The following is a 71,552-nucleotide window of genomic DNA, read 5'->3' on the forward strand; positions in this document are numbered from 1 at the left end:
CAACCAGCTTTGTTTGTCTCTTTTAACAAACTTCCGTCACAAATAATTAACGAATGATGAAGGTGTGGAAGCTCAAGATAACGCTCCATAGGTGTACCATATATATTTTTTGATAATGATAGGTGTACCATATCCAGATAGTGCATTAGAGCTATTGTGAGGTAATGGAGATTGAGGGGTGAGGAGTCAACATAGCAGCAAAAAGATTTTGTTTGATACGAATACTTAATCCTCCTCATATGTTCGTTGACAACTTAAGTGTTTGACCATGGTTTACCAAAAAAATGTTGACCATATTTCAAAGGAGATTTCCTTGTTCGTTTGAAACGGCATTCAGGCAGAGTAGAGAACCCTCCTCTCCCTTTATTGGAAAAATATTTTTACAACGTCAGCTCAAAAATGAAATTACACAACCCTTCACATATCACTGTTTATGTCAAGGGTGATATGCTATAAATGCCCTTCCCCCTATTGTTATATTTCAAAGGCTCAATCCAAAAGAACCAAAACTGCACTTGAACATAACAAGATTTGCACAACGCCAGTTAACTACAAAATCTGTTCATGTGAGGAGGTGATATATCATAAATTTCCTTTCCTCTATAGGGGATTTTCTCATTCGCTCAAAACTGCACTTGGATCTCTCCCATGTTTTATATATGATGATAGTGTATGAAAATCTGTCACTTTCATTTTAATAATTGTTCGGATGAAGGGAAAAATGAGAATAATGTTTAGTCATTTAGAAGGTAAAACTTGAAGGGATGGACAACCCTCCTCCATATATGACTGGATATACCCGGAATGCCTTCTAGAAGCAAATACCCCACGTGGCCATCTTTACCCATGAGAAAAAAATCTTCGGAAATCCATGTTCTCAGGTTGCCAAAATTGGTCCCGTGCGTGACAATGGAGAGAGCCCAAACCCTTGAGAGTTCTTAGTATTAGGTGTACTTATGGTCTCCCTCCCATGGAGGAAAAAGAGAGCAGCATGGTTTCTAGAAGGTCTCTCACTTGCGAATGTCACAACTATCATAAGGGTAAGGGGTGTCAATCCATCGGTTCAGTCCGGTTTTAATTGGTTAAATTGGTTTCAATCTAGTATTAGACCAAACGAAAACCAAAACGTTAATATAAAGTTGGACTTGGTTTCATTTCATGCTGATTTTTTTGGTTCGATTATTTATCGGTTTGACTTAACAGGCTCTTAACAGTCCATCATTGGGTTATTATCGGTTCAGTTTCATGATAACTAGGGGTGCAAGTTTGGTCCTGTCAACCCAAACCCGCCCTGAGCCTGAACAGAGTTTGGACTGAGATATTTGGCCCTGAGGGTGGGTCAGGGCTAGAAATTTCTGACCCTGAGTCAATATTGGATCAGCCTGGCCTGACCCGGCCTGGCCCAACCCTGTTTTAAGTTATACTATATAATATATATTGATATAATATATATATTATAAACTTTAAATGTCACCCACATTTTGTTATATAATATATCATATATGAAGATAATAAGTGATATAATACATTTATTATATTGTTATTTTACATAAAATTGATAATTTTCTCTTTAGCCTATTCCAGTCCATGCATTTCCTTCCCCCTCCCCACGATCAGGGCCAATCAGGATCAACTCGGCCCAACCCTGAGGGCGGGTCAGGGCTGGATTTTTTAGGCCCTAAGTCAGGGTCGGGTCGGGCCTGGGTAAGGGGACTCAGGGTTGAGTTAGGGTTCTATAAAACCCGGCCCAACCCGACCCTATTGCAGACCTAATGATAGCCACATCGAAACCAAATCGATAAGAATTCAATGTGAAATGTTTTTTCCGGTTGATTTTTTATTAGGCCGACTGATTTGGGCCGGAAATTGACACCTCTAGACTACACATGGGAATAAAAAAGGATAAATAAGAGAAGACAAGAGAAGAATCCCATTCCGGTTAGCTATGCTCGCGGCTGAAGTCACCCCAACTTACCTGAGAAGGTTGGATGGCTCATGTCACATTTGCACGTTCCTGGGGTCCTGGTTACGTAGACTCATACTACTCTCGTGGTTGATTAGTTAGTTTCTAGAAGCTTTGGCAGTGCCACCATCCACCCACCTAGGCACCACCTACCTTTCATTCCTCATGAAACTATGGCTGTCAAACCTCTTTGTTGGTAGTACTGAAATTCTACTGTGATTAGATTGGACCACTTAAACCAATTCTTTTCTTAGGTTAAAAAACACAAAGAAAATCATGGGTAGTGCATGGAAGAGCTTCTAGAATCTTTATCCATATTTGCAAAATGAAAGTACTGTTGTTTGACCACATAATTTTGGCCTCAAATGGTATTTAGATCCTTAAACCCTAGCACGGGAGTGTCAATGTCCAAACCGAATCAGTGACAATTGTCCGATAAGAGCTCCATTGGGGTAGGTAGTTATTTTTTTTACAGGTTTTCATTCTACTTCAATTATTTTCTTAAGTAATCTTTTTCGTGATTCAAACATGAGAATCTCATGTTTCTGATACCAATCAAGTTTTTTAACTCATCACATATTAGATTAATCTAATCTAACGCCTATATACTAGATTCGAGACCCATTCTGCACATAATATTTTTTTTTGGTATATAGAAAAAAAAAAAAATGATATTCTGATTTGGAATCAGGCCAATACAAAGCCACGTCAGCAATAGCTTTACTGACTGTACGTCTCAGTTGGCAAAAATGAAAACTCAGAGACGCGGTTTTGCTTTGCCCAACCAGTGTGCTGAACGAGTAGGCGGGCGCCCATAGGCTACAGCACTCTGCCCACGCTTTTTCTGGGGCGCCCACTGGTCTGTCTCTCTGTCTCTCTCTAATCTCCGTACTCCATTTCTTCGTAGGAAGAATTAAAAAATATAAAGATTCCCTGAGAAGAGGAGGGCCGTACCTACCCTTATAAAATCAAATCAAAGACCCCTCTTTTCTCTCCATCCATCCAGTTCACAATTCTCTTCTCAGTTCTCTACAAAATAGAAAAAAAGAATTCCCCAATCGCTACTTCTCAATTGAATTCAAATCAAATCGAATCGATTCCAGGGATAGTTCAATGTTCGCAAGCTCCGCAATCGGAACTGCTACCGCAACTCCATTCCTGTCTGGAAAACGTTTGTCATCTACAGGAACCACCGGATCTTCTTCGATTGGTAGGATGTCTTTCACCGGCGCTAGCAATCCCAGCCCGTCTTGGATTACCATAGAAGCCTTCGCCGAATCCAACACCAGCACCAGATCAAACAGATCAAGAAGAAGAATAGAGGAGATGAAACCACCATCGGCGGCGAACCTTTATGAGGTCCTGCGTGTCAAGGAAACAGCTTCCCAGGTTGAGATCAAAACCGCTTACCGTAGCCTCGCTAAGCTTTATCATCCAGACGCGGCGTCGTCGGACTCTGATGCTCGTGATTTCATAGAGATCCACAACGCCTATTCTACTTTGTCTGATCCTACGGCCAGGGCTCGTTACGATCTATCTATCGCCGTCAGAAGGCGGCGTTTCAGCTCCTCTTCCTCCGCCTCTCCTGGTTTCGTCGTCGATCGGACTAGAAGGTGGGAAACCGATCAGTGCTGGTAATGGTTGGTGATCCATGACCTGAAACCGACCAGGGGAATCTACGGCTGACGATGCCTTCCTGCCACTTGTACAAATATCGGATGACGTGGCACACGATCATCTCTACGGACTCTACCCTTCCATTTTTCATTCTCTAGCCCTGGGCCTGGGGATGTAATATTGAATTTGTTTTTCTATATTCACCTGTCGCTTCATCTGGTTTTTCAGTTTTCATTTTCTTTGTGGAGCTTTTAACACTTTCATTTATCCCAAAAATTGAAACACCGTTCTCTCTATCGCTGTCTCTTTTCCCTTCCCTGTAGATCCACTGTTTCAAAATTTGGAATTGGATAGATTGAAAGACCGTGATTGATCCTATTTCCAGCCATTCCAGAGCAGTAGGATTAGGGGTGTCTATGGGTCGGTTCGGTCGGTTCGGTCTGGTTTTGGTTCGGGTTTTTCGATTTTGATGTGGTTTTTAGAGAAACCGAGACCAATCCAATAAGAACTTTTTGGTTTCGGCTCGGTTTCGGTTTCGGTGCGATTTGGTTTCATGTCGGTTTCGATTTATGATAACGGGTTGATATCGATTTGGATTCGGTTCGATCCCGGGTTTTTTTAAATAAGTTGGATTCGATTTGTGCCTATTATCTTCTCTTTCTCTTTTCAACTATATAAAATATTTCATTAGTCCCACACTTAAGAAGGAGGTCAATGGAACAAGCATTGTTACAAATCAATTTCCCTATTTTCATAACCTCATACTCATTAATTTGTAATAATTTATCTTACAACCATAAATTTGCTCACTAATATTGAAATCAATTCAATGATTCATAACCTTATACTAATTATATTCTTATTGATTTAATTTGGTTCGGTTTTCGGTTTGTTGTCGGTCGGTCGGGTGCAGTCTGGTTTTCAATCGGCCCCATCATACCCCAGTCCAAAACCAATCGAATAAGGATCGGTTCAGTTCGGTTCGATCTCGGGTATTTTCGATCGATTTTGGTCGGTCTTAACAGTTCAGGCTAGATTTTGACACCCTTAAGTAGGACTGAATCCAGGTTTAAAATCCTTGGGTAGGCTAATTATCACCTACAATCGCGGGCACCTCCAATTCCTCTAATAGGGGGGAGTGGATTCCACCTTGGGCAATGTTTTCGGGCAGGGGGTAGGGTGGTCATTTTTGCCCCCCCCCCCCCACCATGTGACGAATTAGAGAAATTGGAGGGGGCAACGAATTGGAGGGGATAACGATTCCCTCAAGGTCTCTTATCATTTGTCTAAGTTTAAGTCCCAATTTTGATCGAAAGAAAAAATTTTAATCGCAATGTACTTGTGTAAAGTGGCAAAACGAAATAGGATTGAGTTTCCCTCCACACAAGAGAAACAGGAAAGGATATTAGAAGGGTATTTTGGAACATAAAAAAACCTTAGGAGGGGCAAAAACCCTAGGAGGGGTTTGTGAAACCTCCGATGGTGGGTGAACTATCTTTTAGTCTAACAAATATTGAAAAACCTATATCCAACCAAAAGGAGCGCACACCCGTGTCTAAGTGTAGGGACATGCCACAATGTGGAACCGGGTGGTGTTCCTTTTACCAGGTTAAGTGAAGATGGAATAGGGTTTGTGATTACTTATAAATGTCTCAAGTTAAGAATTGGGAATTTAGGAAAAGAGAGGTTTGCATTCCAAATTAATGTCGTGAAGTTGGGTTGTTGTTTATAACTTTTAAGAAGGGGTTACATTCTTGAAATTGAGACTCACGAAAGAGCCTGCACTCTTCTGCCAAGGCATCAACCAACTAAAAAAACAGTTGCCTGGACAAGCGAAAGACTTTGTTTACTCTCTTCAGCACAGCCAATGTGGCTCTGTACACAGTTTTACCCCTGGCTTTTGTAGAGAGGTTGTTTTCAGACTTGAACCCAAGACCTCTTGATCACAATAGAACAACCTTAACCATTGCACAAGGCCTGTACTCATTGTTATGAATATGGGAAAAGCATTGAAATAGTGAAAACCTCCAAATCTGATAATTGTTAAAAAAAAATTAAAAAAATAGTGAAAGTTCATATCCTTGATACATAAATGATCCAGACAAATTTTGAGCAATTGGCTTCGCACTCCTTTTTGCTTTTCTTTGAAAGAGAAAGGGGTGGGTGTGGGGAGTAGGACAAAAGGATTTGTGACTACTTGTTAGACCAACTCTCATCCCCTCTTCAAAATTAATAAAGAAGTAACAAATTAAAATTAAATAATAAAAGATATGGTTGCATTGCCCATCGATGAGCCTGATACTCAAGAATTTTTTATAAAAAAAAATTAATTTTAAGAAGAATATGAATAAAAATAATGAGATGTGGGCATGTCGCATACCATTGGCAATGAGCTATTAAGGTAGTCCAACAGAAATTAACAGCAATACAAAAGGCCCACATTTTTTTTTTCAAAAAACGAAAAGGAAAAAGTTTTCTGAGCCATTGGGGGAGGATACGTTAGTACTCTCTCTCTCTCTCTCTAATGAAATAATCTTGTTGTTCTATTTTCGAAACCATGTCGTCCTACCTTACTGGTGTGCTCCTCTATGCCATTTGCCTAGAGAACCGCAAGGTCATATGTTGTTCCTTTTAGTATACTTCTAGAGAGTCTAATGTACTAACTAACTCTTTAGCCCTGAAGATCCTATATATACAGTGTACGATAGTCTGGTCGAATTCCACTCCGTGATTAGTGGATCTTTGTAATCCATTAGTTGTGCGTCAGTAGCTTTTAAATCAATAGATTCTCATTTACCGGGAAAAAAAAAAATCTTGATCCTTCTTTCGATCCGTTCCATTTTTCGCAAATCCAAAGATCTCATGTATCTTGGAATTACGACTTACCTGATTGATGATAAATTGGATGAGGTTGAAATTTTGTAAACAAACAAATCCTAAGATCCTTTGCTCACACGGGAATTTTTAGCTCAAGCAGAATCAATCAAATGGGCAATAGATAACGTTTTAGATATCTAGTGAGAAAATGAAATTTATTAAAAAAATATAAATATGCGAAGATACTATAAGGAAGTAGGTATTCATGAAAACAGATAAGATTATATTTCAATATTAAATTTGCAATGTGATCTATCCAAATCATTATATCCAAACAATATCGAAAGGTGGGAATTGTTAGCAATTAGGTGGATTGTACATAGATTCCAGAATAGACATGTTTTCCTTCTTATCATAAGTGTTAAGGAATAGTTTTTTTTTTCCTTACCAAAAAAAAAACCATTTTTGGGTAATTACTTAGATCTACGAAATAGTAAAAAAATTTACAAAATTAGTAGGTAAAAATTATGTTTTATATTCACAAACTATACTTAAAAAATTTACCAAATCCCATATGACTAAAAAAAAGATAAAAAACTTAGAATACCCCTAACATCCTTGGATCCGGCTCCTCTCCAGGGAGCTCAGCGCCCAGGGAGTGTCCAAGGGGCATCCAAGGGTTGGGCTATGTTGCACACATCTCGACGCACGCCTAGGGATGTGTTCGGCATAGCTCAACACTGGATGCAACCTAGGCGTGCTGGATTCCCTGGAGAAGAGCTCAATCCAACATCCTTCTATCTCTTTTTTTTTTCCCCTCCCTCTGACGGGCAACCACTGAATTTTTATCCTATGCAGTTACTGCACGGTGCAGTACTGCATCGTGCGGCGGCTGCAGAGGCCATGTGCACCATGTGAGGCCCGCTGTGCCACATGACTTCTGCTGCGTTGCACGATGCAGTACTACACCGTGCAGTTACAAGAGAGGATAACGATTCGCAACCACTTCCTCCTCCCTGCAAACTCACCCCGCACCACCACCTCCACCCCATTGCCACACATCTAAGTATCAGCCGTGGGGAGAGCCACAGCCAGACCTAAAGCTTCATTTACACACCAAAATAAAAAATAAAAAAAAGTAGATTGGTGCTTCCCCAAGGCTGCCTCAGCCCTTTTCTTATGCAAATAAGTGGTGTTATTGGTGTTGACAGACGGCCTTCCTGTGTGGTTTAGACAGCCGTGCGTGAATGATTCACAAACATTTCTCCGTGTTTGGAATGAATGAGATCCATGAAGCTCGATGTCATCTGTGATATTGTGTTTTAAAACAATGGTCAGCGATCCTTGCAACTGTTCTGAAGACACCAAAGGGCGGGGCAGGTTTGTAGGGAAGGAATGGGGTGGAGCGGATTTGAAGGGGAGGGAGGGGGTAGGGATCGAGGAGAGAGCGGGAGAGGGAGGAAGGGGGTGGGTGTGGTGGAAGTGGAGGTAGAGGTGCGGAGCAGGTTTGTGGGGTTGCAGGGGAGAGGGAAGGGAGAAGGGAGGAGGGAGTGGTTGCCGTCGGAGGAAGCAAAGTAGAAAGGAGAGAGAAGGATGTTGGGACTTTGGGGTATTTTAGGTTTTTTCCTTATATTTTTTCACTCATATTGGGATTTGGTAAATCTTTTCAATATTATAACTTGTGAATGCAAAACGTAATTTTAACGTTTCAATTGTGTAAATCTTTTTGTTATCTGATAGATCTAAGAAATTCTCCCTACGGAGCAAGCAAGTGTCTAGGTGATGGGTTGGATTGGGCTGAAATTTTGGAAAATGATACAATCCGAGAACCCTGCTTTCATGTCAAGTTTCTTGGAAATTTGCACAAGCCAAGTTGCAAAATAAAGCAATATGAAGTATCCAAGACCGTAGAAGGGTATATAAGAGAAGAAGCCAATACATGTGAGGAAAAATAGAAAAACTCTCTTTTTTAAATTCTAGTTTCTATATGTAGTTTTGAAATGTAAGAACAGAAACATTCATATCAGCAATCATACATTCATACCCACCGAAACTAGAAACATTTTCGAGGAGTGCAACCAAACGGAACTAGGATAGCAACATCATACCATCTGAAACATAGAAAGACAGAATTCAGAACATCCAACACACCAGAACGACAGAGCTATCCGAACCCCAGATTTGCTTTCAAACTTACCTTTTCCAACAAGCATCACAACTCGCAATTGAATTCAAATGTATGTAACCTTTACTTATAGGATCTGGTGAACCCGCACCCTGATGGTTGCACATACACAACTTAATCATTGTGCCAAGGCTACAGCAGACAAAAATTTCGGCTTTGCCCTATTGATCTATTCAGGTAGAAGCTTTAGTGTTGCCAACAACAGTGGAGTTTAGATTAATTCACATGAGCTTAGAGAGGAAGGTGAGGATTGAACCTGCCAAAACTTGCATGTGGAAGATGGCAAACCTGGTATTGGGGTAGAATTGCAAACCATAAACGATTTTAACAACTAACAACAGTTTTTTGATGCATTTTGATTAGGGGGGCAAAATTAGATATTAAACTTTTTTTTTCCATACCAAAAGGCCTTTTAAGTGCAAACTTACATGTCCGGATGCCTGTTTGTGCAAAAGTATTGTAGGCCCGAAAGTTCTCCCCTCCCCCCTTAAAAAAAAACCCCTAAACTTTACATAATAACGATATTTCAGACTATGCAGTAAAGCACCTATTGAAGAAGAAAAATTCCTACCTATTCTATACAAACCTGCTACACACAACCCAAACAAAGAAGTCCTACAGTAATCCATCCTGCACACTTATTAGAAGAAGGGAATCATTTACAGGACACCAACATGGAGTTGATGATGTGCATAAGGATCCGCATGCTTGTAACATCACTGGAAGTCACAGTTGGTAAGGTGATGTGATGGGCCAGTACTTTATAGACCTGCTCAAAAATCGGCCTCACATGCATTGCAATCATCGAGTCTGTAGGATTTATGGCAATAACGACGTCTGTCATCCATGTCAGTTTTCGCGATGTTTCCTTGCTGATATCGCAGGATAACTGCTGGAGAAGGGACAGTAGAACTCCTTGATGCAGAGGCTGAGGCACCATCGACAAGATACCTCTAAAATCAACCTGATGAAGGGGAAGGGAAGAACCAATAATATCAAATTAGAAGCCAGAAAAAATAATTAACACGGTAGTCCTACTATTAGTAATAGCAGTAATTAAGGGACAGAAAGCAAACAGTAACCAAAACATGGTACAATGATCCAGTAGTACCAGCAGGTGCCTAACAGATGGAGTGGTGAATCAGTACCAGGATTAAGAAAACAAGAAATTAGCAGTGTCATTGTAAAATGTATTATTAGTATGATACGTCAAGGAAATGAAAACAGCCTGGCGAAAGAAAATGAGTATGAAGACAGAAATCTACTGTCAGAAGAATCCAACATACAATGTCTCTCAAAACAACATTGACTGCAAATCAGAGGCATATATAAAAGTTTGAGCTCACGCAGCGAGTAAGTGCCTCAGCTGGTTGTAGTGAGGACTTGGGATCAAAACCTGCCTTCGCCTAGAGGGTGTTTAAAGATAGTGAATTTTTCCTATTCTGGAAAAAACACACACACACAGAGTGACAAGGCAAGGCTCTACATTTTGTAAAATTAAAATCCACTTATATATAATTTAAACCTACAATTATGGGTTTCAAAATCTTGCAAGTTAAGTGATCACTTCACACACTGATTCACTCAGGCGAAATTAACATGATATTGCGTGCCTTTCCTGGAGAGCTCACTGCAATTATTGAGGATGCTGCTGGGGTCATACACATCCTAGGTCTAAATTCATTTTTTGTTTCCTTATAACACACAGACAAAGTGTGCAAAGAAAGTGATCGCCTCACACACTGATTAACTTGACCAATTTCACACAGAAAAAGTATCTAACGCATATTGCGATATATACTCAGATCACAAATATTTATGTAAAATCCCCAAGATATTTCTTTCCACCATGTGATATGATCATGTTAAATAGCTAGCTCCATTGCGGGTGAACTAACAACTCCCTATCTATAATATATGATTGTGGATGCAAAGCACACCTGAGAACAAAGCCATGATACAATAGAAACATCACTTCTATGCAAAGCTGCAATAAATGCTTCCTCATATTTGTGTTCAGATATCAATCTCGATAGCTCTTTAGTAGGATCCAAAGGTGCCTCAACCTGTTGAATAGACATGGCCTGATGAGAATCAGAGAAAGCCTGAAAGCATCTCTAGAGCTAATAATACTCAAAATCTGATACATCTCCAATAAGAACTCACTTTGCATGGAAAACATATAAGAGACAAGAACATACCATCTCATGGAGACCACCTAAAGGACCGTTGCTAAGTTGTGTAACCAAAGGATTTACTGCCTTTGAGTTCGCTCCTGCAGCTGCAAGGGCTAAAATCTTACGCTGGCCATCAGCAATCTCTCCAGTCAAGGTTTGAGTAATTGATGATGCTGAGCTAATTGAATCCTGCAATATCATGTTAAGATTATTATTAAAAGAAAAGAAAGAATGTGATTCATAGCTCTCCCTTGCACATGTTTGAGTGGGATCCTCACTCATTCCTGACAACCATCGGGTCATTCGGAGAACAGAGCAGAAAAGAATGTGAGAATATGTGAAATGTAAAGACAGACAAGGTAGTCCACCAGTCTACGAGTTACTTAAATTACAAACGAATTGTGGACCGAGGCATAATGAGGTGCATCTGCCAAAGAAGCAGTCCTCACATGGCCAGCATAACAGATAAATGACATAACGCGCATGATAGATAAACCAAGGCACCAGACTTCTGGAGCATCATTTATAGCACATGACACATCCACAGTACGCATCATCATTATTAAACCACTGATGCTTGATTTTCTTGGGCATTCTCACAATATTTACCCAAAGCTTCCATTTGAGTAAGCCTCATTTGAGAAAGCAAGCATATGTTTTGTTATAATGGATCTTTGTCATCTTGTCTTCCCTTGAATCTGTGTACACCCCATGAAGCTCTAGGGTAACAACAAACCAATCAGCTATGGCAGGGGCACTCAAAGATGTGAGGATATTCCTCCTCATCTGGCATTACAGTTCCTGTCAAATCCCTCGCATTATCAAGTATTAACACAGCCACTAGGGTAACAACAGATCAATCAACTATGGTGGGGGCACTCAAAGATGCGAGGATATTCCTCCTCATGTGGCATTATAGTTCCTGCTTTGTTTTCTTGTCAAGGGCCTTTGCACTCACCGATTGTGAAAGAGGATAGGGTTTTACTACGATATTATGTTTATTCCTTTCATTTCCTGTGGTCTAATCTGTTATTCTAAAAACAGATGCTCAAATGAAAGACTTGATACACCAAAATTCAACATAAAGCCATATGATATTTTCATCACTTTTGGAGCCTTGACATAATCTAGAAATATTTTAGCTATTTAGACAAATATAGGAAATAGAAGAACGGGAACATCAAGCTGGTTTTTCTCGTGATTGATCACTAGATTGAGAGCCATCAGGTAGTAGGCACCAAACCTCTTGTCATGAGGTACATGTGAATAAGGACCCTAGATCGAGAAAGTATCTCTATAATATATGAGATACAGATACCATAACCAGAAATAAATAATCTCATTTCAAGGCGTATGACATGAAACCCCTTATTTTGACAACTCTCCAGCAAAATGAGATGCAAAGTACGAAAATATAAGATAACCCAATAACACTTCTAAGCATAGCAGTGTACATACCCTCAAAGCAATAGCCAAAGGAGAATGTGCAGACTCAAACTGCTGCTGAGCTGCAGCTGCATGTTCAACCATCCCTTTCTGAAATGCAGCATCAATTTGCTCAAACATGGCTTTGCATGACATTTCAAATGCCGGAATTACTGAAGCTTCAAAGGTAGATCTTAATGCATCCTGCATGTTTCAACGATTAAGAGGATTAGATCACATTAAGTTCATTAGATTTTAAACGATTATTTCTTCAAGTGATAACCCAATCGTTCAAATAAAATCATCAAAAGAAATTTCACATTTGCATCAAGTGCCAATACTCGTGCAGAAACTGAACAAAAACAGAGGATGCAGACCACTTTTTAGAAATGAACTATAAAGAATTAATAAACAAACTGGAACCGTATCAGTTCAATTAAAAGCATCATCCACTGAAAGGTAGACCAACTATGAAATTCAAAGGAACCAACATGTCCCCTAAACCTCAAGTCTGATGCATTTGTAAGGTAATATGAGTACTCAACTAAAAGTGGTGGACACACTTACCCTTTCAAATCCGTTAGGAAAGACAATCCAGGTTAATATAAAAAAGCGATCCCATTTTGAATAATACTAAAAATTCAAGGAAGAGTCCCAGCCAAATCAAAAAAATATACAACAAAGATAAATTATATGCTAATGAAGGATAATCCATCAACCTTGTGGAAGAGTCTACCTGAAGAGCTTGCTTTCCAGAAGTTTGGAATTGAGCCTGGATTTGCCTAGCTACTGTTGCTTCCAGTTTTGAATTAACTGATTTTTCCAACTGACTCACAGCCTTGTCTCCAACCCCTCTCTGCACAACAAGCTTTAATGAGATTCCAACAAGACAGCGAAAATGTTTAAAGGGGGGATTTTATTTTATTTTATTTTATTTTTATTTTTTTTGGGGGGGGGGGAGAGGGGGAAGGAAGAGGAAGAAAAGGAAAAAGCCACAAAAACAAACGCATTCATATCATTGAAATTGAGAAAGAAGCTTCCCAATGCAAAACAAGGTACCACCTAACCTAGATAAAATTAGGTTCGGGCAGCCATTTTCAAAGTGATTCTATCAGGTGCGTACCTAGTCTGATGTTATATAGAGAGGTAAAATAGATGACTACCCTGCAAGATAGTGGTGTATGATGTATATAGGTTATAATCACCAAAAAGATACACTCAAGTAATACCCCGTAGCTGTATCTTAAGAGATTTCCCTGTATAATTATCGTTAGCTCCTTGGGCTGTGTTCTCTTGGAAGACTGTTTTTTGTAGTTGTTGTTAGTGTTGTATATATGGCTTTGCCTCCTAGTAGGCTTGTTGAATTCTTTCTATTATCAATAAAGTGTTACTTATTAAGGAAAATGTAATTATACCTCATAGCAGGTCAACACCCAACAACCCACACAGTCCCAATTTGAAACCCCTTTTAAACCAGTGGCAACACAATCCAAGTAGCATCTCCACAAAATCATCATCACTGCCAACCAATGACAATTCCTTTTCATTCTTTTATACCTCTTTCGGATTTTTGGCACAGCTATCCATGCTCCAAGAAACAGTATAGTAGATTAAGCATCTTCGTCTCTCTTAACTTCCTCACCAATTGCCTAAGTAGAAAAATAGCTTCCACTGTTAATCTACCTGATATAAAGCCTAAATGATTTCCTCTTGTTTCAAGTAGTAGTTCACTAGTTTGTGCTCAATCACTCTCTCCCAAAGTTACATATGATGTATCAACCTGTTTGGTGCAACTCTAAGCATCACATTATTTTGGTAAATTGGAACAAATATTTTTTCTTTCAGCATTTCCTTGATTCATATGATTGTGTTGAACAATGTAGTCATCGAGATAAATATTTTTTTTTTTGGTTGGGGTGGGGTGGAAAGACAAGTAGTTGATTTTTTTTGGATAGAAAATCAAGGTAAGTGGTTGATCCCCATGTACACATACAATATAACATGCATTATATACGCCATCACATGTTGATGGTATTACTTATTATCGAATTAAAGTATTGAATTTGGATTTGCAAAGATAAATAGTATTACATAAATAAATAGGTAAAGTTTCTTGTGGTCAATCCACCCATGAAAGCTTCCATGCACTGACCACCTAAAATGCCACATAGAAGGATGATTTGACGAATCCAACCATTAAATAGGAAGGGCATGGTCTAGATCGGCCACATGTCAATTTTCACAGAAAAATCCAATCATCTACCACCCCACATATATTGGCATCTTTCCCTTGTATTTTTAGCCATCCACTAGATTTTCAAAATGTAATAAATCTTCAAAGCTTTATACTGCTACGTGGCCAACTCTGATTGAGTTCCAATTTCATAGGCAATTAGGTTACCATGGGGCCTACTAGTACACAAAATTTAGGCCTTAATTGATCTGCCATGTGGCAGATATTAGGTCCGACCACCTGACATCCTATGGAAGAACAGATCACTGGATCAGCTTCCGAATAAATAACATGAAACACTTCATTAAGTACCTGGAAGCCCCAAGTTAGCCACATCACTTGGTGAATACCAAATAAAACCAATAAGAGAGCTAGTTTATTAAAAGACTGAACCTGGAATGCCTCTGCAACAACTGAAGAAAGTGTTTTCTCCACAACCGGAGTAATAGCACGAGCTACAGCTGGTCCTACAGAAGACATTTCCTTCTTCACTGTTTTCTCTAGCATGGCCGGCAAGTCTTTATTCATATAGTTGGTGATGACACTAGTCATCTGCTGTGAACGGTCACGTTCCATCTTCTCATGCTTTGCATTCTCTTCTTGAAGCCGAGCCCAAAGAGCATCATTGTTGGCCTTAACAACTTTCTCCATGCTCCTGCCCAGAGCTGCCTCAATTCTTTTGCCTTCTTTGGTGACTGGGACAGCCACCATCACTGACAACTGCTTCTGCATTTCTCTTTGCATGGTAATTAGCTGCAAATATGACAAACAGCCAAAGTTAGGGGAAAAGGATGTTCGAACACAGAATTCTACATAATACATAAATAGAACATGGACTAGAACTTCTACGAGAATTTTGAATATGAAACAGAAAGGCAAGCTTATTTTCACATTTTGTGATCAACATAAAGGTAAAAAAGACTAGACAGAATCAATGGCATGGTATTTTTCCTGTTGCCGTACCAACTACCACCAGTAGAAAGGGGGCATGTGTCATGCTGCCCTCTACCTGGGCCTGCCTTCTTCCCTTCCTCCCCAGGGTTTTCAACACAACAGCAGATGCCCCAGTTGATTGACAGTATGGGGGCATATAAGGTTTTCACCTGGAGTACTGCAATCAGTGATGGCAAGAAGCTGCCCTGTACCAAAACAACAAATTGACCTCCCCACGACAGACAAGGTTACACTGTCATTACCTGTTTTGATAAGCTTTTCTGCTTCCACAAAATCCTGCAAGTGCATTTACTCCTCAAAAGCTTAGAAACTTTTGGTCTTTCTTCTTTGTCAACTTATTCAAATGACTATATCTTAACAAAAATTTTAAACATTGACCATAAAACGAGCCAATTAAGAAAAATAATAAAAAAATATCTTGACTACCACTAAAATAACGCAGCAGTTAAATTATGATAAACTCAAAATCTCCACTTCATTTTAGCACTTCAGCATGCGAATTGTATATGAAGTCAATAATATCTTCAATATGAAAATAAACTTCCATTATAATCAGGTTGAGCATTAAACTTCACATACAAAATATTGCATGCTTATTTTCAATTTAAAAAAAGTGAACAAATTGGAATATTATGAGCATGAGAATATGAGAACCACTGACGAGACACTCTTCAAACAAAAATTAGAACATAATGGAGTGTCCAGAATTTTTCAAGAGTGTACTCACCCTTAATTAGCATATAAAACAACCTTGAAACCAGTTAGTTCAAGCACAAGAATCTACACAATGATCATTTATTTCAAAGAGAACGCCCGTATATGACTCAAAACAATCACCTGGTTCAATGTCTCTTGCATGGCCATTATTTGTGCAACAGCAGCCTCTGTAGAAGGACCAACAGAACTGCTACCCGGTTCATTGGAAGAATCTGTGGAATTGAAAGGGCTTGGAGAAGCAGATGAAGGTCCTGATATTTGAGAGTTTTTACCCTTCTGTTTCTTCCCTTTTGTAGCTGGTGCTGGAGTCTGTGGAACTGTTGTAGCTGCATTCGACTCAGAAACCTTTCCATGTGCTTCTTTCGAAGAATCTTGCAATTCTTCTTCACCAGCATTTGGAGGCCGGTCTACCACTTCAGTAACACAAGAATCATTGACCTGCCGAGTCTCCACACCAAAAGTTTCACAGCAGTCTCTCATCATCTCCATGCTAAGATCCGAAGCCTGGGAGCAGAAGGATTTCTCCAATTTCTCTGCAAGAAGAATGTGTGGTTCTTTATGGGAATCAAACTCATCATTCTGACTAGACCCAGTCTCACCAATGACTTTAACCTCTACCTCGACGCTCCCTGTATCATTGTTGACAACCACATCTTGTACCTTTGCCTCACCCCTCTTCATTCCTTGACTGACCCGACTATTCTCAGCAGGTGGAACAGCCATTGAAAATATCTCTGATGGAGTTACCAAATGGGTAGGATGTTTGAACATCACAGGAGGATTAGGCATCACAGTATTGTCATTCTGTGCAACTTTGCTTTCATCCTTTCTAGAGATTTCATCCAAGGAAGGAATATCTGGTAAATTTGTAATAACATTGTCCACTCTCCTATCTACTGAATAATCATGAACTGTCAAGTCACTGCCACGATCTAGTTGGGAACCAGGCTCAAAGCAATTTGATTGAGTTCTAAAACCAGAGAGTTTCCCTGATAACCTCGGACTCAAAGGAAGAGGCTGTGCCACAACATGGATATTATCGGCATCAGAGGTTGCAGGCACTAAAGCACTTGGTTTAGATTCAATACTTGATGACACCAATTCGCGTAAGCTAGGAACCTCGGCAGAATCCGAGATTACAGGATAACTGGCAGCAGGTACACTTTCAGAACTGCTAACTAAGACAGTTGGTTTGGGTGCATCATTTCCTACAGGCATCTCAGTAGATGTACCCAGATTAGATGGCTCTGATGTAGCCAATCCATCTGAAATAGTTGTATCCAGAGAACGAGAAGCACTAGACTCTGTCTTTTCTAATCCCACATTATCCAGTGGCGGTGGGAAGCACTGAGACAGATCCAGAGCGTACTGTTGAATAGCCTGCGTCTGGACACAGTAAACCTGAACCACATGCTCCCTTTCAGATATGTAGTCGCTCGTACCAGTAAGACTCAAAATAGGCATTGTGACAGTAAACTCTGCAATATAATCCAGGCGAGTTGAGAACGGGTTTGGGCCATATTCTATGTGTATGGCATATATAGCATTCTTCTTGGCATTTGCAAGAAGAATGAGGCCCGCACGTGGCAAGGCTACAACTTGATTAAAGAATGCCTCCTCGATTCGGGGTTCCACGGAACTCCTTAACTCCAATGTCTGAGTACACCGCCATGTTTCAGCATCACTAGGTAACAGCCAACCTTCTTCACTTGCTGAGGCCCATATCTTCACTTCCCGATTCAGAGGCCCCTGTAAAGAAATAATGTTTTAAAAAATTTATCCAGTTCTTACAACTACAGTTATCAACACAGTGCAACCTTTAGTCTTTACAGTATGATATGGATAAGGTTTCTTTAGGTGAGGAAAATCTCTTCATGAAACAGTTTAGTTTTGACATCTAGATGGCTGATTTGGCAAATCTGACCTGTAAACAGATAAATCACCCCTCGATTTTCATGGCCTATCCCAACTGTATAGCCCACAATAAAGTGAATTTTTCTCCCCATGCATTTTCAACTGAACAAATCCGTGGATAGGTGATATGGCAATATTTGCCTTTGGATAGACAAGGGAACCATGTGAACTGGCCCTCAGTAAAATTTTGAAGCCAAACTCATCATAAGCATTATCATTTATTGGGCTTGTTATCCAGGCATCCAAATCGTGAACAATTGGCATGTACATGGTACAAAATCATCCAGTGATTTCAGCTGAAACTTCGTACATGAATTAAGGGTGACATGGACCACTTGTATGCAAAAATAGTGCATAATAAACCAATTGGCAGATAAAATAAACCAAGGGTGCCCACCTAGAGATTCTTCTCTAGGAGGGCTCATCAAGAAAAACAACTTTGATATTAAATTTTGACCAAATGACATCTTGGACTACATGCCCCATCAAGTAAAATACTTTCCCAAAAACCCACAAGGACACAAAAACCAAGTTGATCAGAAACTGTCCGTTATAAACAAGGAGTAAGGGAGCATGTACCGCTGTGATGAGATTAATGTGATCAGGGCGGTTAGGTGCAGTTAAGAATGTGACCGAGTTAACTGGCTGACCGTCATATGGCCTCAATACCACAGGGGGCAGTGCCTTACGGTCTTCCCATATCTTTACCTGTTGCAGCATGAATATCACAAAGGCAATTAAGAACATATTTGATGGTTCTGAACTGAACAGAAATGATAATCAATGACAAGTAGAAAGAAGTTGGGAGAATATGAAAAGGAAAAAACAAAAAGTTCTTCAAACATTAATTCATCTTTATGTTTCAAGAGAAAATTCCAAAAAAAAAAAAAAAAACCTCAAACAGCAAAATGCCCATCTCCAAATGAAGAAAAATTTCAGTACCTATCCAAATAAAGTTAAATTGTGCTTTGCTAACCGATAAAAATAAATTTTTACTATGTCACAGACTCTGCAAGAGACATCCAACCTAAGAACATGTGGGGTAGAAAGAACACGACAGAAATGCATGCCAAGGCTGTCAAACCAGCAAGTTGAATCCTAGGCTTGGCCCTCTCAAGACGAGGAATTGACTAGCTGATGCCAAAGTGATTACTAGCTGAAAACAAGTGATCTTTAAATTATGGGGTAGGACATAATTGGCAGTTATAAATACTACAACCAAAAAAGTAAATGCTTCCACAGAAGAGGTATGCAATATGAAATACAGGACCAGTTTGGTTCAATTTGGGTTGGTTTGGTCTAGTTTGCAACAAGTTTTCTGGTACAAACCTGGTTCATTCGATTAGATCACCTCCGGTAACAAGATTCAATGAATCTGGGACAGTTCAAATCTCAGTTTCATGATCTTATCAGGACACCTGAGTCTAAATCGCAGGATTGTATAGTGACTTATTGTGCTTTATTTTATTATCACTAAGTTGAAATAGTGGTTGGCTGGATAAGGGACTTTATGAGTCCAGCCATATTTTAGGCTGTCTTAATTCAGTTTCATGATCAGATCAAGACACCCACATAGGCAGGTCGATTGGATGTAGTTCCCTTTCAGTTTAGGACTTTTATTCCTTTTCTTACAAGTGTTTGAGTCAATCAAGGAGTCTCTTTTTTTAAGCTTGCGCAAGAAAGGAGGTTACCTTATCTGCATATAGTGTTATTAGGTAGTTGAGTAAAGATAGAACACCTCCCAAAGCAGCTGGTCGATGGGAAGGAATTAAGGGCAAGTTTTTTAGTCAATAAAGGACTGCCAACTCGGCCCTCGATTAATAGGTTTAGAGTCCAGTTTTCTTTCTGTTTTTTTTTATATTTTCATCTTCTATTTTTAGCATTATAACATGATTGTAAAGCCTAACAACCCCCCACAATTTGATTGAATGGAATTAGATTAGTTAGTAAATGAGTTGAGATTGTTCTCTTCTCACTCCACTCTCTTCACTCCCCTCCCATGATTTGGGGCTTCCCTTCTCTCTTTCTCAAACCTGCGATCTGAAATCTCACCCCCCCAGCAGATCCCATTTCTCCGATCTGCAGCAAATATTAGTGGCAATCAAGTGGTCTGGATATGCTCCACAGAGCACTACATTGGTTTTTGGAGATTGAGATCCCTGCATTCCAGAAAATTACTTTATTTCCATCATTTTTCTTATAGCTTATTTTTGGATAGTAAAACATTATCTGTTTTGCATGATATAGCTGCCATTAAGGTTATCGAGTAACCTATCCAATGAGTCCAAGTTTGCAATTCTCAATTGTTTCAAGGAAATTATGAACACGCTGGAGATGCTAATTTGTAATTAGATTCACATTATAAGTCTTTATTATTGAAGAAAGTTTCCTAGTTGTTTTAAAAATTCTAGTAAAAGGGCAATAGTCAAATTTGTGTATGTACATAGGGGTTCGATAATCACTTAATAATTATCATTGTAACCAGCATACTTTAGTTGAATTTGGTAATGGATTGAGTAAATATGTGATGCAGAACCCACTTTACGATACCCGATTTGGGTTCGTTTATGGGCCCACCTGATTAACAAAGAGCTCAAATTTAAAAGCTAGTTGCAACTTGCAATCCCGTAATAAACCAGAATTTTCACGGGTTCACTAGGTAAGTAAAGAGGAGAGGACATAACTGGGATTAGTATGTATTGTTCATGGTCAAACTTGGAAGCAAAAGTTAAATTGAAGGCAGGGGGTAATAAAGGAGAGAAGGAGGGGTATTTTGAAAACTACCATTAAAGGAGTTAAAAGTTAAAAACCAACAAATCGTGGGTCGTCTTCAACCTTTTGACAAGAAATTCTAACAGAGGTGAGTTCTCTACTTCTCTAGTGGGAGGGAGAACTCTCTCACCTAGGGACCAATTGAACCAGGATTTTAGGAATAAATTTCCAACCCTCAGGCTATTGAATCCTCCCAAAAATAGGTTCAATAAACAAGCAAGCTGGGAAGAATCTTTGCAATCTGAACCTGGCGATAGAAAGAAAACCAGGTCAAAACTTGAGCTGTAACTCACAACAGATGAACCGATAGGTTAATAATCCGAGGCTTTCTCCCGAGTCCGGTAGTACCGCCCAGATAGAGAAACACAGTAACCAATATTATAATAGTAAAACAGGAAAGCAGGGGATGAGTCTGAGATTGGGGAAGAGGAACTGAAGAGAGAAAAATAGAGAAGATAGCAAAGAAGCAGAATAGAAGAGGGAGGAAAGAAAGGTCACACAACCTGATTTCTATCGTACCACTTTGGTAACTATAAACAAACCCAGATTTCATTCATTCAAGTCTAAATCTCCTGGTTACAACTGTATTTAAAGAAACTAATAAAAGACTCTTAATTAGATTCTAAAACTCAAATGAAATTATAAATCAAACTCTACCACTACTTAGCCTATTAAAACTAAAATAGAGGATTACAAGATAAATACAAATAAGAAAATTAATTAAAATATCCTACTAGACCCAAAAACCAATTGCACTCAGTTCATCTCCATCTGGGCTCCCTAATGGGTTTGGGCCGGTCCATGGAAGTGCTCCTGCATCAATGTGCATTGATGATGTCTTGGTGACTTTTACTTGCAATATTCCAAGGGTTGGCCAGGTTGCATTGCTTCTTATTTGCTGGTTTGGTTTTCTTGCTTCCAATTTATTTTTTATGCTGTTCTTGATGCAAATGTGAAGACTTATACTCGAATGAAGAAGAAGAAGAAGTCAAAGCTGTCCAAGTAGTGTTAGTTTTAGTAGTTATTATTTTTACTTGGTTTTTATTTGATGTAATAGTCAAGTGACTCCTTAAGTGGTCACATGACCCCTTTTTTTAATTAGTTTAATAAGTCATGTGACTTGCAACTTAATTGTCACCTCATAGAATCGGCTAGGTAGTTTAGTAGTCATGTGACTACTTAAAGTGGTCACATGACCCTTTTATTTTGTTGGCAATGTAATAAGAGTCGGCTAGGGGACTCTGTCTCCTAGACTGAATAGGAAAAGGCGTTATGGCCCTTATAAATAAAAGCTAATTTTCGTGTGGCTTTATTCACCTCACAATTTGAAAATTTCTCTCCAAGGCTGCTGCTGCAACTTGTTTTCTTCAAGAAGAATGTGTCTTGTGTTTGATCCAATTGTCACCTTGCAGTGGGAAGCCCGGGTGGTTTGAATTGGTTACTTGTTTTCTCCATTGCAGTTACATTCAAGTTTGACTTCAAGAAGTATTCTACATCAACAAAAAAATTCTGTTCAAGTTTGTTCTTCAAAAATCAAGTACGAGTGAACCTGATTCAAAACCCTAACCATTCTCTTCTACTCCTCTAAACCACCCACGACCAGCATAGCATTATCCTACCATCCAAATCACACCAAACCTAATTCAAGTGGTCCTCTACCTCCATAGAGAACTCGATCCAAACCAGCACCAATTCTGCCCAGCCATTAACCTAAACCTGCAATTTTCCATCTTCCAAAACCTAACCCTAACTCACCCAACCTTGCTGCCGATTCTGTTCAGCAGCCTTAGACTGGTTATTTGTTAACGAGACCTTCACTGGAAGACTTCCTGTTGAATTATTTTATCCACCCGTGTCCCCCTTTGGATAGTCCGCCGTGTTAGAGCTCCTGTATGATATACATATTGTTTCCTCCCTTTCCTATAAGGTCGGCCTTTTAGAGGAAGCGGTTTCTACACTTCCCTACATCAACTTACCTCAACCCTAACCTCAAACCCTAAACCCCACTAAACCCTAACCCTAAATTTAACATTTCCAATTACTTTAACCCTAACCAAGTCATCCTTTGAAGAACAGATTCTGGTTTGTATTCTAGTTTGATTATCTTCAACCTAGAACCACATTAGTTCTCTTTCATTAACGCTGTTCTGCTCTTCTTTTCTACATTAGGTACATCTTGCGTTGGATCTAAATTGGGATTTTCTCCTACAAATTCCTCTAAGCCCATTGTCTGCAGGCATAATAGGGGTTTTTCAATCCCATGCCTACCTCAGAAAAGCAAGCAATGAAAGCCATGTTTTGGTAGCTGAATGCCCAACATAGAAAAAGATTTAAAAGTCTAAACAAAATAACGCCCATAATCCCCAAATGGTGAACCCTTAAAATTCATAGACTAGTCACACCAATAGTCAGGAAATTCATATAACAAAAAAAAAAAATGGGGACAATTTTGGTTCGCAAATAATTCAAGTCATTTTCTAATCAGTCTAGAAACTATGGAAATATTAAAGAATCTGTAAGGTCCTATTACAAGATGTTTTGTCAACAGGGAGCAGGAAAATTGCGTGAAAGGTACACCACAGTAAGAAATCTGCATGGATTCTATCAAGTGATAAATTGCAATGTCAGAACAACTCGAGCAAAAGTTTGGGTTGGAAAACCATTGCTATGTGTTAATACTGTTATTAAGGGGAAGAACCAGCCGATCACCTATTCTTATGCCTTGAAGAAGTGGAGATCTGTGGTGTTTCTTTTTTGGACCATGAGCTACAATTCAGTTAAAAATCAGGAGCATCAGTAGTAGAACTTTTTACCATAGAGAGTCGCATGGGGAGTTCAGAAGAAAGAAACATAAGGTTATTTTGAAGACAAGCAGATTGATCACAACACTCTCAGCCCAAATAGGCTCCTTTACCATTTATTGGGCATGTTCATGTTCAGAATTTGGATATAATGAGAAAGTTGATTCTGGATACTCACTCTGAATGGCCAGTCTCTCACTCTCTTGCCTAAATCTGTGTTGTTTATTTCTTTAAGGTTTCATCATTGTTCTTTAAATATACAATTTTGTATACAGATGTTTTTTTTTCTCCTTTGTTTTCTTCAAGCCTACTTGATTGTACAAGCTCCTGTAAACATCCTGTTTACATAAATAAAACTTCACACTACTTCCTTTGCCTACTCATAATAAATAAATAAATATAAACACACACACACATATATATATATAAATATTAGATTAACTTATAATGAAGTCCGTATAACCACTCTGACAATTAATTTGAACAATAAAATCAACTGGAAAGAACCATGAAGAATAGAACAATCAGGAAAAATACAAACCGTGCCATCCGTTGATGCAGATGCTAAGCGACTGGTCATCCATTGGCACATTGACAACTCAGTCACTTCCCCGTCATGTTCACCAACAAGTTGGACACCCGGGATCAGCTTATCAATAGAACACTTGAGAGGCTCTTCAGCTGAAAACACTTCACCTTTTCCAACCTTTGTTGTATCAATTTTCAGCACAAATTTTCCAATACCTACTACCAAAATCTCCTGTAAACAAGTGTTTGTAGATATATCATTAATATATTTCCGAAACTAACATATAATTTCACATTTTCCTTACCAAGAAAAAAAAAAGGGTTGTTAAAAATATGATTCCCATACATTTCAAATCCTGCAAGCAGGTTCCAAAACTAAACTACAACTCTGTTTATTTTTCATCGATATACTAATACTGTCTGAAATGACCTGAAGTCAGGTTTCAGAAACCAGCAGTAGTGTAGGATCACAAGTCAAGGGAAGAACTCAGATATCAGGAGAGATCTCAAAACTCAAGATCAGAGGGCCTGGTCTGGCTAAAACTCAGGTAAAATGGTCTGATTAAGCAGTAGAATATACCCTCAAATTTTGAAGAAGAACTGACAGTTGATTTCAATTTGCTGAAGGATCCTACAGTGGTAGGAAATGGAAAACCAGAAAACTAGTAGAATCGATGGGTAGTAGAAGGGGAATTCAGAAACAACAGCAAATAGTGATCGGAATTAATGAACAATGAGAACAAAACAGAACTAAGCTGTGATTTTAACAGAAGAATTGATGGACAGTTTCAGAAGGTGATTAAACAAGGAATAACCCAGAAACTATACCAGAATTAAGCATAAATGATAAAATAAACATTTGCAGGATATAAGACACACAAGAAGATAAGAGAAAGGGGTATAAGAACAGATCATATGGACAGAGAAAGGATATGTTTCAAATTTTGGGAGAGAGATAGCATGAGAGGGAAGAGAAGACAGTTCAGCCACACAAGATGATTTCCAAAACACCAAATTAATCCATTCATTCAATCTCGTAAGGGGGGGTTGTTACATATATAAAGACCAAAAAACAGTAATTGACTCCACTAATGACTCTTAACCTTTCTAATGTGTTTAAACTAACTTACACTGACATATAATACTCGACTTAAAAGGACTCTTTCAAGATTTGACTACTTAAGAACCCACAGAACCTTATCCTTATACTTAATTTCCTGTACCCCGTAAATCCCAACTTTTAAGCTTATAAAAAAAGGCTCACTACATTAATAAACCCAAAATTAAAAAGCCCAAGGCCCATAGAATCCAATCATGGGCCAAAATGAAGTCTTCAAAGGCCCCATGGAGCCGATTGGACACCCCTTAGCTGCATCAGATACAAATTAATAATTTGTCATTACCTGTTTGTGAGAGTGCCAACAGACTCGTGGATGTATCGAATCCCCCTCTCCAATTATCTGAATGGCAATAACAATTTTTCCAGTAATTTGTGGCTTATCTTCTTCGTCTGGACCTTCATTAATCTTCCATACAAAAACCCTCCCATCTATGCTCGCACTGCACACAAGACAAGTTAGCACATCTCTAAGAATAACCAGATCAACAAAATGAAGAAGTAAACACAAAGAGCAACCTGGCTAAAAGGTGAACTTCCTCAGCAAAGAAAGCCATGTCTGTGACCCTCTGATGGAAAAGACAAGATAAAAAATGATTACAATAAAGTTCTTTAGAGAATAAAAATCTGAAAAAGAACAGTTTTTGTAAAATGATGAACTCAGCATTAAAAAAAGGGAGCGTCTGTTTGTAACCAAGCAGGTTACAAACAGAACTTACAACCAGACTGTTTTGCCCTTTTACTCAATGACGTCGCAATATAGTACAGTGTCTAATGATGTGATTTTGCAAATGGAGGAGAGAGAGAAGGGAAGGGGAGGAAGATGAGAGGGGATGCCAAGCCGCTGCCAATTTGAGGAGGGATCATGGTTTTTCGCAGTTCTGCCCTTCGCACATCAATTAAAGATAAGATGAAGACGAGGAGGACAGGCAATTGGCTATGGCCTCTCTCTCTCTGATGGACTGAAGCTCATCAACATCCCGGGGTCTTTCTCTCTGCGTTCTTCTCCCTCTTTTCTCCCCCTCCCTCCCCATTAATCTGATTCCTAATGAACACACAAAAGCAGCTGACTTAAAGTATGGGTGATCGGGAAGCTAGACGTAAAAAGTATACAGTCATTGAGCGTGCAAACCATGCTTTCTTCTTTTGTGTTCACAAAGCCTGCCCCATGTGACAATGGTCATAGAACATAGAGCTTGAAATTAATAACAATGTTTGAACCGCAAAAAAAAACTTGGAGAGGAAAGAATAAAAACATTCGCTTGAAGTATCTAATCAGTAGCCGGATACCATAGAACCAAAAAACCTTTCGAGAATCCGCAATTAATCTCATTGGAATGCCTACAAATCTAATGGTTAATCCCGTTGATTCAACCGAGAATAAAAGGAAATCAGAGAAAGACAGAGAAGAGACAACCCAGAACTCAGTGTCGGCGATGGTCACTGAAGGAAGATATGACCACAACTTTTGTTTTGTATCCTCCCACAAAATCGCACACCAGCCTTAGCACGACGGGGGCATTAGAGAGAAAGGTTTGACACATCCCTGACTTTTGACAAAATTTTGTTGTATTATTGGTTCAATTGAAGAAGAAGTGTTTATTTAGATGGGAACGGAGTTGGACCAGGGGTGGGGGAGCAGCAGGTGGTGGCTGGTGGGGGCAGGGGGTGCTGCAGGGAGTGGGGATCCAAAATGGGAGAATGAACTGGTCTCAGGTGGCACTTGGCAGGGGGATCTCGTTGCACGAGCAGGGTTGAGGCAAGAAAAGGAAGGCAGAGGGTGCTGCAAAAGCTGGATGGGTGGTTGGGTGTGGGTAGTACCAGAAGGGGCACAAGTGGCTGACGGTGGTTAGGAGAGAGGAGAAAGGAAGGGAGGGCAGGGGAGCCGGAGTCGGAGACGAAGAAGGGGGAAGGAAAGAGGAGAGGGAGGATGAGGGGGAAATTACAAAAAAACCACTCTATCTTAAAAAGATGATAAATGGTGTGGGTGGGCAAATTAGTCCGGTTACAACAATGAGTTGTGACTGGGTTGGTTACAAACAACTTCACCATTAAAAAACACAGGCCAAAGCTATAAATACAATACTGAACATAAAATCAGAATCCAGCATTCATGCATATAATCCACAAACTTAAATAATGTTACATAAAAGTGATAGATTTACTAAATAGGCATAAATATGGTATGACATTATGCCAGTATAATCTGAACTTCAAGGTAAAACAGTAAACAGTATGCTTTACAAGGAACAATACTATCTGTGAATGTAGAATCCTTCACTTCCGAACTTAGGGGACTCTGTTCATTTCATGGTTGAAGAGGTTAATCGAGTGCAAATCTATACTCATAACACCTCTTAAATACCTTGTTAAAGGTTCTAGAAATCAGAAGGAGCAATAAATTATATAAATTATTCAATTTTACTAGAATCTACCAAACGAACATAGCATTCTGAATATGATACATACATATTCTTTTCTCTTTCAAGTTGAAATCCAGCATGTACACATGCATTAAGTGTACAACGAGCGAGTTAATGGCAAAAGAATGAGCTTAAGTTATGTTGAATCTTCTGTAAAGCCATTTAAGACTAATATCTTGGTATTTGACATTTTAACTAACAGTAACAGTAACAATGTAACATAAAGTTAGAGCCAACCTGAGTGTGACCTCGAAGCAAAGATCTTAAGGCAGTGTTTATATTGAGGACCCGGATAGCCCCCAACTTCAGTCCATAGCATATATATGTCCTGTTAACTGCAATCTGCCGGCCGACGACAAGTCCCGGATCGGAGACATACTTGGTGATTGGGGTGACTTCGAGCTGGGGCTGGACCTCGCCCTGCAACCTGACGTCGACATCATAGACTACGTTGTCGCCAATCAAATGTCGGCCCTTGGGAAGCTTGCTGCTTGGTAACCTCATTGGGGCCGCCTGGGAAGCCGCCATGCTGAGGGGCGGCGCCGAGGGCATCGAAGGTAAGATGGGGGGATTGGTATGCAAGGGGAATTCTGATGTAGCAGCCATTGAAGACGCTGCAGATGGTGACGGCATTGTCGGAGACGGCAATTCCATGTTGGATGGAGCGCTGGTGCCCAGTAGAGCCATCAGTCTGGCTCCATGGTTAGGATTGGGAGAGGCAAGGTAAGGAGGTGGTTGGAGATTGGGTGTAGCATAGGGGATGGGCCTCTGGTGGTGCATCCCAGAGAACTGCTCTTGTGTGTAAGGAGGGAGGTAGTGAGGATTATGGAATGGAGCAGTCTGGGGTGGGTAGGAGAAAGGGCCAGTGGGTGGAGGATAAGAAGAAGGTGGTGTAGGATAAGAAGACGCTGGAAATGGTGACGCGTTTTGATTACTAGGGTTTGAAGGAGAAGGGTTTGTCGAGGGTTTGAAGAACTTCTGCATATCGAAGGTCGCAGGTTGATTTGGATTCCCAGCGGAAGCCATGGGAAAGGGAAAGGGAAAAGGAAAGAATCTTAATCGGTGAGAGATAAAAGCACTGAAACGAGATCTCTAATCTAAACTCTGAGAGTAAAAAAAAGCAGAGACAGAGATGAGAACAAAAAGGAAGAGGCTTACGCCGAGACTTGAGCGACTTTAAGATCTAAATATCTGATTAATTGGAATTGGGAACATCAAACCGCACCAAAAATCCAATCTCTCCAACGATGACTTTGCAGAGAAAAGCGAATAAGAAACGTCAATTACGAGCTATGAACGACTCTCTCTCTTCCTCTCTCTCTCGATTGTTAAAGAACAAAAGGGAAGTGCGGAGACTCTATGGACTCCAGAGAGGAGCGACTGAAGACGGAATACAACACTGAACACTTGCAGGGAATCCAATTATTATAAAGTAACAACCCAATCACTATTCATTCAAAGAAATAGTGATTTAATACTAAAATATAGTGCAACTTAGGATATAAAATCAAAGGAAAAATATAAATCGATAGAGAGAGAGAAATGAAGAACATGTATGTATCATCATCATGACCGATTAAGGATAGATTTCCATCCTTTCTTAAGTGAGGAGATGACTACAGGTACCCTTTGGCAGCAATTAGCAATTATTTATTGCGCAAGAGTTCTTTACTTGGTTGCATGGTCTCTACACAAGCGTCTAGACCAATGGGTGAACATGTCTGGGTATCTACCTTAGGGGGCAAAGGTGTCATCTCACGTTGCCCTGTGAAAGTAGCCCTAATTTAAATTCGAAACTCAGATCTAATCTGTCCTTATTGATTCCAATATTAATCAGTTCGAATATCGGTCCCCACATTTAAAACTCAATAATCTAGTCCTAAAAAAACCCTAGAATCGACTACTCAGAAACATTCAGAATTAGGATCGATCATCATAATAGTCTGATCAAAATTAACATATTCAACTGATCTGAAACCATGTTTGGAAGCATAGCAACACTCAAATGTTTGCTTCAATAGAGATTTTGGAAGTTGAGCTACACAAGGGAAGATATGCACTAAAAAGATTGTGATCATATAATGACCCTGTTTACCAAAATAAAAATTTCATATAATGACCATAACAAATTTGGGAGGGGGTTCTCTACCTAGCACCATGGACCTTGTGCCATCACCGCTGGGAGGGGGCAATCACAGTACATGCAGGAGCATAGAGAATTTTTGCATTCATGGTATGAGGTGGTCATTTCACTACCTCTGTGTTTGAGTACAAAGTACAAACACCACACTGTGAGGCATGGTTTTTTTTTTTTTTTTTCTACAAATTTTTAGGGGGGAAAAAGGTATTAAGAATAAAAGAAGGGTAGGTGAAATCCCTCAAAAGTGGTAGAGGAATTTGGGATTCTAATATTCTGGTTGGCTTCAAGTTGGGAGACTGGAATGTGTGGATGGGTTAAGTTTGATTTTGTTAGGCTTGGTGTGATGAATGCATGTGATTTGGTTTTATCTATAAGGAACTTGGGATGATCAATAAAATGGTATCAATAAATCGTAATTTAATCTTTTCTATATTCCCTTCTAACATATCACTATTGTGGTGATTTCTATCCCTATTAGTTGAACTCCTCTTCCGGACTTTCTTTTTTTATTTTTTCCTTTGAATCGTATTGGTAGTTTTACTACTAAAATGTCTGTCTACCTATAAGAAGGTGTAAAGAGCTTTATGGAAACTGAAAAATCCATATAAAATTTTAATTATGTTTTTTAGAAAGTACAAGTGGGAGGGACAAATGTTAAAAAGAAATTAGCTTCTCATGATCATCTTACATTCAAATTTATTTATTTATTTCGTAAAAAATCATTTCAAATTAAATTAGGGAGAGAGAATATTGCCAGGCTGCGTACATTAAGTTAGTGCTCCTAGTATTTATCTCTCTCCTCAATCCTATTAAATGACATATTTGTCTCCTATTATAGGAGGAGATAGATAGACACAATGAGGTGCTAGCATAGCGTACGAAGTCTGACAGTGTTCTTTCTCCCACTAATTTGTGTTGGCTCCTTTAATCCATCTATCGGGAAGCTAGTTGGGCTTTGTTATCTTATTTAATCATCATTTTGCTTTGAGATATTTGAATTTGGGTGTTTCAAGGTGTATTTAATAAGCGAAAACAAAGAGGTCTTCAACAATAGAGATGGGATGCACAAAGTTAGAAAATTTGGATAGGGTGTCAGGATTTGATTATGTGGTTTTACAATTGGTGACTAAGGCTTCTACTACTCAATATAGGGGTACTATATGTATATTTTTGGTAATGTAGGGGAACAATATTAGTATGTGTACATTGCGTTCTCTACCTAGGGGGCTAGGACTGAACACATATCCTAATAAGATGTAATCATTCAGTATACGAAAATGGAATAGGAACTTTATATGAGACGACTTATCTGTTGAGTTGATGCAGCAAGAGAGTATATCAAATTGCAGTTGACATTCTAAGATGTTGATGTAGGCTGAGAAATGTCACTTGCTAGTCTCCTAAAGTCAGTATTTGCCCCCCTTAGATGCAACCAGGTTTAAATGCAAAATTGACTCCAAGATAGAACAACCTTTGACTTCCCGCAACAAAAGTACACTCGTCTTATGCACCCTTTCAAGTACGGTGGAATTGTGCTCAAGTCATAATAGATGCAAAGGAAGAAAAGCAATCGGCAAAATACTGTTCTGGTTTTAATTGGGAAACCTAACATTATATAATTAGAGTGAGAGAGAGCGAGAGAGAGATAGGTAAATTATTTAACCAATGCGTAGGTTTTACATTACTGCCCGCTTTGGGTTGAATGATAGATAAATAGTATGCTTTTTCATTTGAGCTGTAGTACCTCTGATGAACAAGAGGTGTACTGCAATAACCCCAATTGGATCATCCTAAGTATAGGACTCCATCAATTGTTTTGTGAGCCCCACTTAGATTAGAATTTCTCTATTTTATATAATAGTTATAAAGGGAAGAGAGAAATTTTTCACGGTCCTAAAAGTCGGTTAACCTTTTGGGATTGGTGTGTGGTTTGTGTGATTACACTTTCATAAAAAAAGGGAAAGAAAGAAATAACTATCCCGGTTAATCTTTTGGGATTGGTGTGTGGTTTGTGTGATTACACTTTCATCAAAAAAGAGGAAGAGAAAAATAACTATCGTATGAAATGTGAATTGAGAAATTTTTTGAATTCTCTCTTCCTCTCCTGTCTAGGATTTTGAAACTCATCCTTCATTCTTAGAGGAGGGCATTCCCACAATTGAGTAGAGACATCTACATAAGTGTTGAGAGTCTCCGAAGGTGTTGTGCTTGTGAACCAATCTTTAGTTTTTTGGGTGAATCGTCTAATGCATGTTAAGATGCATTTCTAATGACCAAATTTTGATTTACATTCCCCACATTCCTTAACATAAAGAACCCCCTCCCTTACATATTATGTGGTAGGGAATTGCCACACAACCCACATTGATTTAGGTCACGATATCGATTGCCGCCTCTACCAATACTGATAACGATATCGATATTGATAACAATATATATTAGTCATATTGCACCATATTGTCATCTATTCCAGATCAAAACACTATTTTTTATCAAAAAAAAATTCACATCCATACCGTATCAGTCAATCCATATCGATCAGGTATTAGACTATCAGTAGGGGTATCAATCGGGCGGTTCGGTCCATTTTTTTCGGTTTCGATATGGCTTTTAGGGAAATTGAAACCAAACCAATAAAGACTTTTCGATTTCAGTGCGGTTTGGTTTCATGTCTGTTTCGATTTGTGATAATGGGTTGATAGCGGTTTAGATTCAATTCAGTACTGGATTTTTTTAAACAAGTTGGATTCGGTTTGTGCCTATTTTCTTCTCTTTCTTTTTTCAACTACATAAAATATTTCATTAGCCCCACACCTAAAAAGGAGATCAATGGAACAAGCATTGTTACAAATCAATTTCCCTATTTTCATAACCTCATAGTCATTGATTTGTAACAATTTTCCTTACAATCATAAATTTGCTCACTAATATTGAAATCAATTCAATTATTCATAACTTTGTATTCATTATTTTTTATCGGTTTGATTCGATGCGGTTTTCTGTTTGTTATCGGTCGATCCGATTTTCAATCGATCCCATCATACCCCAGTCCAAAACCAATCCAATAAGGATCCGTTCGGTTCAATCTCAAGTTTTCCCAGTCGGTCTTAACGGTTCGGGCTAGGATTTGACACCCTTAACTATTAGTATCCATATCAGTATCGGACATTACTGACCCGAGACCCGACCCAAGAAGTGGATCAGTTGTCTTTTTCATAACATTTAAGTTACCTTGAAAAGGTAGTTAGTGCGTAGTGGTCAGCTGTTGTTAGGACTTTAGGATTAGAATCTATGCTGGCAGTAGAAAGGAGGTTTCCTTTTTTCAAGTTTCATTATTATTATTATTAATTGGAAGGAAGAATTTATTAGATTAGAACTTAGAAGTGGAAAAAGGCTTGCGTAACGGCTACGTTAAGGCAGAGGAGGTATATCCTCCCTTTGTAACAACTTCGATGGTCATTTGTGTAAGTAAACATCCAGTTTATGATGTGAGATTCCAATCTGACGGCTGTTACTTATCTGAGAATGAAAAGCCAAGATAGAACCTGACAGTTAATTGGTCCCCTCAAAAGCGTCGCCCACTCACTTTCTAAAAGCGTTTCTTTCTTTCTTTTATCCTCCCAATTGGTTGAAAGCCAAGCAATCTTGTTTGGTTCGTTTTTCTTTTCTTTTGTAGCTTTGCCTGTTTTCTCTTTCAGTAATTTTTATTTGGTTCCTTTTTCCAATTGATATGAAACATGAAAATATTTCGTACCGACTTTGAAGAACCTTAAAGCATGAAAGAAAAAACAAGCAAAACTACGAAAGAAAAGAAATGTGATGAGAATCAATGTGTAGTGCAGCGATACCAATGTACACAGGCACATCAATATAGATGTGGTTTTTTATTTCACTGAGGGTAAGAATTTGTGTGCATCAATTTAAGGTGTAATATAATTTACATTCCATTTCAATTTCGATTTACGAAGGTTATAATTCAATGTTCATGAATTTGGTTTGATTTAAGCCTATGAATTTTAGCTTAATCTAAATCAATACCAAATAACATGAAGTAAAAAAGTTCTTTGTTTCCCAACCCTGCCTAGACATATAGGGGAGGGGTGCAATGGAATTTGGATCGTCTATAGCCTACCTGCCAGTAGCAGCTGTAGCAGTTTCCTAATGAGGTGCGGTGCAATGATCTCCTTACCTCTACCCGAGCGCCTTGCCCGGGTAGGGGTAAGACGGTCATTGCGCCGCACCTCATCAGGAGGCTGCTATAGGCAGCAAGCCATAGATGATCCTGATCTGGGTGCAATGACCGCTTCTATCCCCATGAAAAGCGAAAATACCAACCCCATGATGTCAAATTGTCAATGCGTGTGCTCTCATCCCCCCCCCCTCCCCCACATCAACCCTAAAATGAAATTTCAATTTCTAAAGTCTAAAGTCCAAACATAATTTTGATTTAATTTTTAAACGGTCGTTTCTCGCTTATTATTTAATGTTATTTTAAAAGGGAAACGAGGATAAGAAAAGATTCCGAGATGGAAGCGGAGCCTCTACCAAAACCTCTACCAAACCAGAGACATCATATCCACTCCTTTCTTTTTTAATCGAAGCACAGAAGAGTTTCCACTAACCCTTTTGGTGGAGTTAGTTTCTTAGAAATTCATCTAACACATTCGTTTCTGTTTGATTTGTTAATCTCTTTGTCTCATCCTTGCGAGTTGCGAGTTGCGATTGATCGGAATTTCAGCACAGGCCGAGAAAAGCGGGATTGGGAGCACAGAAAGAGAGAGAGAGAGAGAGAAAAGAAAGAAAGAAAGATGTGCTGCTGCGGAGGTACTTTGTGTAGGATATTCACGTGCTTGATAGTATTGGCAGTGTTGATAGGGCTCCTATTTGGGTTCGGAGTGTTCAAGCATGGGTTCGATAAGTTGAAGTCTGGCATCCACTACAGCGATCCAGTTGGGGGCATCATCGGCAATGCAACAACCTCTTATTCCTTATCGGGAAGGCCGTTGTTCTTGGACTATGGGGCACCTGTTCCGCTCTGAATTTCGAAAATGGGTACTTTTTAATTACTTGACTACCATTATAATGGTTTCTTTTTCTTTTTCTTTTTTAATATAGATGTCGATTATTGCTGAAGGTTCTCTTTCTGTATAGAGATTTTCAATTCTAATTCTTTTTTTTCTTTTTTTTTTGTTTCTGTTGGGTTACCCTCTTTTACTGGTTTTGATTGATGAGTCGATGTTAGATGCAGATATTTCTAGGGTTTTCTTCTGTTCCTGTGTGTTGAACAATGTGTTCAGACTATTTTCTTTAATGTTGTGAAAGGAAGAAAAAAAAGAGAAAAGTGTTGATCTTTACGATGATGGATCTGAAATTCTGAATCTCAGATCTGGTACTATTTGGTTTAACCAAATAATTTGAAAGAAATTAGAAAGATGTGTATCATGTGTTTATATGAACTTAAAGAGGGTTCAACCGACTGACCTAGAAGACGACGACCAAGGGGATAAGGGGAATTGTGGAAGAAGAAAATAGCAAGTTGGTTCAGAGTTACTGAGTTGCAGTGCTGATTTCTTGCTCCACCAATCATGATCACCGTGATTCCTTTAGTTAAAGTTGATCAAGACATGGAGTTCTAAGGATGTAACTTGATTTTGAATTCATCTTTACCGTTATTCCCTACTCTTGCATCTCATAGGCCAAAACGATTGCATCTCTCGTTGGTGATTCTCCATGGATCCCTTCTTGTTGCAACTTGCAAGGGAACTGAACTGAGGGAAGTGAAATCAGCTAAAATTATGATTGTGCATCTCTCTCTTCCTCAACATAACATAAAGGGGTAGAGGTGTCTTTTCATATGAGAGGAGAGAGATAGACCCATGGCCACACTCCCTCACATGGTTCTAGACTGTACTCTTGCAGGCCAACCTTATGCCTCATGTTCAGTGAAACCATGTTGTGGGGCGTTGTTCTCTATGCCCGTGTAGGCTGCATCGAGGCATATGAAGGTGGGCACAATGACCACCCTGTCCATGTGCCGTGGCGCAGCCTGAATATTCTCCCAAATTTTAAATCATGTTAAACAATGATTACAGAAGTTTTCGTTGTAATTTCATTTTTTTCTCGTTTTTAATTTTCCTTACGATCAAATCATGAGAGTATCAAGGAAATTTCCACCACCAAGTCTCTGACGGATACAACGGATAAGTCCCAATTTAAATCTATCATTTCTCATGAGTACGAATGTAATCCTACCACATCTATAGTATAGAGTCCATCTCTAAATCAATTCTGTTTCAACAGTTCACCATGTAAATCATTATAAAAAAATTACATCTATTCAGTAACGATGTCAATGGATATTCGAAAATTCGTATTTGATCCCTTCATATGTTGTCATAAATGCCCTCTTTTTACCATTTGCCCATTGTGGCATACGACTTAAACCATTTTCTAGCTAAATCCCTACCCGAGGTACCTGATTCTTTGATCGAAATTCGATAAGGAATTGATCGTTCACCGTTTTAATAGAAAAAATGAGGATCTAACTTCTACAGAAGGGGAAAAATAATCTTTTTTTGGAGCGAATATGTTCCCACGGGCAGACAATAGGCATATAAGAATGAAAATTTTCCTTTCGAGATATTGATGTGTGACTAATTCACACAAAGAATCCATTTCCAAATGACAAAAATTTAGGTGTTGGCCCCTCCACACCAAACTTTCAAAAACTTATTATTTTACAAAAGGTTTTAACATTGTTTAATTAATTTATTTATTTCGTTTGTGGATATTATTTTTCATTACTTGGGTAGGTGAGAATAGAGGGATGCGTGAAGAAAGACTCAATCCTTAGTATATGCTATAGATGTATATCTAAGGATGTGATCTAATATTGGGGCTGAGCTAGTTGGCACCTTTTCAATGACAAATGTAACTAATGATGTGATGTAACATCTTATACGACTGTTTATTCACAAACTGAAAGCTGGCGCTCCTGTATAAACTGGCATTTTTTTATTTATAATTTTATGAATGCCCCAGTTAATCACTTAGTCCAGAATGATTGTTGGGGGGTTTTTGATTTAACAATTCTGACCAGAACATTCCCAGGCAATTTAGAACATTTAGGGTGATTTTCTAATTACCTTTGGGAGCTCTGTTGGAGGAAAGAGGCCTCTCAATCGTACGAATCATTGCCTCACTTCATGTGTGTGTGGGGGGGGGGGGATTGGATCATTTAGGGCTGATACTAATTCTAAATGGTAGGTTCAGATGGGTACAAATTGAAATCTCATCCTAGCGAGTAACAGCATGATAATCAATGATCCTTTTTCAATTTTGAACTCTTAATCCGTAAAATTAATAACTTCCTGAAATTGCTACCCTCAAAAATTAAAAACTACCTAATTGTTAATAGGTACAAAAAACTAGCTAGCACAATCTTTCAGATGTTGACATTAATAGTAAAATAATAATAAAATTCTCAAATGATGTATGAAATTATTGGGATTTCCTTGCCGCAAACACAAAATTTAATAGAATACATATATACACATACTGATATGGTGGAAGTGCTGTGATAAAATGCACAATTCCCCTAGACAAATCCATTTGGTCTATCCCCACTCCTTGTGGATCTCTTCTGCAGGTCTGCATCATAGTATGCAAAGGCAGCATCTAGAGCCTAATACCAAGATTAAATCCTTAGTTGATTGTAGGGCACAACAGATAAAATAATGATAAACACAATCCTCACTAGTTTAATATTCAAAATGATTATTCTGTCATTGTAAGCAAAAAAAAAAATCAGAGTCCCCCTCCCCCTCCCCCTCCTCCCCCCCATCCCCACACACAAGAAAAAAGAAGTAAATGGAGCTTGGGGCATAAAATTACAAAAAATAAGTAGGAAAAAAAAAGAATGGATGCAAATACTAAACTCACATCAATCTCCAAATCTGACAAAGAATAATCAAAGTAAAGTTCATTTTCTAACAAAACATAAAGATCACTCTCAACAATGAAGCTAGAGGACAAAAATGTCTTTGAGGAAATATGAATGCAAAAAGATTTAGGACAAAGTTTTCCTCCACCAATAGAGGACGGTTCACACACCATCCTAAGGTTCACAAACCCCTCCTAGGGTTTTTTTATGTTCCAAAATACCCTCCCAATACACATTCCCACCCTCTCCCGCCCCTCGGTGAATGGGATCCCATTCACCGTGGGTGGAGGGAAACTCGGTCCAAAGATTTATATGGTGAAATATATAAACAAGTTTACTCATGATACAGCTTCCACTAAGTGAAAAAAAAAATGCCCTTATTCTGAATTCCCCCCCCCCCCGCCCTCCAAATAGAAGAGAAATTCCAATGAATTTTCTAGGAGATAAATTTAATTAAACATTGCAGAGCATATGATCCTTCCCCAGACCCCGCAGTGGCAGGAGCCTCGTGCACTGGGTACGCCCTTATAGCAGAGCATACTCTAACAACCGACTGGAATCTTTTATTTTATCTGGTTCCCTGGTTCTTTTTCTCAACCTCATAGTTGGAAGTCAAAGCATCAACTACTTGTTTGGAAGCCTATGTCAATTGTATCTTGATGACCTGATCCCTCTTAGAACTTCAGATCATAACTGAGCAATGAAAAAAAACTACTAACCTGGAGCATGGGTTGAACAAGAAGAGATACTTGATGTCGGAAATCCGACTGCACAGATTCCTTTATCTCCTGGGTAGTACAATAAACAAATGCAAAATTAGTAAAAATCAAGATTCCACGTCGTTGACTCGCACATAAAAACATCCCTCGCAACTTCATATGAATTGATTGGAGGGACCTGCCATAAAATTTTCTACACGATGAATGTCATAGGAGCTGCAAATGCGGCTGTTCACACTGAATTTATTTCCAGTTAGAAAAACTATTATAATCACAAAGCATATAGATTTTAATATTCACCAACAGCACCATTACCCAGTATAAAGCCTCTGGTAGCACTTTTGTATTGCTGGTCCCAAGCCAGGCAAAAGGGAACGACATGTCAGTTTTACAATCCTTAATATTGGCTTTTCCGCCTCAAATCAAGTTGAATAGCGAAGTAGGATTAGCATAGCTGACCCTTCTAGTTTGGATGTGGCTTAGACGAGTTGCGCACCAGTATTATACAGTAGAATCATGAACGCATTAAAAGAACGTTAACATTAACCATGGGTCATACTGGGAGAGAGTTAAAGGAACTGGCAAGTCCCACCAGACTGGGCTTGATAGTTGCCATATCAGCTATATCAAAGCTTAGGTGGCCAACATAGGCAGATAGGCCAAACCATCTCCTGCATGTCAAATTTCAGTTCAAAAAGGACTTGACCAAGTGGAAAGGATCTACTTTTCTGGTTATTTAGACCTAAAATATCAACATGTGGACCATTGAGAACCCAAAAGTCATACCATCTTGTTGCCAATACAACAGAGTTGGGGCACACTAGTGTGTCCTCTATATTTCCAATGGTTGGATTGGCCATATCAGCTCTCTACAACAACAAACTCAGCCTTATCCCAATTAATGGGGTTGGCTACATGGATCCAACAAACACAGTGGGGAAAACTAAGGTCTAAACAGAAATAGGGGGATGAAGAGATGGGAAAAGAGGGATGGGGAATGAAAAACAGGAAATGACAGATGAAAGATGAAAGTAAGAGGAATGAGGTACAACCCAGCAACTTGGGAGATTCTCATCTAAATGGGGTCCGCAACATGGATCCTAGGCCTCCAACAGGCTCTATCCGAGGTCATACTTGGTACAAGACCCAAACAATGCATGTCCTTATCACAACTTCTCCTATGGTCATTTTAGGCCTGCCCCTTGTTCTTTTAGCTCCCTTCAATCGGAATCATATCACTCCTCCTTACTGGGGCATCCCTAGGCCTCCGTTGGACATGACCTTACCATCTCAAACGACTCTCTCGGAGCTTGTCATTGATCGGGGCAACTCCCAAGTCAGCTCTAATACAATCACTTCATACTTTATCTTTCCTAGTTTTTCTACACATCCATCTTAACATCCTCATCTCTGCTACACATAGTTTCTCAATATGACACTTCTTAACTGCCCAACATTCAGCCCCATACACCATTGCCGGTCGTATAACAGCCCTACAGAACTTTCCTTTAAGCTTTAAGGGAATATGTCGATCACACAGTACTCCAGGCGCACCTCTCCACTTCAACCATCCCACTTTAATTCGCATCGAAACATCATCCTCTATGTCACTTTCTTTATTTATGATTGACCCCAAATATCTAAAATAATCACTTTATGGAATCGCTCTTTCCATAATTCGCACCACGTCAGTATCCATCGTAATGTGACTAATATTACACATCATATACTCCATCTTCGTTCTACTAATCTTACCTCTTGTTTCCAAGGTTGATCTCCATAGGTCTAACTTAGCGTTAATCCCTTCTTTTGTCTCATCCACCAAAACGATATCATCGGCAAAGAGCATACACCATGGGACCTCGTCTTGATTGCTCTTGGTTAGGTTGTCCATGATAAGCGCAAATAGATAATGGCTTAAGGTTGATCCCTGGTGTACCCCAATCGTAATTGGGAATTCCTTGCCCAGACCTCCCACAGATCTTAGTATCTTACACTAGTCACCACACCTTCATACATATCTTTAATTACATCTACATATTTACTCGACACTCCTCTCTTCACTAGAATATGCCAGATTAAATCTCTAGGGACTTGGTCATAGGCTTTTTCCAGGTCAATAAAGACCATATGGAGATCCTTCTTCCTATCTCTATATCGTTCCATGAGCCTAGGGGTGCAAGTTTGGCCCTGTCGGTCCGAACCCGCCCTGGCCAACCCTGAGCCCGAACAGGGTCTGGGCTGAGATATTTGGCCCTGAGGGCAGGTCAGGGCTGGAAATTTCTGGCCCTGAGTCAGGGTCGGGTCGGGTCGGGCCAGGGTTGAGGCCTCGGGCTAAGCTTGGCCCGGCCTGACCCTGTTTTAAGTTATACTATAAAATATATATTGATATAATATACATAGTATAAACTTTAAACATCACCCACACTTTGTTATATAATATATTATATATGAAGACAATAAGTGTATAATGCATTTTATTATAGTGTTATTTTACGTAAGATTGATAATTTTCTCCCCAGCCCATTCCAACCCATGCATTTCCTTCTCCTTCCCATGATCAGGGCCAATCAGGGTCAGCCTGGCCCGACCCTGAGGGCAGGTCAGGGTTGGAGGCCCTAAGTTAGGGTCGGGTCGGGTCGGGCCTGGGCCCAGCTAAGGGGACTCAGGGTTGGGCTAGGGTTCTATAAAGCCCGGCCCAACCCGACCCTATTGCAGCCTTGCATGAGCCTCCTCAATAGGTAGATAGCTTCTATCGTAGATCTACATGGTATAAAGCCAAACTGGTTCACAGAGATATGAGTCTCGTGTCTCAAACGTGCTTGGATAACCTTCTCCCAAAGTTTCATAGTGTGGCTCATTTTTTTTTTTATGTTTCTATAGTTATTGCAGCTTTGGATATCGCCTTTATTTTTGTAAATCGGGACAACAATGCTTCTCCTTCATTCATCTGACATCTTCCTTGTGTTCATAATCCTGTTAAATAGCTTGGTTGGCCAATAAACCCCACAACCTCCTAGGGTTTTCCACACTTCTATTAGAATTTCATCTGGGTCTGATGTCTTGCCTGCTTTCATCTTTCTTAGGGCTTCTATAACCTCTGCCACGCTAACCATTCTTACATAGCTATGACAGGTGGTATCATGTAGAAAAATGTACTCGTCCGGGTCAAATATACTTGACCTATTTCCATTTAGCAGATCACAAATATACTCATCCCATCTCTTCACAATGTCCTCATCCCTTACCAACACTCTTCCATCGTCACCCTTGATACACCTCACCTGCTCAAAATCTCTACTCTTCCTTTCTCTCATCTTATCTATCTTATATATAGCTTTTTTCCCCTTACGAAGACTACTTGAAAACGGCTCTTCTGCTCAAAAACGAAATGTTCCTGGAAATTCTTGCTCATTAGATCATTTGTATCTATATGCATTAGGATCTAGATTCATGGATCTCTCGACTCGAGAAATAAGAGGATCAACCATTTCTTCTGACTGTTTTTCAAATTCGAGAAATGTTGGTTGATCGTATATTTCATTAGAGTTCTATGATTTAGAGTATCAGTTCCTATTTGATCCCTTTGAATTCCATATTCGAAATTGCGATTGGATCTATTCATTAATGCAGAGAGGCCTGAGAGGCGGTGGTTTACCCTGTGGCGGATGTTAGTGGTTCGAGTCCGCTTATCTCCAGCTCGTGAACTTAGCCGATACAAAGGTATATGATAGCACCCCAATTTTTCCAATTCAGCAGATCTATGATTTATCATTCATGGACGTTGATAAGATCCCTCCATTTAGCAGCACCTTAGGATGGCATAACCTAAAAGTTAACGGCGAGGTTCAAACGAGGAAAGGCTTACGGAGGATACTTAGCCACCCAGAAGAGTCTTTTTTATTATTTCTTTCTACCATATCCTTAGTAGGGGGTTGGTTACACCTACAACCGAAATGGAAACAAGGCGTTTTGTGGTTTAAAAATGCCGAATCTCGTCTCAATCATCATTTGTCAGGACTCTTCAAAGTAAGTTCCTTGACTTGGACATGGAATTTAGTTCATGTCGCTATTCCCAGCTCCAGGGGAGAGTACATTCAATCAAAAAAGACAAAAACTAGAGCAGACATACAATAACGGATTCGAAATTGTAACCAAGCATCGCCCATTGGTTTTATACCCGATTCATAACTAGAAAGTTTCTCTGGTCCTTCGCTAATAGGGGCCAAAATTCCAAAAATTAGAAATGCCAAAATGGGAATAACACTTAATATTATTAGAAATGCCCAGAAAATATCATATTTGTGAAGCAGAAACATCCTATTTCTCTAGGTAATCTATTATTGACAACTTCTTCTCAACTTTTTTCGCTGTAAAGGAATACTATATTCTAGATTATAGATTCATACCTTCTCTCAAACAAGAGAAAGAAACATCAAATTATTGGAATTTTATTCATAGATACTCACGATATGGCAAAGAAAAAACTACTGGAGTAAAGGGTAGAATGAAAACAAATCAAAGCAAAGATATTAAGCATAACAAGCAAGGCCTGGCCAATATGGATATTGGGACCAACATTCATGTTTAGGTTGATATAGAGGTCCTCATATTTCTTCGCCCTAGCCATCCCCACAATCTTCTTAGCTTCTTTTCTGGCAGCATAATACCTTTTTTTATACTAGAAAGTTTCTCTGGTCCTTCGCTAATAGGGGCCAAAATTCCAAAAATTAGAAATGCCAAAATGGGAATAACACTTAATATTATTAGAAATGCCCAGAAAATATCATATTCATGAAGCAGAAACATCCTATTTCTCTAGGTAATCTATATTGACAACTTCTTCTCAACTTTTTTCGCTATAAAGGAATACTATATTCTAGATTATAGATTCATACCTTCTCTCAAACAAGAGAAAGAAACATCAAATTATTGGAATTTTATTCATAGATACTCACGATATGGCAAAGAAAAAACTACTCGAGTAAAGGGTAGAATGAAAACAAATCAAAGCAAAGATATTAAGCATAACAAGCAAGGCCTGGGCCAATATGGATATTGGGACCAACATTCATGTTTAGGTTGATATAGAGCTCCTCATATTTCTTCGCTCTAGCCATCCCCACAATCTTCTTAGCTTCTTTTTTGGCAGCATAATACCTTTTTTTATACTCTGTTTCATTAGTCCTTTGCCATGTCTTAAAACAATCTTTCTTGGTCTTAATGACTAATTGAACCTCATTGTTCCACCACCAAGTCTCCCTAGGGTCATGGCGACTACCCTTCGCTTCCTCTAGCACATCTTTGGCAACCCTCTTAATACGAGTCATCATCTCGTTCCACATCATATTGGTGTCTCCTTCAAAGTCCCACTTTCCTTGTTTGACCACAATATCAGTAAATGTCCTTGAGTACTCCCCTTTTAATCTCCACAACCTTATCTTAGGATGCATAGGTTCCCTCCTCTTACACTTCTGTGTACTAGGGGACATATCCAAGACCACCAGTCTATGTTGGATGGTAAGGCTTTCCCTAGGGATAACCTCATAGTCCTTACATACCAATCTATCTGCCCTTCTTGTAAGGAAGAAATCTATTTGGCTGCGATGATTCCCACTTTTATAAGTAACTAAGTGTTCCTCTCTTTTTTCAAAGAAAGTGTTCACAATGGGAAGATCATAAGCTACCACAAAGTCTAGGATTGAGGTTCCCTCATCGTTCCTCACCCCAACCCCGTAACTGCCGTGGACACCTTCATATCCTCTACGATCACTCCCAATGGCCATATCAGCTCTCTACTTGGCTCAAATTGGGCTATCTATCCTCTGCTAAGCCTGTCATGCAAGCTGACAAGATGGAGCAACCTAGGGTTTAAAAAATCCTGATTAGGTCACTTAGAGCCCACCTTAAACTAATAAATTCCCAAACAAGCAAACCAGGGGAAATTTTTTAATTTCAGGTCAGTTCTGGACCCTTTTGAACAAGCAAAACAGAATTTGGGATGAAAAGATAATTAAATCTGGACAGGAAGTCTTTTCTGTAATGGAACTTTTTCAAAAGGGCCTTGTAGAAAATAGAACCCAGCAGGGATGTTTTAGAAAATAACAGACTTCTGCAGCCAAAGTGAGGCTGTCTTTATCCTTTGAATGGAAGAACAGAGACTGAGTTAAATCGAGATAACTCACCCGAAATGACTCCAATCAACCAGAAACTTCAAGACTCAAGTTAACATCTCAAAAGCCTCTTAGAACCAACCAATAATCACTCAACCAGCAGCTAGAAAAATTTATAGAAATCTTTGAACTTGGACCTGGCTGTAAAGGCAAAACCAGATCTGAACTCCAGATTGGATTGCATAGATGCCTCAATATCTCACCTCCGGATTTGGCAGCTAGAGTCCCCCCCCCCCCCTCAGATAAGTCTTCAATGCTCAAATTTCAGGTCGAATGGTATCAATTTGAATGGCAATCGAAGTCACACTATTTTGAGATTACAGGTACCGCCAGAGGAACAGGTACTGAGTTGAATCAAGATAACTAATCCGATATGAATCCAATCAACCCGAAACTTCTGACTCAAGTTAGCATCTCAAAGGCCTCTTAGAACCACACAATAATCACTCAACCAGCAGCTAGAAAAATTAATAAGAATCTCTGCTTGGACCTGGCAGTAAAGTCAGAACCAGATCTGAACTCCAGCTTGGATTGCATAGATACCTCAATATCTTAGCCCCCGATCAGGCAGCTATAGACACCATCAGGTAAATCTCAATTCTCAGGTCGAATGGTTTCCAATTTGAATGGAAATCAAACTCACACGCGCAGAACAGAGCACAGCCAAGAGAAATAAAAATATATATGGAAGAAGGAGAAGAAGATCAGTACCCCACGACGACTTCCCCAGGTCGCCCATCAACCATATGATAGGTTTGTCCATCAAACCCTTGAGATAAGAGACCCATTCTCCACCATGAAACCAAATTCCATTACCAATTTCATACATGCAGAATCGATTACAAAATGGATATATATTGACTCAACCAAATTGAAAAAGAAAAAGAGAAACTTTCCCAACTCAGAGAATCTTCTTTCCCAAGGAAAAAAATTATAAAAGCTATTTGGACTAAAAATTGACCTGAATCTCCTAAAAACCCAAAATAGAAATAAACTAACACTAAATCTCATATAAGAATCATACCCCATTCTTGGGCTTGTAGATTTTGGTCCATTGCAATAACCAAATTAACTTTGCCCATGTCCATACAACCCGTTAGGTATTTGAATTAGAAATAATCGAACCAATTGATCAAATTTGCATCCCCCACCAGCAATACAAGAGGAAGGCCAACATTGCATTGCATTGGTATGAGGAATAATGCGAGTACAATAAACCGCTTAATTGATTTAAATGGAGGGTAATTGCTAGAAGCGAATATGAGGGCGGACCTCGGCGCAACGGTAAGTTTGGTCCATTGCGACCTAGTGGTCGCGGGTGCGAGTTGGGAAACAGCCTCTCCACAAAGCGGGGGTAAGGCTGTGTACATTGTGACCCTCCCCTGCCCCTGCAGTGGCGGGAGCCTCATGCAAAAGGTACATACTTTTTTTGCCAGAAGAGAATACAAGTAGCTGAAAAAGTGATATTTTACTTCATCTCACTATATTTCATTCGCTCTTCATTTCATTATTTATTTTTTAAGCTGAACCACGTAGACACAAAAGGGTTTAGTTGAGATGAGTATCATAGGGGAAGTATAGATGCATTAGTATGATACTCAAGGCAGCCTAGAGGGCTGGCCTTGGTGCAACGGTAAGATTGCTCCATTGTGACCAAGTGGTCACGGGTTCGAGTCTGGAAACAGCCTCTCTGCGAAAGCAGGGGTAAGGCTGCGTATATTATGACCCTCCCCAAACCCCTAGTGGTGGGAGCCTCGTGCACTGAGTATGTCCTTTTCAAGGCAGCCTCTGCTGTACTGTTTGGATGGGCCCATTACCTTTTGAAAGGAATTTGAATCCTAGAATTGAGTTCACAACCTAATCATCAGAAGAGTCATTAGACTATGCATTATGGACCATAGTCTCACATGAAAATTTTGCTACTAATGAGATACAGGCAAGCTATGCTAGCTAAACATTTGAATAGGAAAAGAAACAAATCTAAAAGACAATAGTTTTTGCAATAGTACCTGAAGCTTGGGATATATATGCGACATTGCATCCTTGATTCTGCTAACCTGTAGTACACAAAGTCAGCCAATGAACCCAGCATGAAGGCCGGATTTTAACAGCATCAGCAAAAAGCAGAGAACCAAGGAAAAACACAAGAATAGATCAAAATATATACACAAAGTATGAAACATTCTATTAAGGATTTCTAAGAGGGAACTCAGATATGGTTATGCTGTTCTTCTGCTGTTTATCTTGTCTTCTTTTTCTTCTTCTCTATATAAGTTGAAAACACACAACATTTATGGCAACAGGCTGCAAAAACAACTATTCCCCGAGAGAGAGAGAGAGACTCTTAAATCTCCTATATCTTGCAGTCACTTGCAGTCAAAATCATACATTTAGTCCAAACAGTGTCCTAATAGACCATTTGGTGATTGGTATTATCAATAATAAGACTTCCCGAGTAAATTTGCATGTTTTTACATTTGGTCAGAGTCTGTACAGATATGTTCCTAATCTCAAAATCATCAAGATTAGCACTGCAATTCCAAGCAAAGGCAAACTAAGATATTTTTTTGGTAGACCTAAGAATTTCAAGTATGCCACATCAAACACATGTTCCAGCTAAGCATAACTATCAAAGCTTTCCCCCCACATAACGATGGCAGGAAAACTGATAATTAGGAACAACAAAACAAAAGCGTATTCTGAAGCTAACATATAAGCAAAACCTCCAATTATTCCCATAACAGATAAGATGGGTCCATCTTTAATCTCATCAACTGATGCTACATCTTTCAATTATGGTTCAAAATTTCGTGATATATCACCGATTTCAACACTACCGAGACGAGATGGGCTTCCGAAATGAAAAATGTTCAAATTTCGTACAAAATTGAAATTTCGGTATATTTCGGTATGTCACCGAAATATCGCCGAAACTGCTACATTCCTATGCATGTGACTCTTTAAACCTAAGTATAAAAGCAACATCTCGCTGGTCTCAGTCGAAATTTCGACCGAGACCATGCAGAGAGTGCTTTTGTTGTTTTTTTTTGTCTTCCAAGCCATTCTTTGTGGGGGAAACACTTGTTCTTCATCATTTTCGACGGATCGTCGCTGGAAACACGTCGGAAACACCCCCTAGCATATTTCTGAAGGCGTTTTCACTGTTTAAGGTAATTTTTTTTTTCTCTAAAACTATTTGTTTGAAAATACTATGTTCAATACTTGTTGGATGGTCATGATATTATGGAGTTTATGAGTTATGACTTATGAACTTATGCACTTATGACTTTATGAGTTTAAAGTTTAAACTAAAGGCTACATTTGACTTTATTTTTGTTTCATTACTTTATTTAAATTTCTTATCATGTTTTTTAGTACTAAAAAAATGTGCATTTAACTATTTATACATCAGCGTTCGACCGTATACTATCAATCAAGGGTGCAAACTCAAAACACCACTTTAAGTTCATTTTTTGCAATATGAAGGTTTAAATGAATTTATTTAGCTTAAATAAGGGTGTACATGAAGTATCAGGCCTTAATATGGCCAAAAACCCACTGAGATGGAGTGCCGAAATATGGCAGAAAAAATACCATGTTTCACCGAAATGTCGAAATATTTCAAAATTTTCAACCAGCCCAAAATGGCGAGACGAGACGAAATTTCGAACTATACTTTCAATACAAATGGAATTTATAGCTCACATACAGGGCTGTATTAAACAATAGATTTGAAATGATTGGCGTAGCATGCATCAGAAAGGAGAAGAAATGCTTTGTACTTACCTTATCATAAAGGTATGAAGTTGTAATTGGATATGATGACCAGAAATGCTTAAGCAATTCCTGAATAGATGTCCAATGCTGAATACAGGAAGAATAATTAAAATAAATAAGCATATTGAAAGGCTAAGTTAATAAATAGAAAATTTACAAACCAAGCAACATAAACCAAGTTTTGAAAATAATCTATTGTCACTTTGGAGTTAGCTGCAGTGCAAGAAATAGAGCCCACTCACATGCAGAAGTTCTTCTTTGGTACTTTTCGGCAGCCTATCCAGGACACTCTCCTGAGCACTCTTCCCAAGATTATACTTGGTGCTTGAGAGATGTTGAGTCAATCCATTCAGAACCTAGATAAGAAGATCAAGGACATTGTTATCTCGTTCAATAAGGTTATACAATCATTTGCAGGCGTTCTTGTCTGATAAATTTATATGTTTTAATGTCTGATAAATTTATGAGTCTTGAATGCTTGAAGATGAACTTATATCACTTACTCTGCTTTTTATTTTCCAATCTAGTTATTAAAACTTGACTTAGTCTGTATTTTATTATTAGTTTTCGATACTTGGCTTAACTAGTTTGAACATTTCATACATTTACCATCTGCTACATTAAATCTTTTAATAAGGTTCTCTATCATTGGCAAACATTCTCGTTTGACAAGTTTGTAGTTTTGAATCTCAGAACGTGGACTCATATCGACCATGCGAAATTTTGACTTGGTAGAGTTGACTTTTATATTTAATGAATTTCAATGGTTATACTTAGAAATAATTAAAATGGAAATACAAAATGTGAAGAAAGAGTAGCAGCAAATTCACGTTTGGAATATTTATAAGATAAAAGGGGAAATAAAATATTGAAATACCCACTTTTCTCATTGATAAGATATGATGGATTTCAGATTTCAAGCAATAAAACTTGTCTGAGAAGAAAAAGGTCACGAATAAGAGATGTAGGGTAGTAACTTGTATGCGCTACAGGATTCATTGCAAAATATATATTTCTCCTCTAATGATGCTTTTATTTTTTGAGAATGGAAATCAATAGTTGATTATATATCCATGTAGGGCATACATAAAGTGATATGTGTGTGTGTGTGTGTGTGATTAATGAAAAAGAATAATGTGAAAAAAGCTGGCCATTTCCTCCCACAGTAGCTATATAATTGCACAGTAAAACATAAGTCACAGACCTAACTAACCATCCAAATAAGGTCCACCCAAAGAATTCAAGACCATAACCGCTCCTACCAATATGCCAGCTTCTGTTGGCACAATGACTACTCCAACAAGATCAGGTAATGGAGATTTCATTCAAATTCAAAATTCCTCCGCCCTGTCGTAGCTTAAGCAAAGATCTTGACTGAAGCATCCTTGCTCTGGTAGTAAGATACCTTTTACTGTACCCCCATTAAGCTAGCAGTTTAAAGGGCTAAATAGGTTTTGAAAACAAGTCAATGCTAGTACTCCCCCCCCACCCCAACAGAAAAAAAGATATACCAAAAACATGTAGTAACCCATTACAGAAAAGGATATAAATATTATAACAAGACAAAATTCAAAAACAAACTAAATCTGGCAGATAGTAAAACTAAGGAGTGAGGAGGCACCTCAAATGCTAATTTAAGCAAAAGGTGCAACCTTATGAAAGTATGACAGCTCTCACAATGCATATTCTAATCTGAAATAGCTTCCTAGTTTTACAAAGAAGTATAGAAACAGACCTTAATTGCATCTCCAAGATTGATGGTGATAACTGAAAGCCAGCTTCTGAGTATTTTGGGTTGTCTAGTTCGGTCCATATACATGGATTGCAGACCTAATACCAGGTTCTCAAAAATTAGAGATTGATCTGCTGAAACGCTTTACTTCTAGGAAGCAGATCAATTGAAACCCTAAAGGCTCAAATCTGACTTTCAAATACAAACAAGGAAAAAGAAAGTCATGTTCCTTATATCAAGGCAGCCTGGAATCTTTCTCTATTGTCTTCCTCGTCTGTGGTCCTGCCACAGAAGCTTTTCAAGCTTGAGCTCAACAGCATTTCTTTTTCTATTTGGACATTATTGCTTCTGTTCTCAACCACAGGAAGCTGATCCACAATATTAGAATTCCTTTTGTAGTTCCAAACAAGCATTGAGATGTATTCCTGAGGCGAAATAAGACCCTCTTCTCTGAGGCAACTGCGTTGCGCTTCAACAGTCATCGGATCCTCAAGTCTTACATATTCTAGCAAGACCATCTCATGATCAGGTCGCCAAACACTGGGAAAGGGGTATAATCAGTCTCAGGTACTAGAGACATCCGGGTATATTGAAGCCCTTCAATTGAGTTCATCAGACCCATTCTGAGCAAATTATGGTACTCTGGAGACTGCCCTTTTTTCTCCTTCAATGGATGGCTAAGATTTCGTGATCCAATCTTATACACCTTTGCTCGCGAACGAAGCTTGTATTTTGCAGCATAGAGCTTTGCCAGTGATCCCCTTATGATGTAAGAGCAAAAGTTCACAACCTTCTTACGGTTGTCTGCATACCTATACCATTCTACCATTGTTGACAGGAACTTATTCATCTGTGCATTTGTGTGAGATTGAGTAGCATGGAACATTCTGAAACAAGGCTGTGGATCTGGATCTCTGTCTCCCTTGAGAAAGTTCAACTTCCTGAATTGCTTGATGCATTGCTTCAAGCTTGCTGTCACTGAAAGAAGGGTCCCTACGCCCTTCTCACTAATGATCTTTCCACCAGTTGCTGTATGTCTAAGTGTTGGATACACAACCCTCCGGCACAAGACATGATCAAGAAACATTATACCCTTAGTAATGTGTTCAATAGGAAGGCCATCATTGTCAAGCTTGAGAAGATACTTCTGATCACAAAATTCAATCAACTGTTTCCTCAGGATTGCTGCATCTGCCCTCGGGCCCCGGACTCCAATCAAGATGCGGCCTCCATAACGGATGTAATCCATCTTCCGGGTCTTGTCAAGCCCACTCATGGGCACAAATTCCGGCCATGATGTATTACCTTGCTCCACTTCCCCATCCTGACTATTCCAAATGACATCACTCTTTGAAGGACGGTAGAACTCCTTAATCTTATCCTCCATCCAACGATCCAATTCATCAAGGCATATGTTTGCAAGAAGGGGACTGAGAATCCCACAGTGCCCCCCACAAGGAACCTTCTCTGCCTCCTCTGGCGCAAATCCAAAGAAGGTCTGCAGCCAATATGGGTCAGGTTTTGGCTCATCCTCTGCTAAGACTTTCTTCTTCTGATACTTCCTCTTCTTCTTTTTCTTCTCCCCTTCATCAACTCGGCTTGTGATGACTGGAGTCACAAGTGCAGTTTTGATTAAATCAATCACCTTCTTATCCCTCACATCTCTTATCAGGGCATTAATCACCAATCCCACCTTCACCCCATCTAAGATTGTGCTAAGATCCCCCTTTACATACCAAAGATATCCCGCAAAATTTCGTCGTAACACCTGTAAAACAGTGTGTGCAGTCCGGCCAGGCCTGAAACCATATGACTTCTGTGAGAAACGAGCCTCATAAATGGGCTCCAATATCATGAACAAAACTTCTTGGACAATTCGATCTTGGAATGCAGTCGGTTGGGTGGTAGTCAAAACAGCCCTGATTTTCCGTTTTGAGAGTGATTCAAGGTCGGTTTTGTCCTTCGGGGCTCGAATGAAAAACTCTAACCAGGCTCCCCATTTAAACCTATCGTCTAGAACAGCATTTCTAAGGGCCAACAAATCCTCCAATGCGGATTTCTGTACTGCACTACGGGGCATGAAAGAACCCGTTTCATCAGCACATACCTTTTGGTAAGCCAGCACCCATAACTCAAACCGTCGAAGGTAGTTTGTTAGGTTTGTCAGTGTTTTATCGGGCTCTCGAAAATTCTCTATCCACATTGAAGAGCAGACTGCAACACCGTCTTCCTTCATTAAGGTGGACGGGTCGTCAGGGTCGGGAAGTTGACGTTGCAGTGCCATCGTTGAGAGGAATCTTAAATAGGAAACTCCATTGTTTCTGGGGCATAGGGAATTTATCAATTTGCAGGATAAAAATGTACCATTGGTCGGACAAAGAGTGGAAGTGATGAGAAACAGACGGTCAAATGCTGCAAAGCGCGGATGCATATGAACTTGGTGAAGGAAGACCAGGTGGTTAGGGGTGCCAACCGGTCGGTCCGGCAGTGGAGAAAATTGAAACCTTGTGTTTTCAACCATGGACTGAGAATCTCATTAAAAAATGAAGCTCAGCAATGGCGGAAATTTTCAAATAAAAAACATTACTCAGATTTATGACCATAAAAACAGATGAAACATACCCCGAAGACGGCCGATGACGAATAGCTCGAAATCTTCCAGTCTCACTTCGAGCGGCGGAGCAAATCAGTACAAAGGGAGGGTTTGAACAGCAAGCGTCCGTCGAAGACGTTTTCCTCACTCAGACAAGTGGTGTTTGTAACGCCTGTGTGAAGTTGGAGCAGGAAGGAGGGACGAATTGCAAAAGGTGGCCAGAGAAATTTAGGGATGTAAACGGATCGGATTCGGCTGGGATAATGTTATATTCGCATTCACATCCGATTAGTTTTTGAAAAGATTCGGATAGTGCTAAACAGATACGGATACGGATATGGATCAGATATTTTATCCGTTTACATGTAAATATAGCTTTTCGGATAGCTATAGCCTATCCGTATCCGTATAGTTTTCGGACGGATTCGGATAGTGCTAAACGGATACGGACACGAATTCGAAAACGGATTTCTACATCCCTAGTGAGAATTGAGGTGCTGGTGTTGCGAGCTAAATTATCAACGCCACCCCTGAGGTTTGCTAATATTTTAAGACACACCCACAAAATATAGAAATACCAATTACCTCCCTTGCTTTAGAAAACAAATTACACACCCCCCTACCGTTGCAATTCATTGAATTATATAGTGTTTACTGAAGTGCATGACTCTGATTTTATCACTGATTTTGTAACCTCTCTTTTCTAACCTTTGTCTCCCTCTTTTGAGTAATTTGGTATGGGGACAATATAAGTAATTTCATTCAGCTTAGCTTGGATAAATGGTTCAATTTGAGCCAAGGCTATAAAAACATGTATAACTTTAACCTAACCCAAATCATCTTCATCTACCTTTGAGCTATGCTACAAAAGAGTTCACCCAAGCCAAAGTCAAGTTTAGTTTTCCAATCTTCGCGATGAATCCTACGACAATTTCTTCAATGGTGCTGTCTTTTTCTGGTCAGAAATCAAAACCTAGGTCAACTTGAGGAATGAATAGGAGTCTTGCAAAAGCAAGAACAACTATAGTTGTCAAGGCAACCCAAGGCATTGGAGGGGCTCCTAAGCAACAAGGAGCTCGCATAAGCATTGCCTAGGCACCCTAAGTGTGTAGTATATGCATATATATAATATAGCAATGATAATTTGTATAACTATGCTTATGCAACATAGAAGACATATCAAACAATATGGTATAATTACTAGTACTGACTTAATATGAGATAATCGATAATAACAAACAAGAAATAAAATATAATATTAACATGTTCGTAAAAACCAAGAAATAAACATAAATCAACGTGAACTTATGAAGTGTAGAAGTCATCTTGGACCCAAGAAAGAGCTAGACGCCTAGGAGATGCCTTGGCAACAGTCAAGAAGAGCCATGTCTTGAAGATCTCAATCGTTGTCCCTGCTACCCCCAAAACACGCCAGTGGATCCACTCCCCCATTAAAGGAATTGGAGTAATTGAGGTGCTGCAATTGAGGTGATAATTATTCTTGTCACACGCACACCAGTAAGATGGTGTCCACTCCTCTCTTGTACTTAATTTACAAGTATCTCCTAAGAGCATTGAGTAGACACATGGTCTCAACTAATGGACATATGGTCCTATTCCAGCCCCTACGATACACCCAAAGAACTCGACCCACTTACATTGTAATAGCATACATACAATGTATTTGTGTTCCCCTCCTCCTTCCCCTTTTTCAAGCTCAATACAGATGCAGCCTTTAAGGACGGAAAGCAGGGAATTGGATTTGTGGTTCGATCTTACCGACAAAGGATTATCTCAGTAGTATCCAAGCCTACGCTCTTCTCTTCGGTTCTCCAAGGGGAAGCCATTGCGGTTCGTGAGGGCCTTCTATATTGCATCTCGGAGTGTATTGACGATGTCCTTGTGGAGTCAGACTGTAAGGAACTCATCTCGTACCTATCCAATACTACCATGTCCCCCCCCCCCCCATTGAGCTGATTAACATCATGCAAGACATCCGTTCTTTGGTTGCTTGCTTTAATGCTTGTAGTTTTCATCATGTTTCAAGAGAGATTAACAGCGTGGCTGACTCTCTTGCTAGGAAAGCCCTGTCTCTAGCTTGTGAGACAGCTTGGCCGCCTTCCACTCCTTGGATTTCGGACTTATGTAATTCGGACTCCTCGCATTGGACACGCTTCAATAAATAAGTTTACTTCCTACCAAAAAAAATAATAGCATACATACGGTCAAAAAGAGGGCTAGCCTGGCCTTGCCCATCGCTGAAATAACAAAAATATAGATGGCCAGGGTCAATCAGGGTCAATCAAGGGTAGGCTGGGTTGGGTTGAGCCTGTTAGGGCTAGGTCTGGGCTGTGTGATATACCAGCCCAATCTTAGGTTGGGCTGGTCTTTGGTTAAACTATGGGATTTAGGGCTGTGTAAATTATATCATTTCACATTAAAACTAAGGCCCAAACTTGTGGAAATCTAAATTCAGCCAATTCATTTGAGGATTTGGATCCTCTGCGGCCTGGGGTTGAGCGGCCATCGCGCTGCACTCAACTCACAGGCCGCCACATGGAATTAATGTTGTTCTAATAGTTGATAGATGGTGGCCTGGTATTTTTAAAATTTTGAATTGTCACCATCTACCAACCATTGGATCGACATTAATTCCATGTGACGGGCTGTGAGTTGAGCGCAACACGATGGCTGCTCAACTCCAAGCCACAGACGATCCAAATCCTTCATTTGACCCCGTCAAACACTCAAAAGAATCTATCTCTCTCTCAACATGTATACATGGACTTTCTGACCTACTTCCTCATATTGATTTTTATGTAGAAAATTGAAAGACAATCGCTCTCTCTAGTTCCTCATATTGACTTACTTTGCAGAAAATTGAAGTCGGTCTCTTTCTCATTTCAAATTCGAACCTACATCATCAATTCCAGTCTTTACCCCGAGGGATGGTCCAAGATTAATGCTGCAACAATTGTGAAATTACGAGGAAGTAATCAACTGACCAAGCACAACATGACATTGACCATGATGAGGATGTAAGTGGTATACATTTCTATGCCCATGGAGAGGATTCTTGGAGCAACGGGGCTTTAGTGATGGTGTAACTTTTTTCTGCATACAAGGTTTATAAGGATGTCAATTTGAAATCGAAACCAAATACATAAATCGACCGTATAAAACTATACAGAATCGTACTGGTACCATAGTTCAAAATCTCGCTGAAATTTCAAATATTTCAGTGGGTCCGATATAAGGTGGTTGGTCGAAATAAAATATGCAATATTTCGGAAATTTAAAAAAATTCGGTCTAAAAAATGTATTGTTTCGTTGAAATTTCGATTATTTTGTTTTGGTATTTCACTCATTTTGGCATTTTGCACCCCAAAATGACAAAGAAATTCATAGAAAAAATATAATATTTCGGCAAAATTTCGGTCTAACCGAAATGGCATTCCGAGACGAGATTTAGTACTATGACTGGTACACTATTGGTGTGTTTGGAGCCACTTAGTCTTCTTCACCTTTAACCTCTATACTGACATTTGGTATCGTCCAGTGTTTGGAAGTTCAATGCCTATATTTGTATTGGGGGAAAAAATGTTTTTAATACTGAATACAAATTGTACCGAATAGATGTGATATCGGTATTAGAAATACACTTTGTATTTGATACGGTACAGTTTCACTTCCTACTTTCTATCTTCTGTATCATATCAAAACCGTACTAGATTCATGATACCGTACCAATTGACACCCTTAAGTTTTATGCATGTCTACCATAGAACGAGTCGTGTACACATTTTTTCTTCTTCTTTGGGTTCAAATTACATGCAAAGAAGTTGAATCCACGACCTTAACTCAGTTGAGACTTGAGACAAATACTTCTCAATTGTTTTTTGGTGGTAAAACAAACACTTATCATTAAGAGGGCACACTTGATTGGGTTTTAAAAACTATGCTATAACCTAATTAAATATAACACACGCGCACACATATTTATAATGCCACACCATATCGTGCCAAAACATGGCACGATTCAACATTAATGCCTGCGAGCACTCTCCTTTTTTTTTTTTTGGATAGAATTGTGAGCACTTTCCTCACTCTTCCTTTCTGGCCCATTCATTAATGTAAGATTCTAAGTTAGATATATATATATAAAAAAAAAAAGTTTAGATTATTTTTTTAGGGAAATAGTATACTGAGTGGTCGTGTGGTCCTTGAACTCAAAATCAGGAGTATGCAAATTTACCATCTTACCCCCAATTAAATAATAAAAAATGTCATTTATATTGATACCCCTGCATCTTGGTGCAAGGGTCACTCGAACAAGTAACGATCTCTTGCCTTTTTTTTTTTTAATTTAAAAAATGTAGAGTTGTACTGTACATGAAAAATCTGATCCATTAATATGAACAATAATATTATTAAGGAGAAAAAATATTAAATAAATAAAACACAACCAGGTGTTGACTTTGGTTTTGTAGTTTTTAAATAACCAATAATCAAATAAAATAAAGTTTAACTCTCTATTCTCTATGGGGGTTAATATAAGATTTTTTTATATAAAAATTTATATTGATACTCCTGTATGTGCTTTCATTGCCCCCCCCCCCGCATTGGTGTAGGGGCCACGCGAACATGCAACGATTTCTTGCCTTTTTTTTTTGTTAAAAAAAATATATAGAGTTGTAATGTAAATGAAAAATCTGATCCATTAATATGAACAGTATTATTATTAAGGATAAAAAAATATTAAATAAATAAACACAAATAGGTGTTGACTTAGGTTTTGTAGTTTTTAAATAACCAAAAATCAAATAAAATAAAGCTTGAACTCTCTATTCTCTATGGGGGGGTTAATATAAGATCTTTTTATATAAAAATTTTGGGAGAGGGTTCACTAAGCAAACAGAGTACACGTTCTATACCTCCTCACATTTTTTTTTAAATCATTTTTTCTCTCTATTTAAAAAAATATTAATACAATAATGCTTGTGAGGAGGCATTGAGAGAGCATTTTCCCTAAAATTTATTGCTTATTTTTACACCATCTATAACATCATGAAACGGTTGTTGTTTTTATTATCATCACTGTCACATAAATTATCATGGATGAGTCAATATGATAGAGGATCCTTACACGTCTCATTGGTCAATTTTCAAAGAAAATGAGTATATTGTATGAGTCAAAATTTTATCTTAAGGTTGTGAAAAATTAATCATCTTTATTAATGCATGCTATTACATATTCGTGGTTATGGCATGTTCATAATTTTGAATCATGTTTTGTCTCGTCAAATTGTTACATACATACTCATATTGGGTTGAAACTTCACCTAGAGAGTTGATCTTCAAGACACAAAAACCTGATCTTTTGAAGCAGCAACATTTTGATTTTCCATAAATTTTAATAAAATTTCTAATGATTGCACTTATTTTGTTTTTGGTATTAAAATCTAATCTAATATTATTTAAACAAAACTAGACAACCACACATAAACTAACATTGCTAGGATGGGTTTTATTTATTTATTTATTTATATTGCATATGAAAATTGCTACAAGTAGGGATGTAAATGAACAGCCAAAATCTGTTTCCGTATCTGTGTCTGCATCTATTTACCACTATCCGAATCCGTCCGAAAGCTAAATGGATACGGATAGGCTATAGTTATCCGAAAAGCTATATTTACATGTGAACGGATAAAATATCCGATCCGTATCCGTGTCCGTATCCATTTAGCACTATCCGAATCCGTCCTAAAGCTAATCGGATGCGGATGCGGATGCGGATGCGGATATAGCACTATTCGAGCCGAATCCGAGCCATTTACATCCCTAGCTACAAGTTAAAAGTAGAGTTCCATATATGTAATTTTTTTCTTTCAGGATGGATCCATATATTTATTTGTACAAAAACATGAAGATATATCCAGAAAAATATAGAAATAAGAAAAATAAAAAAATGACAACCCAATAAATAAGAAAATTGTCAGGTATCTAAATGATACATATGATATTGATGGATAATGACTATAAGATATATTTTCATTTGAAAAATGAGTCTATTAATTTAGATATATAAGACAAGGATTTTTAATGTGCACTTTAAAAATAATATCTTCGTCAACAACATCCTTTATATTGCTAGGAGAAATCATATGATCTTATATTCTCAATTATTTTTACCAAAAAAAATATATTCTCAATTATAATATAATAATGTCTATTCATTTTGACAAGAAGAGGATTGCTAAAGTATATTTTAAAAATAGATAATATCTTATTGGACATATTTTATACTAATAGTGGAAAAAAGGAATAATGTTCTCTTTGTTGAGAGAATAGTCCCAGATCAATTACCTCTGAGATCTTCTATCACCTCGTATGCATGTGAGTCTTTTCACCAATAATTCTACCTTTTAAATTGGATATTTACATGGTATTAGAGAGAATTTTCTTATTGGTTCTTCAGACCTCCTTTACGATCAACACTTGGATTTTGTAAATAGGTCATAAAATTGAAACAATACCATTGAAATAGAATTATAGAATCTTAATTAAGCAATCAATACTTATCAAAATAAAAAAAAAATAAAAAAATTTACAAATATAATTCTTAATGAAGTAACCAACACTAATAAAAAAAATCAATTTTACAAATTAATTAAAGTTATCTTTTGTTTTGAGAGAGAGAGAGAAAATTAAAATATAGTGTTTCACTAGAAAAGATGGAATCAAGAATCCATGAGGAAAGGAGGGAAAAGGATAGCCAAACCATTAGGGTTGAATCTGATGCGGATTAATGAAGACAACCTTCAAATCTTCGATCAATCAATGCAGATTTGGTTATTGCTTTTGATTCGGTATATATCCATCAATCTCCCACTTGGATGCACTAATACACATTATGTATTAGTGACTCATATCGCAACGTTTGGCAGTTTGACCAAGCTTATTTAAAGGCTTTTGTTTGGACTTTTTCATAAGTACTTTGCATGAGTGTTTTAATAAGAAATGGGCAAATGGAAGAGAGGGAGAGCATTTAGGCATTTGCAAATAAACAAAAGTTGAATGAGTAATGTAATTAGTGAATTTGAGGAAATAATCTTCAAACAGAAAATCCCCTTTACATGGTCTTTACTAGGAAGCTTCCTTAATTAATGGTCCATTCTTTTTGAGCCATTTGTGGAATTCTATTTTGATCAAATCAATCGTTGGATAGAAAGACTAATAAGCTTTGATTAGTCACAAGTTGAGTTTCATACACGGCTCCGTTATATGGTGTCCCATATTAGAAGTTGGTGCTGCTAATTAAGAAAAACTTTTCTTGATTTGTCTTTTAAAAAGTGTTTAATTTTCGTGAAACTATGTATAGTTACATTGAACTGTCATCATCCTAAGTGGTATAAACTATATAAAAAAATCATTACGTACTTTTTGTTACCAAAATATCTCGGCGTTCTCTATCGACTACAGTTTGTATATGTGGACAACATCATCATCGTGACAAGCTCAATGTAACCAACAAGGTACCTAAGGATTCTAGGTATGAATATGTCAATTTCTTTCAACCAAACAAAAGCCAATATCAAATGTCCACCAAAAGCACTATAGTTGCTTTAACTTGGATGTTAACTCACATAATTGAGTTGTTGGTTTACAACAATAGATGGTTTTGTCTGGTTGGTGACTCTGTATACCTAAAGGTATCATAGAGAAAGTATTTAAAATATAAAGTGAGCTTTGGAAGTTGTAAGTTACAATCTTTCCAATTAAACTTTAAGGAGAATGTTCTCTGTGCCGCAGCGTTGCCTGCGCCCAGGCACATGGGCAGCCTGTGTAGAGGGGCAGGTGATCATTGCGCCCACCCCCATGTGTCTGGGCGCAAGCTGCGCTATGACACAGAGAGCGTCCCTAAACTTTAATCCATTTTTTTAAAAATTTTTAATAATGAACATTTTCATTTTATTTTTCAATTAAAATTTTAACAACCTCATTGCCAATGTTTACAAGGGAAGACTGCTCCCAAAGTATTGTGAGCTAAACCTTATGGAAAACTGTGATCACATCACAATAATAGTAAGATTCCTTCCATGCCTTTCCTTATAAGGTTAGCTTTTTCTTTTGGAGTTTCCCTTTCCCCGGACATCCTGGAATATGTAGTACCTTGGAAGTGACAGGTTGCATGTAAAATGGCCTAATTGGCCTTGTAACATCATAAGACCAAGTACTTTATTTATCGTTTGGGAGTGTGGTTCCTACACCTTTATGTCTCTTTCTCTCTTCCTCTCTATTATTAATTTGGGAAAAAGGTTCTCAACTGTTGGGTAGGACACATTAACAGCCTATTTGCCCATCTCTCTGATTCTCGTATGAAATGATCTCATTGTCCTCCTATAATACCGGTTTGATGTACCTTATTGGTATGTTTCCCTATGTTTCTTGGTCAGAGAATCCTCTTTCTATATATATATATATATATATTTTTTTTTTGTATCTATATTGTACACATGTACCAAATAATGCAGAATGCTTTGGATCAATGAATCAAACGGATAAGATCCTCCCATCCAAAACTTGACCACCCAACTCATGGAGTTCCAATTAATAACCATCGTGCCTCTAATTAAGTTGGGAATAGGGACACTATATATATATTAAGATTATTTCCATGATTAGGTCTTAATTAATTAAACGGGCTTTGCTCTTGTAGTTTAAGTATGTAATAGAGAAAGTTAACAAGTGAGCCTAAGTTTTCATAATTTTCTATCTAAACCTAAAGTCAACTAAATGGCTCATTGTATAGAGACAGGATCTTTTCTCAACATCTTTCAAAATGTTTATTAAAATTCATTACTAGAGACAATTCTATGAGAATTCTTTATAAATTTAAAAATAAGGGAATAAGAACGTCTATTCCTAGATACATGAGCACGAAAAATTATCATCTCGTTCCTTGTGAAATAAAAATCCCATCTATGTTGATGTCCTTGTGCATCTTCTCATTGGCTTACCACGTTGATGTAACGGTTACCAAGCAACGATCTCTTACCCTAAAAATAAATAAGATATTCTATCAAAAAAATAAATAAATAAATAAATAAGATATATAAAATAAAATAAAAAATTAGAAAATATTTTTTTAAACATTTTCTATCCCTACTAGATGAAGAGCTCATAGACCGGGTTCCTTCACGACCATGTATGGAAACTGGCCCAAAAAGCGTAGATGCTAAAATGCTCCTGATGCAATGGGACCCACTCCCGCCCACCTTGCAAGACTGTGCAAGTTAAAAAAAGAGGGTCTGGATCTGCCACATCAGCACTCCAAATGTCGTTGGTGCTGACATTAAAACCTCCAGTGTAGTGACAGGAAACAACCGTATCAGTTGCACTTTTAACAAAAAAATAGAAATAGAAATAGATTCTCCAAAAAGAAAATGGGAAAATAACTACCATTTTGTAGTAGTCACTCTCATTTAACCAATCATCCTGTCATGATTCGTCATTCTAACTACTTTCACAAACTATTTTTACTGCTTCGTCGATTTGAGGAGTTATTTGGAAGGTCCAGATCAGATGTTCTGATGCCAATCAGATGGACATGGGTAAGAACTGTGGGTCCTATCATCATGACTCTAACTAAAACTAATAAAAATGGGATCCTTCCTTCACACATGTCAGATAATAGGAAGAAGCAAGGAGTACGCAAGGAGTCATCGGTCATTCCTGAAAAAGAGAGGCCTATTCTAATGAACCGAAGAAATGTCTCTCTCTCCCTCTCTCTCTCTCCCTGTGTGTCTCGTCCCTGGTAGTTCCGCTTGCTCCGTCAACCTTCCCATGTCGTATATTTTACGGCATAGAGAGTGGTAGACGAGAAGAAAAGTCTCCTCCCTCTCTCTCTCTCTCTTCTTGCATTCATTTTCTCTCTCTCTCTCTCTCCCCACCTGGAGACCGTTAGGAAGTATCCTGCCACACTAGACCCGATTTCTCTTCAGCTTCTGCACTTCTTCTGAGCATCCATTTCTCTGGCTTCAGCTTATAAGAATAGTCTCAAAAACATAACCAAAAATTAGATTTCAATGTCGATTTTCTTAGAATTCGTAGCTCTATTACTGCTCTCAATATTGTTTGGTAGTTCTACACATGTTTATGCTCGATTCGTTGTGGAGAAGAACAGTATCAGTGTTCTCGCACCAGAGAAGCTCCGTTCCAACCACGATGGATCGATTGGAAATTTCGGCGTTCCTGACTATGGCGGTAGCCTGATGGGATCCGTTGTTTATCCTAAAATGGGTACCAAAGGCTGTAGTTCCTTCGAAGGCAACAACAGTTTTAATTCTCGGTCTTACCTTCCTAATATTATTCTTCTCGATCGTGGAGGTAATTAGTTGATTTCAATTCCACTTTCTGGTAATCTGGATTTTAGTGATGAACTGGGCAGTATTCATGACGGGAAGTTGTTGGTGTTTATTGGGCTACCTTTGAACACACGTTTTTTTTTTCTTTCTTCCAGTGATTGTTTGTTGTTTATTTCTGAATTTCTATTTTGATTTGTTATCAGTCATGGAGTATCAAGTAGTGGGTAGATTTTTTTTTTTTCCAATGACCTTGTAGGATTGTCTATTTCTAGCATTTATCTTTTGGATAACCTGCCTAGAGTTAACTCCTCTGCTTTTCTGTTCTTTCTTTCTATTTTTTCTCCTCATTTGGATTCTCTTTTTTCTCTCCTTCATATTTTGCAATTGATTTGATCGTCCGTTGACCACTAATTTATTTTTTTGGGCTTTGCAATTCATAATCCTGCAAAGTTCATGTTCTTCCGTGGTAATTTGTTAATTTAAGATATATAATAGGAAATCTTCGTAACTGATCATGTTAGTTTTCATAGGATACAGTAGTTTTGTATTAGATTTTTTATATGTTTCTTCCCCCCTGTATATTCTTTCCTTTTCTGCAAGTTCCTTGTACATCAAGATACTAGTACTGAAATTCTATTTATTGAGAACACTTTACCAACAGAAGGTACGGTGGAATTCCTGCAATTTGCATCAGTTTCTAATTCTTGCATAGAAAGAAACCTTCCATATTGAGTATCTCCTAATAATTTGTTGGTGTCTGCTATTTCTTAATTTCCTAAACTGAGTCTTATTGATTTGTTCCATTTTTACCCTGCAGAATGCTACTTTGCTTTGAAGGTATGGCATGGTCAAGAGGCCGGAGCTGCTGCTGTTTTAGTTGCTGATAACATAGATGAGCCTTTGATAACCATGGATTCTCCGGAAGAGAACATTGATTCCGATGGTTACATAGAAAAGATCAAAATCCCATCAGCTTTGGTGAGTCGGTCCTTTGGCGAGAGCTTGAAGAAAGCCTTGCAGGATGGTGATGAGGTTGTCATAAAATTAGACTGGACAGAATCCATGCCCCACCCTGATGAGAGAGTTGAATATGAATTCTGGACCAATAGCAATGATGAGTGTGGGGCCCGATGTGATAAGCAGATGAACTTTATTAAGAATTTCAAGGGTCATGCTCAGATTCTTGAAAGGGGTGGTTATACCCTGTTCACACCCCACTACATAACTTGGTACTGTCCAGAAGCCTTCATTCTCACCAGACAATGCACATCTCAGTGCATAAACCACGGGAGGTACTGTGCACCTGACCCGGAGCAGGATCTTGCAGCAGGGTATGACGGGAAAGATGTGGTATTTGAAAACTTGAGACAGCTTTGTGTACACAGAGTTGCCAATGAGAGCAATCGGTCTTGGGTTTGGTGGGATTTTGTGGCAGATTTTCATATCAGGTGTTCAATGAAGGAGAAGAGATACAGCAAAGAATGTGCTGAGGATGTCATGAAATCACTTGGTGGGTACTAATATCAGTTATATTGGTGCACAAATAGTTTTATTTTGTCTTCCAACTATTTCCTTTTTAATGTCTGTCATGCTAATGGTTTTAAGCTTATGCATCAGATTTGCCAATTGAAAAGATTAAAAAATGCATGGGTGATCCTAATGCCGATGTGGAGAATGAAGTTTTGAAGACAGAGCAAGACCTCCAGGTATTTTTCTTTTCTGTAACTGTTCTACTTTTCATTTATTTCCCCTATCAAAAATGGAAGAGGTTCTCATAAACTTTCATCTTGTATGAAATGTATTTCAGAAAGTACTACTTGAGTTTAGATTTTCTGTCTTAAGCATAGTAGACTTATGAATTTATTATTTGCATTTCAAGAAATATCTCAGCTGAAAATGTTCGCCGTGTCTCAAGACATAGCATACTCATAAATTGATATTTTCATTTGAATGATAAGTAGTCTCATTGCCTTTCTTCTTTTTACATAATCTTAGGTTGGTCGAGGATCTCGGAGTGATGTTACCATCTTACCAACCCTAGTCATTAACAATGTTCAATATCGAGGTTTGTTATGCATCATTCATGTTAAGCTAAATTATATTACTTATGGTGTTATCCTCCTTGTTTCTTCCCCATTCATGATGCATGCATGAGGATCATATTCAGAAATGTTATGGAAGACTTTTTTTGGATTATGAACTTATCTGTAAAAATGAACAAGTTGATTGTAATGAGTAATACAAAATCATGCCAGACTGGGTTAGTTGTTAGAAAATTTTTATAATTCAGTTCATCAAGTTTCATGAAGTTGATATTGATTTAGTCCTCTTTTGGTTGGGTGAGGGTGAGAGTTACGCTGAGGCTGAGCTGAAGACAGCGTTTCTGCCCATACCTTTGATGTTAAGATTCATGGTCTGTAACAACTAATCACAATATTTGCCCAAAAATCTTTTATCTGCATGTTGCTTCATGTCTCAGAGAAACCACAGACAAATGCATTATTTGTTAACATATTTGATATTTACAGCTTGCTTCTGCTCTCTATGTTTCAGTAGATTTTCATCAATTTGCTCGACTTTCCAAGTAGACTAGTGTATTTAATTGTGATATGTTAATATTAGTTTTCATACTTGTGGTACAAACTTTTTATATTTGAACAACATATCAGGATTATTTTGCTTGGTGTGCAGGACAACTGGAGAGAACTGCTGTGCTGAAAGCAATATGTGCGGGATTTAAAGAGACCACTGAACCTGCAGTTTGTTTGAGTGGAGGTCAACATTTCTATTCCTTTTTTTAGTCAATACTGATCCCTGAAGTTTATCTTTGGATCTACGCATTGACATTTTATTGGCTTTCTATATTTCTACAGATATCGAGACTAATCAATGTCTTGAAAGAAATGGTGGTTGTTGGGAGGATCTGAAATCTAATATTAGTGCTTGCAAGGTATTCAACTTAGATTGTCACATGCATGTTGGTTTGTTTGGTTCTCAAAGTTGTGTAGTGTCCATTGGAACAAAATTTGATTTTGGAGATTTCACATACTGTGATTATGTGCTCTGCTTCCCAACACACCTAATTCCACTTGCATGAACACCTTTCTAGATTAAATTCTAGCAAAAATTTCATTCACTTCCACTTGTTAAACAGATATGGTATCTCTTTTCTATTATATGTTGTAGCCAAAGTGTGTCTCTGTATAAGTTATGAGCTTCTGATTTTGGGTCAATTTTCTTTGATTAGGATACTTTCAGGGGCAGAGTTTGTGAGTGCCCTGTGGCTAATGGTGTTCAATATCACGGAGATGGTTACACATCTTGTCAAGGTACTATTATTCCTTCTGTTGGTGTCCCATTATGGCAGTCTAACCTAGGCAGCATATATATTTGTTATTTTCAATTCAAACAGTGACCAGTATATTGATACATTGTGCAAGGGTTTCTCTTATGAAATGGACATAACATATTAATTGTAGCCTCTATTTTGTTGTTATTGCTCTCCCATGGCAGCATTAAAATGTTCTTCATATTTATCCTCTACATGGATAACATAAATATGTTTCCTTTATGGTCACAATAAGAGTTTGCACCAAATTTGAGTCATCATCACTCATCACTCATCATTGTATTATCGCTAGAACTCTTAAATCATATGTTTGGAGTCAGCTATGCAAATGCTGTCCCACTATGCTGTAATAGCTAGACAAATTCCATTAACATGTCTGTTGAGATATTCCATAACTACCACGGTGGTGTCCTCTCCACCTTTCTTCATCTTCCTAGAGCCTACAACCAGCACCAAAAATCTGATTTTATAAATCTATCAAGGTTTTTGTTGCATAGGGTCATACTACTTCAATCAACTGTCATCATTTTTTTTCTTGGGCAACTCAGATTTCAGTTAGACATGCTTAATCATAATGGTTTGGTGTTTTCTGAGACTTGCCACTTATCCATAGCATTGTCCACATCTCAACTTATTTCATTCTCTCTCTACATTTCTTGGTTGCCCAACATTGTACTCCCTAAAGTACCCAATATTGTGGTCTTCCTATAAAACTTCCTCTTTGTTTGATTTATATGTATTGATCACATATGGCTTTGGGAATTTCCCCCTCAGCTTCTCCCCATGGATGATCAAAATTATGTGGTGGAAATGATTGTTTTCGGGTGGTGTCATATCCTTTTTATTGTTATAGCTTCTTTCTCTTCTAAATGCTATGTTTGCGACTCTTATTTAATGAAGTGTGTTTTCTTTCAGGAATAAAAACCCAGGATCCAAATTCCCGTAGGCACTAGTAGTACTTCATGACTTTGACTGTGATTTGAAAATTCAATATTGCTCTATTATTTCCATCACTTGGATAAAAGATACGAGTTTAATTAAGGCTTTTCCAGGATTACTACCCACTTTAATCTGTATTATTTGAATGGTGACACCCATTAACTACTATATAAACACAAACAATGGAACTAACTTTGTTTTTTTTTTTCTCCTTAACAGCGGTAGGACCTGGAAGGTGTGCTGTCAATAATGGTGGTTGCTGGTCGGATAGTAAAAACGGAAAAACCGTTTCAGCTTGTTCAGTTCTGTGTCATTTTCCCTCATCTTTTTCTCTTTATTTTTTTAATGGTCCCTGCATATTTTTAGTTAATTAAACATCATTCAAGTTCTATGCATGATTAATTATACTCCAAGCTATCTGATTCCTTCCTCTCCCTATCTTACATAAATCTCTTGTTTTCCTAAAATAGGATTCCGAGTTAACAGGGTGCGACTGCCCATTAGGCTTCCGCGGGGATGGTCATACATGTGAAGGTACTTTTCTGATTTTCCTCTATCTTACAGGATAATTCTGTCTCTTTGACATACCATTTCTCTCTTCTTTTATCCAAGTATTCATTATATCCCCCTTTCCATTGTGTGTAGATATTAACGAATGCAAGGAAGGTCTTGCTTGTCAGTGCAATGGTTGCACTTGTACGAACACATGGGGTGGATATGACTGCAAGTGCAAAGGGGACCTTCTTTACATAAAGGAACAGGACACATGTATTGGTAAGGAGAAAGCAGTCAAGTGGGAAAACCATAGCTGCAAGGATAGATTATATGTTATAGCAGCTAGTTTATTATGCACTCCAGATCTAAATTTATACTGGAACTAGGATTCCAGATCTCATGGTCCCGAAAAATCTGAAGGTTCTTGTGTTTTTCTTCTTTTTGTGTGTGTGTGTGTTTAATTTGAGTATGTGATTTAACCTCACTGTAGGTGCTGTTGGGTCTAGCATCTTTGGGCTGCATGTAAAATGTCTCATGATGCCTTTTCCTCTATTTGACAGCTAAAAACACATCAAAGTTTGGATGGTTCGTTTCTATTTTTGTCCTAGCTGCTGTTGTGGGGGCTGGTATAGCAGGTTACATGTTCTACAAATACAGGCTCCGGGTATGTCAGAAGAGAATTAAGAGGATATGAGCTAATGTTATATCCCATTCAAGACTCTCGATGAGATATTTGATTCTTGGTCCTTATTTTCTTATCTTTTAAATGCAGTCATACATGGACTCGGAGATCATGGCTATCATGTCACAGTACATGCCAATTGACAACCAACAGAACGAAGTCGAAACCCTACGGCAAGGTTCGTCAGTATAATGAGGTAATGCCTTTTTCATTTCACTATATGATGTTTTCTTTTGGCTGGACACAGTATCATGTCATGACTCTTAGTCTTTTAAATTAATTTCCATTTCCATTGCCATTTCCCTCACATTGAAATGTTTGCAAATGGTGGGATGTTTGTAGAAAGAAGAGTTGAGGCAACTTTGAAACGGGTATAGCAATATGTGGGGGAATGGATGATGCAGCGGCCAAACTTTATGATTGATCTACCATCATTAGCTGCACCAGGAAGGCAAGGCTGTTCTTCCTTCACCAAATCCATACAGGGAAGATATTGTGCATTACCCTGCATACAGGGAAAAAAAATTCCACTCTTCATAGAAGTATTTTTTGTTCTTTTTGTGTAGATGAAACAAAATAAATCCAATGTTAATGGTAGGAATGAGGAATTTTATGGTTTTTTAATAGCAAGAAATTTTACAGGAAAAGTGGGGAGAAAATGAATGAGGTTACAGTTTGCTTTGTGTCCAAGTCTGAAAGTGGATTGATTGAGACACTGATGAGTGATGAAATGAAGAACAATGCATCTCAGCTTTGGCTTTCATTCACTTCTTATCTCCATGTCTTTTCGTGTTTTTCAAGTTTAAACTGGGCTCCAGTGACCATTAAAAAGAAGCTAATGTTTCATCTTTCATGAAAGCAATTGATGACTGCCAGAATGTCTCAAATGGGTTTGCTTAAAAACTTGGACACAGACCACAGGGTCTTGGATTAGAGGTTATCTGAGAATTAGTTCTATGGTAACGTAATGTTTGAGGCAACCATTCAGACTTTTCTCTGTAACATGATGACAAGGTAAAATACCAACCACAAAACCTGTCAAGTTTGACCAAAAGTCAAAAAAGAAAAGGGAAAAAACAAACAAACCCAGATAACCCATGAGGTCCCTATCAATTTAGAGAAAAATAAAAAGAAGAAGGTTCTTCCACAACAAGATATTCTATTCAATATAAGACTTAGTATATTTTCCCTTTATACACGAATGAAGAGAGAATCTCTTAATCCATGGAATTTGATCCTCCAATTGGATTTGGTAAAGGACATTTTGTTTGGACCTTTGTAAAAAGAGTTTAATGATAACATTCACCGTTCTAAGAGTCCAATCAAAACATCAGATCACCTTGAATGAAGAGATTCTTTCTTCACCGGGGGGAACTTTTTTTTTGGGGGGGGGGGGGGGGTGGAACTTTCTCTTTCAATATAAGTGTCCTACAACACTGAAAATTTTGTTGATGAAGAAAAATACAGAATGGGGATCCAATTGGATATATCTCAGATCTGGCACCTAGACCATTCTTTCGTTCTGATAAAATTGCCACATGTCTTCGTAATCCACTAGTAGGTGGGTCCCATCTAAGAGATCAGGTGGAACAAAATTCAAGTATGAAAGGAGGATTCAAACATCTACTTTCTTATTTATTTATTTTTGATAAACCATCTACTTTCTTATTTATTTGTATGGGTTTTAGATGGTTTTGAAAAGTAACAGTTATGGTTAAAAATCATCTCATTGTGGGAAAATTATCCTAACCTCCTTTTTAAGAAAGTGACCACCCTTTTTTTTAAAGTGACTGAAAGAATCTATTTACTTTCTAAAAGATTAAAAGGTTCTGAAGAGGAGAAAATAAGATCACCAATACCTCCCCATTTCAATAGTGGTAGAAATGGGGTACTTTTTTAAAGAAAGAAAACTTTAGATCAGATCATTAATATCTAAAAAAGCGTCATAACATATTACACGCTCCCTTTAAACCATCACATGGTTGAACATGAGCACAAAAACACTGGAGACATGGTTTTATGATGTCAATCTGATCTACCATATCTTTAGTAATAACAGTACATAAGTTATCAACTCCGACTCCCCAATTATATATAGATCACATGGGATTCCATATTAAGCGTAATTGTCACGGCATCTAGGTGAACCTAAGTGTTGGAAGGGATCTGAATGTCAAGACAACACAAATAACGCGTCTTTCAAGTGAAGGATACTTGGGCGACACATTGACAACTATGATATTAAGTTCTAGCTTTTAAAACAAATCTCTTGTTCTAATGTTGGTATCCTTCATGAAGGATGTATACATGAAATAAAAAAGAAAGTATGCAATGCAGATTCTCATTTGCAACCCATCTTTTAGTACTTTCCACATAAAATTCTTAAATGAGGCGCAAGATTGCAAATTTTCATAGGGTTTTGCAAATTATCTGTTTTCATGCATACTTTATGAAACCAAATTTCTTTGGATTGCATTGAAGTGAAAAGTAACTTATTAGTGCTTAAGGAGCTACTTCTAGACTTTGGGCTAATCCATGAGTTAGTACAGTCAAATTGTGGAATGAAGATTTTTCTTTTTCTTTTTCAGAAACAATATTAGTTTACAAACTCTCAAATAAAAAATTTGTTCATGTTTTAGGTTAGCCCTCACATGAATAATATCACTCACCCACTCCATCTTTAAACTCTTGACTACAACCATCTGTTTTAAAATCAACAATACATTAATCGTAAGCCATCATTTGGGGAATATCTAGATTTGACAACAGTCTAGTTTGTTGATAACTCTGTCAGCGTTTGTTGTTGGTCCCAAACCGGATAAAAGGAGGAGGAGGGTTGGTGTGTCAGGCCAACAACCAGTAGCTGAAAAAACTCTAACCAAACCCTTTTAAAATGGATTCTAGAACTTTATATTATCAATTATGAATTCAAATACAATTGATCGGAGGGCAAGGATTCATACAGCCAACCCCATTTAATTGGGATTAGACATTAGGC

General features: G+C 38.4%; 6 protein-coding genes across 9 annotated transcripts; 3 read left to right on the forward strand and 3 right to left on the reverse strand.

Moving 5' to 3' along the window:
• The first annotated feature begins 3,003 nt into the window (after nucleotides 1–3,003).
• On the forward strand, nucleotides 3,004–3,619 carry LOC122640446 (chaperone protein dnaJ 11, chloroplastic). The gene has a single exon (XM_043833646.1). The coding sequence runs from the start codon at nucleotides 3,077–3,079 to the stop codon at nucleotides 3,599–3,601; it is 525 nt and encodes a 174-aa protein (XP_043689581.1). The 5' UTR covers nucleotides 3,004–3,076; the 3' UTR covers nucleotides 3,602–3,619.
• A 5,467-nt stretch (nucleotides 3,620–9,086) lies between these two features.
• Nucleotides 9,087–28,812, reverse strand: LOC122639658 (enhancer of mRNA-decapping protein 4-like). Of its 3 annotated transcripts, none has more exons than XM_043832542.1 (12): nucleotides 27,881–28,812; nucleotides 25,740–25,789; nucleotides 25,507–25,663; nucleotides 24,117–24,335; nucleotides 18,582–18,710; nucleotides 16,209–17,837; nucleotides 14,811–15,170; nucleotides 12,921–13,040; nucleotides 12,218–12,388; nucleotides 10,784–10,948; nucleotides 10,523–10,648; nucleotides 9,087–9,546 (listed from the first exon to the last, which is right to left on the reverse strand). In XM_043832542.1, the coding sequence occupies exons 1-12, from the start codon at nucleotides 28,667–28,669 to the stop codon at nucleotides 9,238–9,240; spliced, it is 4,224 nt and encodes a 1,407-aa protein (XP_043688477.1). In that variant the 5' UTR covers nucleotides 28,670–28,812; the 3' UTR covers nucleotides 9,087–9,237. The 3 variants fall into 3 exon arrangements, with proteins under 3 accessions (XP_043688477.1, XP_043688476.1, XP_043688475.1); XM_043832541.1 differs by having other exon boundaries at nucleotides 10,523–10,651; XM_043832540.1 differs by having other exon boundaries at nucleotides 10,523–10,666.
• A 5,673-nt stretch (nucleotides 28,813–34,485) lies between these two features.
• LOC122640712 lies at nucleotides 34,486–34,858 on the forward strand. The gene has a single exon (XM_043833954.1). The coding sequence runs from the start codon at nucleotides 34,592–34,594 to the stop codon at nucleotides 34,820–34,822; it is 231 nt and encodes a 76-aa protein (XP_043689889.1). The 5' UTR covers nucleotides 34,486–34,591; the 3' UTR covers nucleotides 34,823–34,858.
• Nucleotides 34,859–37,241: 2,383 nt separating this feature from the next.
• Nucleotides 37,242–50,207, reverse strand: LOC122640194 (general transcription and DNA repair factor IIH subunit TFB1-1-like). The gene is made up of 6 exons (XM_043833347.1): nucleotides 50,130–50,207; nucleotides 48,637–48,750; nucleotides 48,404–48,481; nucleotides 46,627–46,674; nucleotides 38,445–38,513; nucleotides 37,242–37,467 (listed from the first exon to the last, which is right to left on the reverse strand). Exons 1-6 carry the CDS (start codon nucleotides 50,205–50,207, stop codon nucleotides 37,381–37,383), a joined length of 474 nt encoding a protein of 157 aa, XP_043689282.1. The 3' UTR covers nucleotides 37,242–37,380.
• Nucleotides 50,022–52,540, reverse strand: LOC122639344 (nuclear intron maturase 2, mitochondrial-like). Its single transcript, XM_043832173.1, is given in 2 exon segments — nucleotides 50,022–50,667; nucleotides 50,670–52,540. Coding segments are annotated over 2 exon segments (2,052 nt in total). The 5' UTR covers nucleotides 52,411–52,540; the 3' UTR covers nucleotides 50,022–50,356.
• A 10,105-nt stretch (nucleotides 52,541–62,645) lies between these two features.
• On the forward strand, nucleotides 62,646–69,057 carry LOC122640651 (vacuolar-sorting receptor 6-like). 2 transcript variants are annotated; one of them, XM_043833875.1, is made up of 13 exons: nucleotides 62,646–63,111; nucleotides 63,907–64,599; nucleotides 64,707–64,795; nucleotides 65,085–65,154; nucleotides 65,781–65,864; nucleotides 65,963–66,039; nucleotides 66,337–66,418; nucleotides 67,597–67,679; nucleotides 67,848–67,911; nucleotides 68,023–68,151; nucleotides 68,433–68,536; nucleotides 68,645–68,750; nucleotides 68,881–69,057. In XM_043833875.1, the coding sequence occupies exons 1-12, from the start codon at nucleotides 62,811–62,813 to the stop codon at nucleotides 68,744–68,746; spliced, it is 1,878 nt and encodes a 625-aa protein (XP_043689810.1). In that variant the 5' UTR covers nucleotides 62,646–62,810; the 3' UTR covers nucleotides 68,747–68,750; nucleotides 68,881–69,057. The 2 variants fall into 2 exon arrangements, with proteins under 2 accessions (XP_043689810.1, XP_043689809.1); XM_043833874.1 differs by having other exon boundaries at nucleotides 68,897–69,057.
• Nucleotides 69,058–71,552: the final 2,495 nt, after the last annotated feature.

The sequence above is a fragment of the Telopea speciosissima genome, chromosome 9 (assembly GCF_018873765.1).
Source record: "Telopea speciosissima isolate NSW1024214 ecotype Mountain lineage chromosome 9, Tspe_v1, whole genome shotgun sequence".
NCBI classification, from domain to species: domain Eukaryota; kingdom Viridiplantae; phylum Streptophyta; class Magnoliopsida; order Proteales; family Proteaceae; genus Telopea; species Telopea speciosissima.

Excerpts from the sequence above, each read along its gene's own strand:
- LOC122640651 (XM_043833875.1), top strand. The coding sequence starts at position 62,811 with ATGTCGATTTTCTTAGAATTCGTAGCTCTATTACTGCTCTCAATATTG. Across the intron at positions 66,040-66,336 it reads CTAATATTAGTGCTTGCAAG|GATACTTTCAGGGGCAGAGT; the intron begins GTATTCAACTTA and ends TTCTTTGATTAG. Across the intron at positions 68,152-68,432 it reads GGAACAGGACACATGTATTG|CTAAAAACACATCAAAGTTT; the intron begins GTAAGGAGAAAG and ends TCTATTTGACAG.
- LOC122640446 (XM_043833646.1), top strand. The coding sequence starts at position 3,077 with ATGTTCGCAAGCTCCGCAATCGGAACTGCTACCGCAACTCCATTCCTG.
- LOC122640194 (XM_043833347.1), bottom strand. The coding sequence starts at position 50,207 with ATGGACCGAACTAGACAACCCAAAATACTCAGAAGCTGGCTTTCAGTT. Across the intron at positions 48,751-50,129 it reads ATCTTGGAGATGCAATTAAG|GTTCTGAATGGATTGACTCA; the intron begins GTCTGTTTCTAT and ends CTTCTTATCTAG. Across the intron at positions 37,468-38,444 it reads TTGTTCAACCCATGCTCCAG|GCTCTAGATGCTGCCTTTGC; the intron begins GTTAGTAGTTTT and ends TCTTGGTATTAG.
- LOC122640712 (XM_043833954.1), top strand. The coding sequence starts at position 34,592 with ATGTGCTGCTGCGGAGGTACTTTGTGTAGGATATTCACGTGCTTGATA.
- LOC122639658 (XM_043832540.1), bottom strand. The coding sequence starts at position 28,669 with ATGGCTTCCGCTGGGAATCCAAATCAACCTGCGACCTTCGATATGCAG. Across the intron at positions 18,711-24,116 it reads CTGCATCAACGGATGGCACG|GTAAAGATATGGGAAGACCG; the intron begins GTTTGTATTTTT and ends ATGCTGCAACAG. Across the intron at positions 10,949-12,217 it reads CTTTGGCTATTGCTTTGAGG|GATTCAATTAGCTCAGCATC; the intron begins GTATGTACACTG and ends ATGATATTGCAG.